Genomic DNA, 72089 nt, shown 5'->3' on the forward strand with positions numbered 1-72089 from the left:
CAGGACCAGCAGGTATAAACAGTTTCTCCTCCTATAGGTTCCTGCATTCACTTGAGAAACTGTCCTGGTCTTTCCACTTGCTCCTCTGTTAACAAAGATCATGACAAAGTGGCATCGCATGTGTGTGTGTGTATGTATGTATGATACATACATGGGGTCACAGTCTCTCTGAAAGTTACTTCAAGAGATTTATACCTATAGAACACTTAATAACACACGTATTTAACGCCTGAAGAGCACAAAGATTTACCTGTCATTCTAACTCTGTAAGAGATTTGACTGAAATCTGTTCATCAACATATCTGGACAGTAACAGTGAAGGGAGATAGTTTTCACAGTTTCTAGACAGAACGGATCATGAGATTATGCCATACGATCTCTGTTACCCCACAGGCTATCACATTTCACACAGATGCTCTACATTCAATCCAAAATTACAGTTAAATGACAATAGTAGCTCTCAGATGACCAGAGTTAAACACTCAACAGACAGGAACTAAAGCTCCATCAAATACTAAAGACCCTGCAAATAGGAGGAAATCATGTAAAATGCTGGCAGGATTAAAATAACCCAAGGAATATGACCACACATTCATATGTGTCCAACCTGACAGACTTCTTCCCATCTCCGTATGATGGTAAACCAGACTATGCCCATGTCAGCTAATGACAAATAACAAAACTCAAGAGCGAGCACAGGTACCCCTGTGTTTCAGAGCCCCACTTTCAAGTGTGGAATGCATCAGGTTTTAGAGATAAACAGTTACTATATAAAGAATAAATCCAGTTAATTGGGGGAGGGAAAAAAATTCTTCTCTTTGCAGGTGACTTGCTGGAGTCCTGACACACAAGACTTCCTTATAATCACTATCCTGAGCTGGGACTTGAAGGGAGACAGATGTGCTGAAAGCAGCAAAGGCAATCCAGTTCTGCCCAGAGCATGGGAAGAAAAAAGGGTAAGAGATGCCCTGAGTGCAGAGGTGAAGAACACATACCCGTCCCTCACTGTGACTGCAAAGCACCATACAAACTCTCCAACACATGAAAGTAACTTCTCCCAAAAGGACATTCAATTTGATCTCAAAAAGCATGAGCCATGGCAAGTCCCTCTATACACCTCACTGTAAACACAGTGTTTAAGTGCCCACACCTCACAATAAATGTGTGTTATTGAAAGCTGAATTTGACGAACTTCAAATTCCAGCCCCTGGATTTCTCTGTGCTTCTGCCTGCCAGACCAAAAAGCTGCTACCCCTAATTTGCAGCTAGCGTTACTTCCCAGTGCATGTTTCTTCATCCTTTTTCCAGCTGCACACAAGCTGTTCCTCATCCTTATTTGATATCAGTTACATGAACATACCTCAAATTTATAAACACATCACCCTGAAGACACCAGCAGCTTTGCACAGTTAAGGACTGCAAGTTCAGACATGACTTAGATGAAGCTGAAGGTGATGCGCAGGACAAAATCCAGGGGACAATCACCACTGGCTCCTAAAGGGCCAGGACTTATCCAGGCTAGTAGTTTTGATAGGGAATTCTCAAGAGTGGGAATTCAATCCGTGTCTTGTCAAATTTTCAGCTCAGGTAATTGTGTTCTGCCCTCTTAAAATTCCTTTGAAGTTTCACTTGAAGAAGTTAACCTCTACATCCCTTCCTGATGGACCTGCAAACACTTGAGGCTAGGAAGGACTATCCCAGAAGCAGCAGCACCTCAGTGATGCACAAAGGACCTCTCCCTAGGCAGGTTACAAGGCACTCTTGTCTCAGAGAGAGAAAATGTTAGCTCAGAGATACAGGAACCTGCAGTGAAGCTCTTGAGAAGGAAACTGCAATAAGGTTAACAAGAGATCTGTGAACATTACAGCAAAGCAGGGAAAAGCAAAATGTGAGTTCTTTCCTTGGAAAGACAAGTGTTAACAGATTTCCCTTTCCATTAACTAAGCAAAAGCCTACAGGTTGTTAGTATTTGCACAGTAACCTTCAGAGATCTTCCCAAATAGCAGAAGATTAGCACCACTCGCACATGCATTGCTCAGCTGTAACACAGCCGCACCTTATGTACTCATCTATGAAATTACAGCACTCTGTATGTACACAATCGATGCCTAAGTGCAGCTCTTTTTCAAGGGCAGTAAAACCTGAGAGTTGCACAACTAGCAAAGTGAGAAACGTAGCGATGTAAAAACATCCACAGGCTTCATGTTGCTCTTCAAGAATTAGTGGTTTATAGTATAAATTTATTGATGCTTAGAACTGTTTTGAACTGATAAAATATTTCTCTAAGTGCTGCATATTTTCATTTTAAACATCTTTTCTCAAGGTAGTGCAAAATACCCTGTAACGAAAGATGCTCTCCAGTGCAAAATCAATCACCTCATTTCATATAATCATCAAGGAATGTCTTTATTAATTATTATTAATCATACAAAGCAGATTATATTTTAATACTTATAAATGCTATACTTTTTTTCTGGATCACTACCAAAAAGTTCAAGCAGAAAATGGAACCATTTTAAAAATGGCAGAAATAAAAACTGAAAATATTGCATATTTTTATTTTATTCTTGGTGTAAAATTTCTCTTTAACAGAAGAAAGAAATCGCTTCTAACTATCCTATGTTCAGAGCATCCAGAAACTGCATCTTCAGAAAAAGCTATTATTGCAGTACAGCAAAATCTCCTGAATTCTTTTGCTTGTTTTCTCACATACATCATTTGTCACATCCTCAGTCTGGCACCAAAGACCAGTGGCAGATATGTCTAGAGATGCCCTGTTCTCTTCCTTCCCAATGACATAGTGCTTAAACAGTTGCCTTATAATAAATAACTGTTTCATAGATTGTTAAAAACATGTGAAGTTAATGATGTCCTAAGAAAGCTAACACTTTTGCCACACTAATATTCTGCAAGAATAAAGGCTTTTTACTTTTTGATGTTTGTTACCTGGAGAAGTCTACCATAGCTTGCTTAAATAAAAACGACATCAAACAAATCACACAATATGCCAAATGAAAATTCCCTCAATGTCAACAACTTTGGTTTCCCCAGTTCCCTAAATGTGGTTTTTGTCACAAAACGCTAAAATGTGCCCTTATGAGAGGAGAATGGTCCACCTCTATTTGCAGAGAGTTCAGGCAGGTTTGGGGCTGCAGCAAAATCAGATCAAAATGAAAAGCTAACTTGAACAGAGCTCCCGTTACACATTCCTGAGCTGCTGCTCTACCGTCATTTTCACCTTCAGCAGCTGCTTGAGTGTTCTGGTCCGAGATCAGAGCAGGAACCCCAAATTCAGAGTGAGAAACAGGAATAACTTTGGCGCTTTTCCCCTTTCCTCACCCCTTCTGTTGTAGGGGGTAAAAAAAAAAAATTAGCAAGTTGATATGAGAGCAAATTCTACATTTGTAGCCAGGATTTGGAATTCATACTTGTCTCCAGAGCTGGATTCAACAGGAAGTATCTGGAAGTGAGAAGCCTCTAGTGTACAAATGTTTTAAAAGATGTGCTCGGTGGTTTTATATTTATTTTTATTGCTGCTTTAGAAGAAACTCCTGCCAAGATATCACACTTCTTAAGAAAATGAAATAGCTTCCGTTAGTAACTCTCACTCCAGTGGCACCTTCTGCTCTCACACCCAACCTTACCCTCCCAAAACAGAAAAAAGAGCACATAAGACATTCCTTAAATAACAAAGCTCATAAGCAACTCACAGTGCAATTCCCATGGGGCAAAATGCAGGTGGCATTAACGTGGACAGGAGTCATACATTTAGAGCATCACATATATTGCAGGGCCAAGAAGAAAAGCAATTCACCTGAGGGGCAGCCAGGTGCACAGGAAAGCACCGCATTCACTGCATGAGCTTGCACCATCCTGCTCCCTGCTGCACCTTCAGACTCGGTCTGACTATAGAGTACATAAGCTTCGCTCTAAGGAGATGATCTAGAGAAATAGCATCACTCCTAATTCGCAACTGTGACCAGACCCATTACAATCCAATTCTTCCCATGTCTCCATTGCTGTTCACCTTCATCTGCTACAATACAGCCTGTGTTCTCTATACAGCAAGGAGCGGAATCCTATCTTCTTACTGTGCAGTTCAGCCCCCCATTCACCCTTACCACTGTGTAAGTAATGGTCAATGTTAATAATAAATCCAAAAGAGATGAGGATGCCATTGCCAATGAGCCATACCTCTAACCAGAACCCTGGAAGAAAATAAACTTACACTCCCTTCAGTCCTTTTTACATGAGTGAGCCACCTTTCTGGTTAGCAAATGAAGATCTAAAATCTTCAGTTCTGTGGAGGTATGTACTAGGAGAAATAAATATGTTGCCACTAGAAAAACTCTGCCCCTTATTGAATACTGGAGCACTATGAGGTACATTGCTAGCATCCATGATAAATATAGTGCTCCTAAATTTAAAAGACCCATTTAAAATATTCTTAGGCACAGTGAACATTTAACAAGTTTATACTGAATAGTGCAAAAGAAAACAGAACAATTTGGTTTTCAAACACCCAGCACTGATACTATTGACATTTAGCCTCCCCCCCCAGCCTTAACCTTATCTTCTTTGTCCTTGTCTCTCCCATTATTCTTCCTTCCTTTGTTTACTTGCTCTTACTTTTCTCATCCTGTCATTTACACAGTAACATTATTTTAACGAGTACATTTGAACAGGAACAACACCAATTACTACATCATCCATTTTTTGCTTAGCCTTTATAAAGAAAGGGTGAGGAAGGAAAGGAAAAGATTAAGCCATATGCAATAGTTTCAAGTTCTCTGCAAAGTGCCACTGCATTGCAAGTTAAAGCCTGCTCTGCAGTGAATGTATAAAATATATTCAGTGCTGTATAAGTAATGACATATCAATTAACTGTGTCACAAGGTCTAAAAATATGCAAATTACTGTACTTCAATTAGAAAAATCTACATCCTTGGAGAATATTGTAAATCAGGAAATTTGGGAGACATTAAGAGTAATCAGTGAAGGAAAGCATGCACTTTTCCCCGTATCCTATTTTTATACATACATAATGAAATAATTATAGCTACACTGTATTTATCTCTCTGCAAAAATATTAAAATCTTAAGATCTTTACAATGATAAATTTAATCCACGTTACGTTTGCAGTCAACATTAATTATATGAAAAAGAAATCTATTATCATTCAATATAACTAAGTTGAAACTAATTTGGACATGTAAATTAGACATACAACTTTTCCACAGTACCAGTATATTAGAAAACAGAATTTCAGGAGAGATATATAGATTAATTAAAGAGGTTGCATATGTGAAAAAGGCAAGTACGCTTCCTTTGATTCCCTAACTAAAAATATCTATTGACAAAAAATGCATATACGCATTTTGGGAAAGAGGAAAAGAAGATTTTTATGTTTTAACAGCAGCTCCTCAATGATTACTTTTCTGCCAGGAATTGTACATCGTACCCAAAGCCTATCAGTGCAGGGTGTACACCTGCAAATGTGTATGGCAGTGTCAGTTTTCAAAGACTAGGTCATTCACCACTGTAGCAGCCGTAGTGATATCTTTTGTTTGAAATTCAATTTGCATCTGTTTCAGAGATGCTGTAAGAATGCATATAAGGGCACGCACATGACTCGATCTGCAGTGGCTCCATTCCCCACAAACTGCTATAGCCTTCAAAGACTGTGCAGTCCAGCAGGAGACATTTCCCAGTGTGGCTCCAGAAGAGGAACAGGCTGCCCTTGCCTGCTCTAGGTTTCTACATGCTGGAGTGCCTATTCAGAAGCACATTTATTATCTCATAGCAGATATTATGATTTCATAGAGACCTCAGAGCAGCTTCCAGTATCTGAAGGGGGCCTAGAGGGATGCTGGGGATGGATTATTCATTAGGGACTGTAGTAACAGGACAAGGGGTAATGGGTTAAAACTTAAACAGGGGAAGATTGGATATAAGGGAGAAATTCTTTACTGTAAGGGTGGTAAGGCACTGGAATGGGCTGCCCAGGGAAGTTGTGAATGCTCCATCCCTGGCAGCGTTCAAGGCCAGGTTGGACGAAGCCTTGCGTGGCATGCTTTAGTGTGAGGTGTCCCTGCCCATGGCAGGGGGGTTGGAACTAGATGATCTTAAGGTCCTTTCCAACCCTAACTATTCTATGATCTCCTGTTCACCACAGAGTTTCTCCATCTGATAGTGCTGCTGATGACTATCAGGTGATCAGGACCTCCTGAGGCATTCATTCAGTGTGCTTTGGGGTGATGCTCAACTCTTACCTCCCAGAGGTGCCACCACAGTTAGCTCACCAGCCAGCAGGCACTAGGAGAGCAGGCTGGGAGCCCACAGCAGATGGGTGGGACACGCGTGGAAGGTGCAGTTATCCAGGCACACAGGTTTCTTTGCAGCCAAAAGCATACAGGGAACACACACAGAGGAAGCCAAATTCACCCATGTATGAACTGCAGAGATGAAGCAGACCAGTATTCCACCATTAAAAGTGCAGTTTTTTAAAATACCAAAATTATGGTCCTGAACTTGCATTTATCTGAGGCATCAGGGGCACCCAGTGGCCAGTGCAATTAACCACAGGTTACCAGGAAGGATAGTGGCATGGAAGACACAAAACCACTACTGAGTCCCCTAAGCACCTCTGACCTAGGAGCTAAGGCCACTAAACCTGAACAAGGTGCTCAGAGCACTGCAGAAGGGGCTTTTCCTCCTAGTTTGTAAATATCAGGGGACTACAAAGCTCTAGAAGGCTCAAGGACATGTGGGCTTATTGCCTGAGGTTCTCTACAAGTCACTCAGGATTCAGTCCTGCTTCTAATGAAGATGACACATTTTCCTGTTGAAATTAGGGAAAGAAGGGACCCATCATGGAGCCCATTTGAAAGAGTTGCCACTGACCTGTGCACACTGCCACTATTAAAACAGAATCATACACATGCAGCTTTCTAAGTGGATCACACTCCTCCATTTAACAAAATCAGAGCTATACATGGATTTTACAAATGCATATAGGCCAGTTTTACTTAAGCAAAGGAGATTTCTGATAAACATGCAAATAAGAATTTAAACAGCAATTTAAAAACCACAAATTCAATTCTCATTACTTATGCAAACTATCATGGTCTTGTCATGCTTTACTCCTCTGCCTTATCATTTTATCTATGGTATTTCCCCTCTGTCGCTGTATTTTCTATTTTTCCTGTCATCTACATTTTCTGGAAGCATTTTTAATGTCCTCACCTCCATATTTTAACCTTTCAGGTAATACAGGATTTACAGCAGCAGGCAGGGAACAGGCGTTCACATGTAACTAAAGCCACCTCCTGTAATTCCTGATATAATAATTGCAGGGAACAGAAAACTTAAAAGATATTATCAGACAAGTAGTTTATCATATGAACCTAAGGGCATTCAGAGGCTATAAGCAGAAAACAGATAGATAGATCTACAATTGTAGTTATACATCTTAAAACTTAGAAGCTAGCAGTGATTATTTATAAGGAATAGCTACATCTTTTTTTTTGAGACTTCTTTTATTTAGTTCAATCTGTATTAAATTTATTTGCCATATTTCTGTTTGTCACTATAGTTAAGGAAAACACCAGATTAGCCATCCTTCCTGAACTGTAGGACAGCTATCAGATAAGGATCAGAACAAATGCTAAAAAAAAACCTCATGAGTTATGATTAACTCTATGTAAAAAGAGGACAAGTAAGGGGAAAAAATACAAGGAAGAGAAAAACCCATAATCATCACCAACCATTCCTAGGAGGTGGGGAAGGTAAAAAAGTAACAAAGAAATAGAAGAAAAGCAGAACGAATGGGAGAGGCAGAAGTATATGCTGTAAATATAGCGTACATTTTATTATTGCCTGTGTGCTGCTACATCCCAAGACCTTACAATTTAGCTGCCTATTATTTGCCTTTAAACATTAGCAAAAGAGATCTACCATTTTTGAAAGGTAATTATACTGTAATGCAGATGGCAGTAAAACAATTACACAAGATAAGCCCTTGCAATGATCTTTACAAAGCAAACCAAAAGTAGTACTGAATCATAAAAGACCCAATGTGGAGAGGGCTGCATTGCAGCACTACCGCTCTGCTACGAGTTCCCCTGCAAAAGTGGCAGAGCAATATTGCAAACAGCAGAAGAAGCAGACACAGTGAAGGTTAAGCACTTCCTAAATTTAAAGGATTCTTAATCCCAGACTAATCCTTTACAGTCTCTATTTGGTGTATATCCCAAAATACTCCAAGTGCAATAGAAAAGCTTGTTTGAGGTTTTTTTCCCTCTCGTACAGAGTTTAACTTTTACACCCTTCTGCTATCCACAAGTTCTGTTAGCACACAATCATTTTAACAGGGCTTTTTCTGCCTCCTGAAAGTTATTGAGACACGGTGAATACAACTACTGAGGAATCATTAATTACTGTTAATAAACTGCTTTGGAGATGAACTATAACAAGTAGTTTGTTTGACTGTCACATCAATGCACTTGGTATTTTTATGACTTGTTAGTGACTCAGTGGAGATTTCAGATGGCAAAAGGTGCTTCGTCAACCCACACTGAATGAGATTGCCAGTTCCAAACAGATTGCTCTTATTCTAAACCTTGACCAGCCATCCAACAAATCAGGGCACTCACCAGTGAGACGTTATGGATAGGAGCTAGCATCAGATACGCAGGGGAAAGAGGACACCCAGGAGATAGGATCTGATCTTTGCAATTTTCCAGTGCATAAAATAACAGCCTGTCATCTACCTTTTGCAGGTCATTTTTATCAAGTTGCAGGCCAAAATGAAATTTGACCTCCATTTTCCAGCTAGCCCAGAGATGAAAAATTTAATGCAGGCAATGTAAACGAATGGTACGCTATTCAGGAAGAGTTGCATTGGTGAGAATTATTAGTGGTGAAATTTTGCCCCTATATTCTTCATTATATTTTACCTCTACATTTTTTTGTCATCCTTTTCGCTTATTTTTCTTCCTCTTTCACTGCAGTCTGACCTCTTTTACACCTGGAAGGATAACATTTACTACAGCCATGCCCTGGTCACCACAAGCACTTTTCTCCTTGTGGATAATTAAGAGTGCAGGGCAGCAGGGGCCCAATTCTGCAAACTCAGAGGAGTCAAAAGGACTACTTTTACACAGTAAGAGAGTTACAGTAAGCAGGGCAATGACAACAGATACTTCTGTAGGGGTTATAGCACCACACTCATATTAGTCCCACATTCCTTAAGGAAAAACATGAAAATAAAACGTGCAAAGTTATGCCCATTGACAGCAATCAGCCCATGCCTATCTTTACTCACATGCAGCATCAGGGCTTGGATTATAACCTCTTCAGAGCAATCTGCTTTTCATGACAGATTAGTAGAGGAAAGGTCCCTGGCCAGAACCTTTGGCTACAACTACAGCTTTAAAATAAAGACTTCATCAGTTTGCAATAGATTGTTTTAAACTTTGACTAGCCTTCCAACAAGGCAGTTCCGCTTTGGCAGCAAAGAGCGAAACTGTAGGCCGACATCCCTCTCCCATTAATTGCTTTGATGAAGGAAAGAAATGAAGCCTAATAGTGGACCACTCCACCTGGCTGCAGCTCCCATGCACAGTCAGCTGTCCTAGAGAGTCTTACAGTTATCCTGGATTTCTCTCTTGATGCTATTTGAAAATAGTGACTTACTGCCAATGTAAATCTGATACTCCCTTGTTTAAGAAAATGTGGTTTTATTATTAAAGCAAGATGCCTCACTGGAGGAAATTTAGTGCCGCAGAGAACAGCACTGGATATATTTCATTATTATTATTGTATACAGGGTGCACTGGTTGTAAGAGGAACATCTGTGCTCCTAATTTTATTATAACTTACAGTATTTACGATATCCAGTGAGGCAAGCAGCATGCACCATGTGTGCATCTGAAAGACGGGGACAAGAACAGATACATGAGCAACTCCTGAAATCCAGCTGAAACTCTGAACAGCTCCATCCATTTGTCTGCACCAGAGAAGGAGCAGCTACATACAACGGGGCCATAAAAGCCTGATGGAAACTATAGCTGAACTCACTGGGCCAAAGATCTTGCATTTTGAATGGTCTGCCCCTCTGGAATTCACTATCAGAGAGAAGACGAGGTTGAGCACAAATACTAAAACTATCAAACTGCAATTCAAAGCTGGCAGTGGATCTTCTACATTACTAAGTGCTGAACAGTGGAATGGCCCCAGGAGTGTAATCCTGAATTAAACTACACGAATTCAAGTACCCATAAGCAAAAGATGTATAACTGAAGCAGAGGGAATTAGAACTAGTTCCTTCTCTTGAAAGAACCAGATGCTTTACAGGCATATCGTAGTACCTCTCTACCACGGTGACAGATGCCTTAGTGATTCCTATAATTGGTGACGATGATGGTGATAAAGGTACGCTATTTTTATCCCACTGGACTGACAAACATTATCTTTGAAACTCAGAATCTGGAAAAAGAGGGGAAGCTTGATACCAGCCTGTGACAAGCAAACACATAAAGGGAAAAGTCCTGTGGACCTGCCACACATGGAAAAAGAACAACGTAAAAAAAATCTTTCCTGCTACTGCAGAGAAATGAGGAGTTATTCTGGGAGGGAGGGAAAAATCCTGTAAATACTGTTTTAACAAGTCCTTGCGGTTGGCCTATTCCTCCATGTGCTGTCGCAGCAATGTATCATACAGCTGTTTACACACCCACTGGTCTGAAGTAATTCCTCTCCTCTCATACCCCAAAGGAGGCAAGATGGGTCAGGAAATCTTACATTTTGCACAGCAAAAAACCTTCTTCCCACGAGTACATACACTGCCCTGTGTTTATTTGCCAATGAATCCCACTGCCTGTGTGCTTCCCAGGCAAGCTCCTGGCTCCCACCTAACACTCTTCATCCAAAGGATGCACAGTAGCTGGGGCAGACAGAAATGAGGAGAATGGCCGGCCAGGCCCCTATCCAAATCCTTGCATCATCTCCTTTTGCACTGTCAGAGGCAGACTGCCTAGGCAGCCCATAAATCTCACCTTGTAGAGCACTTCTTGTGCTCCTATGTAGAGTGCAAATCTCCCCAGAAAAAATCCCACTGGATCTTCTAACACTTCTAACTCTCAGTCACATACTCCAACCTGCAACCTGATCTTCAAAATGGAATTGTTTGCTACACAGATCTTACACTGCAATCATTCAGATAAAACACCAGCCAAAGAAAAAACAGAACCATATTAGAACAGAAGATGAATTATGCAAGTGGAGTAAACCCTGCCTAGGTAAAGGCATCAGAGGACTGCTGGCAAGAGGGAGGAGAGCACCCTCCAAGGACCAGGGCCAAGCCTGCTGCACCGACACCTCTGTGGTGAGGTCTGCTGGGTTACCCCAGCTGCAGTAAGAGGGCAATTCTTGTGGAACTGTGGAATTAAAGTTCTTGTTCCTGTGGAAATAAAACGGGAAAGAACATCATGCTCTGGAAAAGAAAGGGGGAAATCAAGAAATTTATAGGCAAAGTATAGGAAAGGAGATGAGTGAATCTTTATTACAGATGACTGTAATAAAGTTGGGAGGCCACACTCTAACTGTGCTTTTGCTGCCAGTGAAGGTCCCACAGTGCTGAGGATAAAGCAGAAACAAGGGGTCTCACCCTGTGTCAACAAGGTGACCAGTCCCTGGCCAGCACAAACAGGTAAGGGCAGCGGCACAAAGGCAGCCACACTGCCAGAGCAGGGCTTCTGCTGGGGTTGCTGCTCCTGCAGGGGCAGGGCAAGGCCTGCTGTAATCAGCTATCTTGTCAAAAAGCACAGTTCTGCCAGGCCAAGCTATTTCCAGCAGTCCACCCAGCACTGCTTTGCTGTTGCAGTGGGTGGGTATAGCTGCATCAGCAGCCTGCTCCTAATGGAGACAGCTCCAAGGCTGCTTTCCACATGGAAAAGGGCAGAACGGAGGGCAGCCAGTTTGTCGCTTCACCTCCTCCTACGGCTGGACCCAGCTTCCTAGGCATTTTCTGATGTTTCTGGCAGAGAGAGGTCATACTAGAAAGGCCATATGGCTGCACGGACACATGGATCAGGATTTCAGGCATTGACACAGAAAGAGAGAGCAAAAAGTGTCTGCACAACATTTAGAATCACAGGATCATAGAACGCTTTGGGTTGGAAGGGGCATTAAAGGTCATCTAGTTCCAACTGCCCTGCCAGTGGCAGGAACCCCTTCAACTGTATCAGGTTGCTCAGAGTCCTGTCTAACCTGACCTCGAATGTTTCCAGGAATGGGACATCTAACACCCCTCTGGTGGTAGGTCCAGTGTTTCACCACCCTCAGAATAAAACATTTCTTCCTTATATCAAGTCTTAATCTCCCCTCTTTCAGCTTAAAACCATTACCTATCGCTACACTATCACTAGAGGCCCTAGTCTGTCCCCACCTTTCTTGCATGCCCCCTTTAAGTACTGAAAGGCCACAATAAGATTTCTCCAGAGCCTTCTCTGGCTTCAAGCCCCAACTATCTCAGCCTTTCCTCATTTAATTTATCTGTGGAACTGGGTGGTGCAGGATATTGCTCAGGAAAAATGAAACAGTAAGATGGAGAACTGATGTGTTTCAGTACAGATCAATTTGAGGAAAATCACAGAGGGCACATCAAAACTGCAAAGAGCTGCTTTGTGACTGACAGGAAAAAGACTGCAGGGTTACAAAGCTGCTGGCATTCACCACCGTCGGTTACCATCTACTACCACAGGGAAGGCAAGTGGCTCTTCCACTGTAACTCTTCCCATTTACCTATATATTTTGAGATCTTGTTTAAAAAGTGCATTCTAGATACGTGCTTCACTGCAAGATTTACCATTAGCAACTCCAAACAGCTCAAAAGCTGAGTTTGACAGGTGGAAATACAGTATGTCCAACTCCCTTTCCCATGCCTTACACAGCCCTACAGTCCAATGGCAAGAAAACACATGGAGATAAAATTAGCTGTGATCTCCATATTGTACAATCCATCAGAAGTCTGCTATCATCACGGAACAGCTGGAACAATTTGTGGCTAAGCACTTCAGCAACAGACTACAGCCTTGCTTATATCAGGATTTTCCAAATACAGACTAGATCAAAACCTCCTGATCCGGATATTAAAAAAGTATTTCTGAACAGAGAGGTTACTAATTTAGCACCCTGCACCCATGAAAAGATGTAAATAGATACTTTATTCCATGTCCTTTAACTTCTGTGGTCTTTATGGAGAATTCTTCTCAGCAAGTTGAGACATGTCCATCTATAGAGAAATTAATACTTTGAGACAGAAATGGAAGAAGGGCTGGTTAACACCTCCTTTTCATAGAATCATAGAATAGTTAGGGTTGGAAAGGACCTTAAGGTCATCTAGTTCCAACCTGCCTGCCACAGGCAGGGTCACCTCCCAAGAAGCCATGTCAACCAAGGCTTCGTCCAACCTGGCCTTGAACACTGCCAGGGATGGAGCATTCACAACCTCTCTGGGCAACCCATTCCAGTACCTCACCACCCTAACAGCAAAGAATTTCTCCCTTATATCCAATCTAAACTTCCCCTGATTAAGTTTTAACCCATTACCCTTTGTCCTGTCACTACAGTCCCTAATGAGGAGTCCCTCACCAGCATCCCTCTAGGCCCCCTTCAGATACTGGAAGGCTGCTCTGAGGTCTAAATGCAGCCTTCTCTTCTTCAGGCTGAACAGACCCAACTTTCTCAGCCTGTCTTCATATGGGAGATGCTCCAGTCCCCTGATCATCCTCGTGGCCCTCCTCTGGACTTGTTCCAACAGTTCCATGTCCTTTTTATGTTGAGGACATCAGAACTGCACACAATGCTCCAAGTGAGGTCTCACGAGAGCAGAGTAGAGGGGCAGGATCACCTCCTTTGACCTGCTGGTCACGCTCCTTTTGATGCAGCCCAGGATACGGTTGGCTTTCTGGGCTGCAATCACACACTGAAGCTGGCTCATGTTCATTTTCTCATCAACCAACACCCCCAAGTCCTTCTCCGAAGGGCTACTCTGAATTTCTTCTTTTGAATTTGTAACTTTCTAATTATAAGTACTGAAATTTCAGGCACAGACTGCACCCACGCAGTTAGTAATACCACACTTACAAATTTCAAGTGTTTATTGTGTATCAAAACACAACAATTTTTTCACCTGACAGTATTTCACAGCTAACAAAAGGCTGTCCTGGCAGCCATGAGCTGTTCCTGTTCTTGGTCCAAACAGCATCGCCCAAGAGCAGCGGGGGCTTCTGATCACCTCCCAGACAGACCTCCATGGATGTTTGCTGTCAGGAACTAGTGAGCATTAAAAAAGACTTACAGGGGCAGGGAAAACCCCTGGGAAATTATGAGGCTGGCTCCTAGAATGGCACCTCAAAAACTTCACAAGTGTAAAATCAAGTAAGATTTGAGTAAGATTCAGACAGATACAGCAGGAAACAAGAGACTGATCCTGCTGGGGGCTAAGTGCCCTCTACACTTAACAACTCTAGAGGATCGGCACCTTGCAAGAAGGGCATCACTTCACAAGAACAACCTCCTCGGCAGGATTCGTGCACGTTACTCTTCTGGGCTCTCTCATGGCTCCATGTGTAATTTAGCCTTGGTGTGGCTGAATTCACCCTCTTGTGCTTTTCCCTCTCTCCCCTGCAAAGGGTTTTCTGATCTTAGGAAAAGTCAGTGTGGGTTGCAAGACACCTCTTTATAATTGCCTGAAAAATGGATGGCATGATTCTGCCTTCCTTCCTCATTCAAGCATCCCCTGTGCTTTCAGCTGTGTTAGTAAATGCTGCTGGCCCTGGATAAATGCTACAAGGTAGGACCTTTAGCAGAGGGGAAAAAAGATACTAAATGTCAGTGCTAGAAACTCCCCACATCTTAAAGAAGCGAGAAATATTTAAAAACTGAATTATGCATTGAGTAAAACAATTCTTAAAAATATCTAAAAGTCACAATCCCATTAAAATACTGCATCACACACACAAAAATTGCCTTCTGATAAAAAGAATGCTCTTCAGGCTATAAAATCAAGGCTCCAGCATTAGGCACTGAAAGAATTATGGTTGCTGATGCAAACGTAATTTGGTATCCTTTGCATATACATTATCATACAGCCTAATTTTTTTAATGTTTTTTTTTAAGTGCAGTTCTCCCTCACAGCACAGGATGGATGGTGTTGAATTAATAGTTACTATTCAAGATTTTGTCTTATCATTGTTCAGGGTACGGCCTTACAGCTTGTTTCCTGCTAACTATTCAAATAGTGTTCTGAAGACAAAATTACTAATTTCCTTACGGGCTTTTCTATAGCACTCATCACTAAAGTAGTGAGGGCTTCACAGACACTTCACTAATCTTCACCAAATCCCTGCGAGTTGAGGGACTGATTATTCTGTTTTATACATGGGGAGCTTAGGCATAGATAAATTAAAGCCAGAAGTACCCACTAATTTAGGAAAGCCTGCCATAAGATGTCCAGACCATGATTTTTCAGTCTTTAACATTATGCAGTGCTTTGTATCTTCAAAGCATGAGGCTCACTGCTTTCAGTCACAGCTATGCTCTTCTGCAAAACAGGCCCCAGGGCTGAGGCTGGGCTTCCAGAAAAATGTGAAACATGCAATTAGCAATCATCTTTTAAAAGTCTGATTTAAGGGGCTTAGAATCACAGAGGAATCTGTGACAGAACAAGAGACAGAACCCAATTTTAGTGGCCCAGTAACTAACCAGAAGCCTGGCCAGCTCCTGACCATAGCTGCCATTCACCACCAACCTCTTCCACCTCTTCCAAGGGGCAACACAGTCCCATTGACTACAACCCCAACTTACCCACCTACCATCATCTGCCCTGCACAACCAGTGAGGCTTAAAACCTGAGGGAACAATGTGGCATCACGGGTACAAAGCTATTACAATGTGTAAGGAGCAAATAAGTATTCCATGAATAACCTCAATTCCCCCATTTCTTCATAATTCAAAAGCTTATGCTTTTATTGGAGATTTTTACATGCATTTTCATAGAATCATAGAATGGTTTGGGTTGGAAAGGACCTTAAGATCATCTACTTCCAGCACCCCCTGCAATGGGTAGGGCAGGAAACACAAGAAATGTGCAGTATTGTGCAGTTACCCTCCCACTTACTCAACAAGAGTTTTGAGTTTTAAATTGTACCACGTAGTCTCCTGCAGCTTGTAGAGTGACAGCAATAATGTATTATCCTCACTGATGTGGACAAACACTTGAAAATGGATGACAAACACTCTTACCAGGAGAATTTAAGAGGTGTTTGGGAACAGCGGAAGACAGATGAGTATGACCTTCCCAGTTTACATTCCTTACAAATCTCAAAGCAATTCCAGTCTCCTAGCTAAGACCAACCACCCTCTTTGTCTTCACTCTTCAACACCCAATCTTTTCATGTTCAGTTATCCATCTTTTCCTTTCTCCCTTCCCAGATGCATATGTTTTACGTGACAACCCCATGTTATGCCCTCCCAAGTCACTGTGTGATCTCTCTTCTCTCCCCATTTTAACACCTCAGTCCCAGAATCAGCCCATTCCACCCTTTCACACATCCCTCTCCAGTGCCTTTCAACATGCTCATACCTCTCGCACCAGTCCCCTGTCCAAATGATCTCTTTCCCTTCCCCTGTTCCCTTTTTTAGCCAGTTCCAGTTCCACACATGCCTCTTAGGAAAAAAGTAAATCCCCTTGCATCCACTTAACCTTACTGGGCACCCAGTTCCAGTTTCACATGTAACTCTTTGGACACAGGATTCCCCATTCTTGTGCAACATCCTCAAGTATCAGTCCTATCCCTCCCATTTTTTTTAGGCTCTTCCTCAAGCCAGCCCCAGCATTATTCTCCACCTCCCCATTACATTTCTCTCTATTTCATTGCAGCCCCACTCTTCTGAAGTCCCTGGCCAACTACCCCATCTTCCCATCTCTTCTTCCACCCACTTACTGAGGTCTGGCTTCTCCCTCTTTTGCACTTCCACCGGATTTATTTCCTGCACTAGGTCACATCACAAACTTGTCTGTCTTCAGCTCTGAAACCTGGAGCCAGCCAGGCTTGGTGCAGCCCAAAAAGATCGTCCATCTGAGATTCACTTGCCTTCCACCAGTTACTCACCTGCAACTCAGGCAGACACTCTGGCTTCCACCAAGCCTGAGTACAGACAGAGTCAACTTTAACATGAAAGCCCCTAATAAAATCTTTAAAGGACACATATCAGTCTTTTTCCTTTTTAAGATTCATAAACCACTTAAAAATGGGCTTGTTTTCATGAGTGCAAAAGAAGCATCCTTGACAATGGAGACTATCTCCCTGCCAGTTATCAAAGTACTGCACTGAAGCACAAGCTGTTCAAGAAGTCTGAAGAGTTTCTTAAAAAGAGCAGAACAGCATGTTTTTCAGCACTTCATTTTCAGAAAGTTGCTAACTTTATACAGTATTTGCAAGGAAATTCTGCTGGAAAGTTTTTCTGGAATATGGTTGAAGTTTAAAGCAGTGGAAAAGGGGATCCTTTAGAAGGACATGCTACACAGCCTTAAAAACAAACCGTCCTGTCACACCCTTGCCCTTCTTATAATAAATCCAATAACTTTTCATTTCAACCAAGAGAAGCAAAGCCGGGAAGGAAGCCAGATACCTACTTTGATGCAGATTGGGAAGAGTATTTGAGGGTCAGGAGACCTTATTGGACAAAGTCCTCTTTCTCCCATTTGCCTGAAGATGTCCCGAAAGCCAGCAGTGCTAATTCCACTCGCTTCACCTACATATGCAGGAGGGCAGGCAGCAGCATTTGCTGTTTTGACTGAAGCAATTAACTAATATTCAGCATCCAGCTGCAGCTTCCATTCAAAAATATATTGCTTAAGGAATCGGGTGTGGCTGGAAGGCAACACTTTTTCATCAAAGGTAGTGTAGAAGATACTCCCTCATAACCACAAACAAGAATGAAACATTCTCCTACTTCTGTGGCCTGAGACCCTCCTCTGGGCCCTCATTCATGCTAAAAAGTGTTTGTTTCTGTGGGCTGGGGGTTTTTAAGCCTTCCCTCAGAACTACATTTCAAATGCTGCTCCAGCTGCCCTGCTTTTCCACCACTGTTTTGTTATGCGTGAGCTGCTTCTGCTCATGTTGATTCATGCACCCGTGAGCAGATACACGCGTGCACACTTCTGTCACACCAGACCAGCAAAACAACACAGAACCATTTCAATTTGCACTTGGCTGCAAAACACTGTATTTTTAAGGAGGTTCCAACTCAGACTATGCTAAGAGCCTTCTGACAAAATGTCTTTTCCTTGGCTGAAAAAGGGGAGCATCACATCTGCCAGCTCCATCCTGGTTTCATCACAAGCCTGGAATAAAACAATGTCAGACTGGGCCCTGTTCAGCTGTACTAAACCCAGGTATTTCCAGGCAGGCAATAAGCAATGTGACTCACCCAAAAGAGTCCAAGTTTCTTGTCTGATCCTCTATGCAAAAGGCGCCTGTGTTGTGTGTTCATACACTTATACCATAGACTTCCTGCAAAGTGCTTGTTTTAGAAACAGTTACACCAAAGAAATGTACTCAGGAGGAAAAAAAAAAATAAAGAAAATCTTTTTAGTAACTATTTCCAGTGGTTTTAAGCAGTCTTAAAGTGGTCAGTTCTATTTAAACATGTAGATCACAAATATATTAAATAAGGAAATGGAATTAAATAAGGCAACCATCCTCTGAACAGGCTCACAGCCATTTGGTTGCAGTGCACTGTCTTTGGATGCTAGCAGCACTCATCTGGCCTGAACTTCAACTTAGCTGCAACCTCCAGCCCTGGCGCATGTTGTCATTGCTTGTGTAACTCCAGCTTTCTTAAAACAGAAGCTATTGAGGGTAAGAGGTGCAAGAGGAACTGCAGTGACGCTGGGGCCTTCTTCTTGATCACTGGAAGCATTAAGAAGGGTCACATTTTATCAGGCAGCACGATGGGGTTAACAAAAGAAGCAGGGGAGAAGGAGAGTGTGGGCACAGGTGGGTATGTGAAATGGACCCATTTGCTTCCAAGCTTCCTTAACTTAGCATCTCCCAGGGCATGTCAGTGTGAACAAGTCAATCCCTCTTTGTATAGCCTTAACCTATGCTTCAGAGTATCTAGTAGACGGGTAGAAAAAACACTGACAGTTTAGAAACTTCACTTTGGTGGGTTTAATACCAAGAATACACAAAATACAGACGTGGAAAGTTATGTGACTGAACATAAAAAGGAGCAGCTCACTGAGCACTGTAGCTATCTAGAAAACACACATAAAAATTCAGAGAAGAACCGAATGTGAAGCAATAGCACAATTTACTTACAATCTGGAATATCAGCAGGATTTTAGTTTGCTGTTTGTGGGTTGCTGGGGTATATGGTACATTACAGTAGAGCATCAGCACTAATTCTACATGGCAGCTCCTCAGAATACCATCTGCTTCCCCGGTAACTGTTAATATAGTTGTAATTATCTACTTCTAAGCACTTTATTGGGAATATCATTTGCAAATTAATCAACTACAGACCGGTAAAACAAATGACATGCTTGTCTGAAAACAACAGCATTATTTCAAATTATTTTCCTAAGGGTTGAGAAATATCAGCCACAGCCAAAGCTGGGAACAGGGCAAGAAAAGGTCTACATTCAGCTTAAAAACATCAATTCTAGCTATATACTCCACGAATTTGCGGGTACACGAACAGATGACTGGTCTTCAGGAGCAGGAAATTTGCACTGGAAGATGCACCCCCATTTGTCAGTCCCCTTCTCATTGCGCTATACAACCCATGCATCCAAGATGTCTCTCTAGGACCTTGCTCTCTCTGCTTTAATCCAGGCTACTCCAGTCTCTCTGTCCTTGATCTCTTTCTTTTCTACAGCACTTTTGCCACTTTTGCACAGCTTGTACTCCTTACTACTGGCTTCCATCTAATTGCTTTACTTCTTCAGAGGGATTCTTAGCCCTGGGTATCCCAGCATAAAATTTACAGAATCTAGGAGCAGATACCATCTTATGATGTCCAATTTGGGACCTACAATACAAGGCCAGCACAGGATTTACTCCTTCAAATCCATTACATACTCCTGTTGCAAAACTGAGAGCTGCCTAATGACTGTAAAATACCAGTTTGAGCTGCACCTTCTGATAGAGTGAAGAAGCTTTAATTATTTGAAAGATGGTTGTATGAGGAATGATGAGACACCACACAAAAGCACTGTCCCCACCGAAGTTTCCAATAAGCTATTAAAAGAATGAATTTGGAGGACCACAACAAACAACCAGGCTGCTATCAGTTTACTCATGCAGATACCATAAATAGCCCTTCTATGATAATGCTGTTGAGTGAGAGATTTTTAAAATCACTTAACTTGTAATTCTTGAAAGATTAGAAGCCTTGCAAAGTTAATGCAATATTCTAGTTCAGTGAGCAAGCAATACGTAAGGCATGTTTTCCGTGGAATCTGTTTGCAATGTCCTTTGTTTGGCAGTAGGTCTAAGTGAAGCACTGTCTAATGGCAGACTGTGGGGTAAGCTGATCAATAATTGTGGAGTGCCATTTCTACATTCATGGTTGAAAGCTCACAAATAAAAGCAAACAGGTTATCTGCTCTGTGATATAAGTGTCCTCAGATCACTGTATTCCAGCATCTCAGCACTTTTCTTATGCTCTTCCCATCAGTGCCTTTATCATCTATTAATGCAACGATCAAGGTTAAAAGCAAAAAGAAAGTACAGTGTTTGGGGAGAAAAATTAAATTAATTTCTTCAGAGTGATAACTTCTGTGCATTGCTTCAGTATCTGTAGAACCAGCTCTCTAAGCAAAAATCCTGCTTTTTGACTTTAGAAATATGGATCTATTTTATGTTCCTTTGGCTGTACACTATTCAAGGACCCAGATGTAGTTTTATTAAATAACAGTTCATGGTAATAAGAGTTTATGTTCTTTAAAAAATTGAAGTCCTTGAACAGAAACCCACTCAAGAGTCCAAGCAGCAGACAAACAACTCGGCTGGTATAACTCAGCAACTAAAACAGTTTCTCTTCCTTCTCACTGCTGTTCAAGTGAGCAAGAGAGTTGTCACCTATCATCAAGGCTGAACAGCTACTACTAACTGCTACTTTTGTGCATGATGAACCTTTTCTTAAGGGTTACAGATACTTAACTCCAACATCAGATGCTTCACAGTAACTCTAATAAAATGCCAGCCGATTCATAATGAACTGGAACTTTGTGTATGATTCATCACCTCTGCTTTTAATATTTCATTAAACTTTATAAAATAGCCTGGAAAATTGGTGTAAATCTCCTTTCTAATTTTTACATTATTTCACAGACATACTTAGAAAACGTAAGCATTTGATTTTCTTCATGGAAGCATATGTCCTTCCAATAGGATAATGCCCAGGTGTCTCTTAACAAATCATGTAGCCTCTCTGTAGGTAGCAGGTTTCTGTGAATGCCAGCTAAAGCAACATTTTTGCCAGAGCCATGGATAAACAGCTCAGAAGTTACCATCTGCAAAGAAAAGGCAGTAAAGGGTTTTTGCCTTTAGCAAAATGGGGTATTTAGAGCATGTGTTTATTACAGCATAGAAAATTTGGCTGGTTTGGGGACCACACTGTACTCTATAGGATAAACTAGCAAGGCATTGTTTTCAAAGGCTTATGTCAGTAGGCGTCAATTAATATCTGGCCCATGAACTGCTTTTCACATCTTGCTGAGACTGAAGCTGTAAGTTCTGAGCACGGACTGCTGGATAATAACATTTGTAACATAACAACCTCTGTGCAGAAGTCTAAATCACAGCCTACCTCCCACCTACATATGAAATCTTCAGCTCATTACATGCGAATCAACAGCTTCAGTGATATCTCCATTTCTTGCATTAAGTACATTTTTCCAACTATTGTGTACCAAAATTTTTCATCCTAAATGAACTTTACTGTTTATTACAACCTCACTTATCCTCTACTTAGTGCTGCACTGAGGCATTAAACAGCACTGCATGCCAGGGACCAATACTTGACCTTCTTTCTCCTACCCAGAGCAGCACAACAGTTAGGAAAAGATCTCCCTAGGGAGTTTGAATTTCATAGAAACTTGGTGATTCTTTTTCAGATATATTTATTCATAGGAAGCACATCCTTTCATAATCTAAATATGGTTCTCAAGCAACCCAACTTTCCAAATTCCAGTTAAAATTTTCAACCTGTAACGTATAAAGAACCTGAATGTGCCCGAGTCCATGGGACCTGATGAAATCCATCTGCGAGTCCTGAAGGAGCTGGCAAATGAAGTTGCTAAGCCACTGTCCATCATATTTAAAAAATCATGGCAGACAGGTGAAGTTCCTGATGACTGGAAAAAGGGAAATACAACCCCCATTTTCAAGAAGGGGAAAATGGATGTCCCAGGGAATTACAGACCAGTCAGCCTCACCTCTGTGCCTGGCAAAATCTTGGAGCAGATTCTCATGGAAGACATGCTAGGGCACATGAAAAACAACAAGGTGCTTGGTGACAGCCAGCATGGCTTCACTAGGGGAAATCCTGCCTGACCAATTTGGTGGCCTTCTATGATGGGGCTATGGAACTGATGGACAGGGGTAGAGCAGTTGATGTCATCTACCTGGACTCATGCAAAACTTTTGACACTGTCCCACACAACATCCTTGCCTGATAGGTGGACCACTTGGTGGATAAAGAACTGGCTGGATGGCCGCACACAAAGAGCTGTGGTCAACGGCTGAATGTCCAGCTGGAGACCAGTAATGAGTGGTGTCCAACATCTTTGTGAGTGACATGGACAGTGAGATTGAGTGTGCCCTCAGCAAGTTTGCCAATGACACCAAGCTGTGTGGTTTGGTTGATATGCTGGAGGGAAGGAATGCCATCCAGAGGGACCTTGACATGCTTGTGAGGTGGGCTGATGCCAACCTCATGAAGTTTAACCATGCCAAGTGCAAGGTCCTACACCTGGGTGGGAGCAATCCCAGGCACAGGTACAGGTTGGGCAGAGAAGAGATGCAGAGCAGCCCTGCAGAGAAGGACTTGGGGTGGTGGTCGATGAGAAACTGAACATGAGCAGTGTTAAAAAATGTGAGAACAACATCAGAGATCCGACACCAGTTCAGCAGCAGAATTCAGAGCTAAGATAAATGTTCTAACCTTAACACACCTTCACGGTGCCTAGTCATCTGCAGATCTTTGAACAGTGAGCACTTCTGCATATCAAGTGAACAGAAATGCCTTGAGTGGCAAATTAAAGCTGCAAGGGCAGCTTGAGCTTGCAGTGCTCAGGGTTCTGTCCACTGAACACTGTCCTTGAGATTCTTCTCCTGTGGAGGGTTAATTTTGCATGGGAATGTAATGGTCTGCTGTGGGAACATCATGAGGTATAGGCCTTAAAACAAGCTGGCAGGATGGCAGATTGTCCGACCTGCCTTGGCTGATCCACCCTGTGCCCATTTCCACACCTTTTGCTTGCAAGAAAGACCTGTGTGCTTTGTAATTTGCCACACTGAGCTCACAGGAAGAGTTCAGGTGGCTGGAAGAAGGCATGTCCTTTCCAAGCCTAACTTCAATCAGTCCTGAAAAATCCTCCTACTAGTTTTCTCTAACATTTCTTTGCTAGTAGCAGGGCTTTTCTGCTGCATAGGACATCTCATCTGCTCTGAAGAGCATGTGCTCACTTTATAGCAATCTCTTGAAGGCCCCCTGAGGTTGCTCTTTGTGAACCAAGACATTCTGAGTGGGCACAGTCATCTTTGCTAGCTCTCACACTGCAGCTTACTCATTTCCTTGCTCCACTGTGGTTCTAACCTTCTTTCAGATTAAGAGCAATTTACATCTCTTTAACTAGACATATTGGTGTTATTACCATTGCAGTCCTATTGATTGCAATGCTGCACTTAGCATCACTGTTCCAATTTTATCATCCTTAGTCATTCTTGCATGACTGTGTATTTATGTACAAGTTCTATTATTTAAATTAGTATATAACATTAGAAAGGAAGCATGACAGAATTAAAACAAACTGAAAAGCACAAAAGGATGCCAAAATGCTGAAAATAAAGCCCTCCTTTTCTTGGATTTATCAGCACTCAGTTATTTGGATTTCTTTTAAAAGGAATGCTGTTATTGGTTATTTTGAGACATGATAGCCATAAAACAATGTAATCAACCTTGAAAACCGGGAAGTGATTATTTGAAAGTTTCATATTCTGCTCTACAGCACAACACAAAAAGGCAAAGAAAATGCTCCAAGTAGATGTATCTGTAAAGTACTATAAAAGTTTGTGACAGCCGGTGTTTACCAGTAAAAGACAGAGTAAGACAAACACTGTTGAAAATAAAAAACAGTTGTTTCTACCATATGACTGCAATAATCAAGAAACCATGAATGTGTAGTCCAGAAAAATAGTTCTGAACTTCCGTGGACTTGGAAAGGCAGCAATAACATACCATGACATCAATCAGACTCTACCACCCCATTTCATGTACTACATGGGACAGCAAGACAATTCTTACTCCAAGCCACAAGTCAGAGGTTTCAGCCAGTACCTGAAATACATCAAAACAGATTTTTCTACATTTGTGAAGTGTCAGCTAAGGCCTCCCACAATTAGCTCAGCTTTTGCCATCACTACCCTTCTGATTCTTCCTTTTAGAATAAAAGTCACATCAAAACTGTATGCTACAGGGGAACACTAACTGTACCTGGGCTGTAACCCAGCACACCCATAATTCCATGACCCATTAAAAATACATACCTAGCATTCCCCTTAGGCCCACAGTGACTTACCTTAAACAGTGTCAGTCAGTCTAATGAGAGACAGGAATACTTTGCCTTTAAAAATAAATAATTAAATAAATAAAAATAAAATAAAATAAAATATTGATTAAATGGTCTTTGAATATTTGATAACCCAAATAAGAACATGCAGATATAGCACATAAAAATTCAGTTGCTGCTGTAATCAATAAGGAGGACATTCACCAAATCCACTTTCATTAATTAAAAGAAGGAAGTGTTATTGCTTAAGACAGATGCAAAATGACAGTCACATGTTATTACTTCCTATTAACATCTTGATCCAATGTAGGTAAAAATAGTATGTCTCATCTCTTTTAAACAAACAAAAACCCCACTTACCACCAGTTGGTGGTCTAAGTCTGACAGCATTTTAGTTTTAATGAAAAATGTGCTTTCACAGCATAAACAACCAGACCAACCAAAGTCAGTCCATGCACAGTCTCTAGACCAGCTTTTCTTTAAAGCCCTGCTGTTCCTTTCAGTGTGGACAGTAATAAAGCTTAAGTACATATTGCTTAATGCACGTAGCAGGGATTAGGACCTAACAAATCCTTAGCCTTTTCATTTACAGCCAAAATGAAGACAACAGAGAAGCCTTTTTAAGTTGCAGCATGGGGTCCAGTGAGCCATCAAGATATGAGAAAGAGAAACTGAGATGTGGTGAAGGTTAACTATCGATTCACTGTGTACTTAAAAACAGTTACCCATTACAACCTGAGAGTTCCCATTTAAACCACCATTAAAATGAATAAATTAATAAGTATGACTATAGAAGCATAAGAGATCAGACTTTTCTCCTTATGCTGTCCATCACTCTACTAATTTTCTCTTTCCCAAAGAAGAGGCTTTTCACAGAATCATAAGGATCCACCACTTCAGAATAAATTCACCATGCTACAGTGAAAAGCTCTATCATCCAATGATTTACACATCCTACTCCTCCTGGCAATGCTTTTGTCCTGAAGGGGTCAGCGGTAGCTCACACCCTTCATAGTCAAGCTCTTCCCAAACTAATTGCACACCTCTACAGAGGCTGCTCATACCTGCCTCTGGGCACAAAGAGTTACAAACTGCCTGCACCCAAGAACTTCTCACCACTGCTGCCCAAGCTTGCCAGGACAGTGTGCAGGACTGCAGGGAGCAAAGTGTACCAGCCACAACTGGTGGAAATACAGTATAACACCTTATTTCATCACTGTCACCTTTGGAGAGAAATACCTGCTATGATAAAAAGACAAAATGTCAACATGGCAAAAAAGCTTCAGCCCCTGCTCACATCTTTAAAGCCCTTTCAATTCCCTCCAGGCAGAGCAAACCAAATCAAACAACCCCTAACTCTCCGCAAAAGAAAGGGAGTCACAATCCCAAGAGTTCTTCAGTTTTTTGCTTTCTAACAGCTCAACAGGGAGAGTATTTCAAAACTGAGGGGATACAATCAGGAGTGGAATTCAAACAGATCTAACCTACATGCTGATGACAGACCAAATTCTGGTGTGACATAGGAATGATGGACGTTCAGCATTTAATAGTCTGGTAATTCAGAGAGACAGGAAAGAGCTGATCCATATAACCCAATGAATGTCAGGATCAGGATTTAAAACTCAGTCCAGCACTTAACTAAACAGCAATGTAAACAGCAGAAGCAGCAGAGGAACATATTCTGCACAAAGCTAGTACAGGTTAGGTAACTCTCCACTAAGCTATGCATACTCTAAGAGATGCATCAAAAAAAAAAACCCACACAGAAACTACAGTGGGTGTTCACTAGTTTACAACATAAACAGGACAAGCATCTGCGAGCACAAGCTCTCCGAAGTCTGTCTTGATTTTAAAAAGACATTCATGTCTGAGCAACAGACAGCAAGGTTAGCTAATAAAAATACATCTCATCATACAGCAGGTCAAAATGACTGATGTATGACTAAACAGATCTGATGAATTGAGTTAGTAATCTTCACAAAGTTATTCGGCATTCAGAACGACTCAGAATTTATATTCACACTACCTGATGGGGGGCAGCTTGTATTATTATTAACAAAATACCAACAACCGATTCAGCCTCCAAGTCAATTCTATTTACAGTTCGTCGTTCCATTATATCAAAGCAGCACTGGCAGAGACACAAGAGAAAGACTTCATCTTCATAATTTTTTACATACAAGCATAGACAGGAAAATACAAACACATTTTTTCTAATAAGGAAGGAGGTGATACAAATTAAAGAAAGATTGGACACCTGAAATGGAGAACTGTGTAACTTTGCACTAATTCAAACTGGTCACCAAAGCATGCACTGTGGAAAGGCAGCCCAGACATGGAAGAAAATGGACTCTTCTACATACCATTGCATTCTCATGTAACTCAGTAGAGAGTCCCCAGAAAGTCAACCTTAGGGACATGTGCAGACATCTACATCAGAAAGAGATTAAGCATTTGGCTGTAAAGGTAAGTAACTGGACTTTCCAGCTACAACCTTTTAGCCTATTAGTAAAACAGCATGTACTACAATAGGAGAAAAATCCAGTTCCACAGCCTTTCACTAGTCATATTGTATGCCATCCAAAAACTTCTCCAAGGATTACACCCAAATTAGTTAAGGGAATAGGCTTAAACTGTGGGTTGCCACTGAAACACACCTACTTCACTGCACAGACAGTAGCTACAAGGGACTGTCATATGCATCTGTTGAGATTCGGTGAAGCACTTGAGTTTGGATATTTTTCTTTTATGAGAATCACAAAACAAAATCCACTAATAAAAGAGTAGAAATTAAATTTTAATATTACTATTATTCATAACTGTAACTTGGATACCATAACAACTCTTCTTCTGCAGGGAATCAATTCAGGCTTTACGCAAGTGATGGTCTTGGCAAGCCTTCCCACAGCACAGTCTACTGAAGGTACTCTTCACAGACTATCAGGAGATCATGATGCCCTTGGAAGTATCTCTAATTAACAATAAACTCCTTTTACAATTGAAAATGCACCCTCAAAGCCTGGTGACACTAAGGATACGTCAATTCCTGATCCACATGCTTCATTGTATGCAGTGTCTTTGGAAATCAAGGGCAACAACAACCCAGAAAATATTTTTCAACATTTGGACTGTTGCCACCAAATCAATAATGGTGGAACAAAATGAATTACAAGATTCCACAGCTTCAATCACAGAAGAAGTAGAGAGCAAGCCAAAAAGAGAAACCACAACTTACATTGAGAGACTAGCTGGACTGAATTGTATGTAGACTTGTACCTAATTAAATGAGACAAAGGGCAAAAGTGAGGCAAAATCATTTGATACTTTGAATGGAATTGGTCAACACAAAAAGGTATTCAGCTAGTGAAATATTTAAGTAATTTCACTTGATCAGGCTAGAGGATTGACACGATCTCCACACAAGAAGGACAGGCAATGTCACAAGGAAAGGAGAAGGTTTAACTCTTAACATTATTATGAGTTTTCTCAAAAGCTTTTCCAAGGATTCAGTTTTTTAACACTTTGGAACACAGGTTCAAATGACTTAGGAAAGATTCAAATTGGAGAAGGCTGTGAAATACAAATCTGTGGAGTACAGCATATTTCTCAAAAAGAAATTATGTGCTTTGATACATTTGCACTGAATATTTCTGCCTTGTCAAGCCTCAGCTCTGTCAGCAGCCAGCTCCTCTTACTTGCTCTCCATTAGCTTCCCTTCGGCAACAACAAACATGGAATAAGCAAAAGCACCCTTTAGGACAGTGGCATGTTTGGTGCAGGTCAGAGGGGAGGAGACCATGTGCTGGAGATCCTCTGGGGAGCAAGAAACTAGTACAGATCACAGAGAACCCAACAGCTTCCTCTTATCACAAACACAGCCTTAAAAAAGACCAACCCAGCAAAATACATTTCCAAAATGGCTGAGCTTGCTCTCCAAGTATCTTAACCCTGTCCTCAGAACTACATACTCGGACTTGCATTGTACAGACAGCTTTAGCATCAGATTTAGCTTTAAAATACTGCATTTTTCCAGTGTTCTCTAAAATGGTTACAGTGGTGTTGGTGAGGATGTAGTGCTCCTTATTTTACCACCGATACTACTTCTGCCTATGTCTGGAATAAGAAAGTCCAGCATCAGTGCTGAAAGGATCCTTGTGGGAATGACAGCTTGTGCTTACACCTGTACGACTGCTGAGTACACTAGAGAAGATTACATTAAACTTTCATGGCTGATGCTTAGGTCAAAGAAACCGCAGCAAGCTACAATATAATCTAGTGCTTTTTCGTAAATGCACAGTGAGCCAGGCAAGTACACATTAACATTTAAAACACAGACTCAAAATGCGTATTAGTGATATTGAGGTATTTGAAATACACTTCCAACAACAACAGATAGGGACAGGAATTTTAACCTTGCACTATTGTCTTAATTTCCAAACACAATTTCCCATCCTTTCCTTAGATTTTTCTCCCCACAAAAAGGATAAACTGCCCAAATAAGGTTGATAGCTTTAAAATCAAAAGTAACAAGGAAAAGGGTACCTAGTAGACTAAGGACTAAATGCATGAATCTCAAAACAGCCTTTACTCTTCTTCAGTTGCATTCATAAAAGGATACAACTAGCTCTAATACAGGAAATTATAGACCTTCTGTGAGAAATGTATGTCAGGTGCCAAAAACATTTAAATTCTATCTTTTTCCAATTCATGCAGCTCATTGTAGTACTGTATTGTTGCATTATTAGATTCATGCATTTAGCAAGCAAGCATATTATAAGTGTGGCTGTAAGTAATTACTCTTTTCTAACAGCAGGAACCACAGTATTGTCCATGCTGTGTCATTTTTATGAGAAAAAATCGTCTGTTTTTTAAGAGACTTCAATGTTTAAATAAACATCCAAATATCTCATTTATTAATAAACCATAGTCCTAACTTGTAGGAAAAGCAAGGCAGATAGAAACTGAGGGTGACATAATTCATCCATTACAGCCTATTGACTATGAGGTCCCATCCAGAAAACATTGTTTATATACTGACATCACATGAATTTAATCATTGTAGGACACATTTAGATGCAATTCTGAAAACTAGAATATTCACAGGTAATTTCTTATTCTTTGTAATTTTTTGATTGATCCTTTTGAAAGGGTCACTGTATGTATAGAATGTTCTGTCAGAAGTTACAGTGATGGAACACTTGATTAGTCTAATTGCTTAGGTTGGACCAGTTTGCAAAACTTTCCAAGTGAAGCCTTGCAGAGAACATTCTCATACTCAAAATCTTGCTTTCCACACACCTACAAATATTCCCTGTTGGAAGTGTCTTCCTGCACTGGGAATGCTGACATTAGGGACAAGAGCTCTGAACACCTATATACAATGTTCTTTCTACTCACAGTACAAAGAAAGCTAAATAAATTTTATGAGTTAAATGTATTTGTGCATGGTATAACTAGATCCCAGGGAAATTCTTCATAAATTTCCCAGTTGAATTACAAAGTTTAAAGCCAGTTACTAACACAATGGCAGCTGAGGTATTTCAAACATAGGAAGGGACTTCATTCAGTTATAGGTAAAATAATGTCTGTGTTGGTCTAAATACTCAAACCCTTGCTCACATTTCTCATGCAGAATCACTCTGGAAGTATGTGGGTTATGCAGGCTTTTAAGGACTGAGTTTACTTTGGATTGATTCTGTATGACTTTACATGTTATAAGCTCTACAGAACAGCAGCATAACACAAAACAATCCAGAACTGCAGCTGTGTGGCATTTATCACTCAGTGCTACAAATACCGAAGTCTACAGAAACTCTGCTGTGATTTCAATCAGCAGATGAACAAATCCAATAAGCAGATGAATGGATCCTAAAGTCTGTAAAGTCTACCATAGTCTGCTGGAATAGAAGTCACTACTGAAACATATGGCATGATTATGAGCGATTTATACAGAATTTCTCAGAGGAGACAACTGTTTATTTTTGCATTTAATTATCTGGCCCTCACTTTGTTTCACTCTTCTGTCACCAGCAAAGAACAGCAAGCAAATAAGATATGCCAGTAACTGCCCTGTTAGCAAGGGGCATGAAGAGCAAAAAGAGCAAAAAGTTGTGGTTTTTATGAGACACCCTGCTCTTACAGATGCTGCTGAAATGCTATTGCTAAGTACCTGTGCAGTTTTATTATAAACCCTTCCAAAAGTGTATTCTTACACTATCACAAAATAAATTATACTATCCAAAATTCATGCTGCTAATTAAAATAGCCCCTGTAGGAGGGCAAAGTAGCTACAAAGCTGAGGTAAACATGATGGGTTTTTTACTGAACAGCAGCTGATTAATTTTATACCCTATTTACATATATTTGCTGGTATCATCAAAACCTGGTAGCAACACAGTTCTGTGTTTATCAATTAAAGACTCCAAACTGATAGCGGTCCATCAGTTTTGGGACACTGGAAAGCTCTCTTTGCTTTTATAGAAAGCCAGTAGCATGACACTTTCATTCTAAAAATATCTGCTAGCATAGCAAACTAGAAGTAAGAAATACACAGTCCTTTATGTATCTAGATCAAAACATTTTATGCCAGAATTGTAATACTGGAACTATGAGTTGTGAGTCACCAAAAAGGGTCTATAAAGGGTTAAATGTACATTTTATTACATGGTCGCCTAATAGAAAACAGCTGTTCATGAGAGAAATAAACTGATGACTTACTACAGCAGCAGGAGCAAGCTTAAAAGTTGCTTTTATTCAGAAATGATCATTTTCATTTTAATGGATGATACAATTTCGTTTTGACCAGCTGCTCAAGATAAATTTTTCTCCTGACAATACAATTCAGAAAAAACTCAATACTTAACATCCGAGTCACCTAAAAAGTCAATCTAAATACACCTCAAGACAAGTGATAATCTTGTCATGGTTGATTACACAACTTGTACGACAACGTTATGAGTTTATAGAAGCCCATGGAACTGATTAAGCTTACTTGGACTAAAAAATGAGCTACTAATAGCTAGAGCTCTCCTTGCAGTGCCTTCATTACAAGAATCAAAGTGAAAAAATGAAAACCTGGACAATGCAGACCTCCCCACCTAACATTGGCAGTCAGCAAGCAAGGCGCTGGTGCATTTCAAGGTCTTGCAAGTACAAGGTCTCATTAGATACAACATCCTCAATAACCTAGCTGCAAGCCACTCTCAAGATTGTCTTTCACCCTATATTCCATATAGCAATTGAGAGCAGTCGGGATGCCCTTGTTTTCTCTTGGATGAGCAAAATGAATTGGACCCAGGGAAAGCTTCTTGAGCACAGACCTCTGATCATGAAATTTTCTTCTTGATGCAGTCTGTAACATATGGCTCAGCCTTTCCACAGTTACTTAATTACCTCATTTTCCTTTCTTCTCTGGACAGAAGCATTTCTCTATCAGACTGAAGTCTGGCAGGCAGGTTGCAGTCCTCTCGCTGGTCATTTTTTTAAGAGCTGAACAGTGCACCAACATGGTACCTGCTTACTAAGTTTTAGAACTGTAGCACAGGATAATCTCTTTGTGCCTTAGAGGACAACAGGCTGCAAGGACTACACCATTCCTCTTTCTTTTTGCTCACTTACTTACTTGCAGAAGTTGGTGATTTGCTCTCATTCCCTCTGGGCTGCCCCTTCTCTTGGCTCCACTGCCTGACAGGTCCTCTGAGGATGCACCCATCAGTGGTGAGCTGTGGCTGTAATATCACTGCCTCTGCACAGGGTCAGGAACCCAAATGGGATAATCAGGATGGGCAAACCCCAGCATTTGCTTTTTGAGAGACCCAGGTACAACTTCCAGACAACATGCCCTTGTTTGGAACAAGCCATACGATAACTCAGAGATCAGACACTGAGCTATGGAGCTGTGGGCTGCAGCCTCTGCTGTTCCTGTGAAGCAGAAGAGCAGAGCTCCACATCACAGGCTGCCTCCATACAGTTTTTTCCTCTTTGCACCAAGAACAGTATTGGATTTTTGATTTAGGTCTAATGTAAACCTGCTAAACTGTCTTCATTCCCCACCGAAATGAAATTCACTTTTCCTCCACAAGAACAAATAAATGGTAATTGAGAAATACTGTTCCTGACCTTGTAATAAAATGTACACTTAACCGACAATTTAAGTTAAAGCGAAAAGTATTTGCACACATGCCAATAAGACTGTATTCCAAGATGTCTCTTTCAACAGCTAAAGATTGACCTAAACCTGAAGCCTATGCAGAGATAACATAACACAGCATTCAGGGTCTGCACAGAGGCAACACAAAATTCAAACGATTCTGCCCACTGGGTTCAGACCCTGATCATTCCCACCCTGCCCTGGCCATCCACACTGCCCTTTCTCTCCTTCCCGACACTGGTGGCACACACTGTGGCTTTTCCAGCAGCGATCTGTAGCTGGCACGCAACAACTACGTTTGCAAGTAAAATAAAAGGAAGATCTAAGGCAGGAGATTGAAGCCACACAAAATCAGACTAGATTTTGCAGGTAATTAGCTGCTGGAGCAATTACCACAGGCTGCGGTACACTGCCTGTCATGAGCAGTTGCAGCATCAGACGCTTTCCCTAAGAGAGGCTTCAAGGGTAACTATGAACCAATTCCAGCGAGCTCAAGAAGCACAGTTATGTTATGAATCAAACCCAATGGCCACAGGGGTCCTTCCAGGTATTACCATCATTGATATACATGCAAAATTTCCTCTGCCCCAGTCACTTGTGTACTTCAAGGAGAGCAAGAACCAGACCCTCAACACAGAGAAGACAGTGCAAGAAAACTGTATAAATTTGATCAAACACAGATTTTGCCCTGATCCTTCTCTGGATTCCTGTAACAAGCAGAAATTCCCATGGGCACGCAGTAGAGGTGAGATGTCTGCTTGACGACAGGTCTGCCGATGGCCCTCCTGCACTAAGTTACAGCACCAAAAATGCCAAGCACTCCTGCAACTCCAAGCAGCACCTCTGCCAGCCATCCTCACGTCTCTAGCTTTACACAGCCAGGCCTGGACTGTGTCTCACTTCCTGATATTTGGTTACATCCTGTTGCCTCTGAAGCAAGGCCAAAGTTCTTCTAAAGAATGAAAAAGTTAAAGCTAGAAATAGAAACCGTGTAAAGTTCAGCAGCTGGATCACGTTACATGTAAGCAGCCCCCAAGCCAGCACAAGAGGCTGCTCCATGTCTTTCTATGGTCAGCTCAGGCAGGTAAAGGTTTTTACTCCACTGGGGAGCAGGTAGTGAATGCACACTGAGGCAACCAAATGATGTTCCACTCTATGCTGAGATGGCAGCGCAATCCTCATAAAGAAAGCAAACAGCTTTCTTACTTAAGGATAGCTCACATAAAGCCAGCTTGCCTCATGTGAACAGAGACTGTAGTATGGTATGACATGGAGACTATTAATTTCAGGACCTTCTGGAATGTGACATTTCACTACAGTACACTGAGTCCACCTCCTCCCGCTGCCACATGATCCAACATCTTTTACCTCTACTTCTCTGTGGTTCAGCTGCTGCAGTGGAAGCACGTAGTCGGGCTGGATTTCAAATTACGTAAAGGTGGCCTCCCTTCTGTGTAAGATCTTCAGCACATCTTCAGAAACTGTTTTATACCCAAGTTTTAACGGTGACACTCCTATTCCTGCACTGCTAGCAGTAGCTGGTCATGGTGCAGAGTGAGAGGAGGGTGCCCTCCTGCCCACTGCACTTGCACTATTCAGCTCATGCAGGCAAGTCACAAGGTATTGGGAGAAACCTGTTCAGCCAACTTCAGACTATCAAAGCGTACTTGACCAAACACAGAATGAGGCATTTTGAGGCCAGTGACTGTCAACTTGAACTGCACCATGCACTGCCTGGCCAGCTGGCCCAGGAGGTCAGCCCTTCACCACCGGGCCACTGCAGGCACACAGCTAGGTGGAAGTGTGGCTGGTCCTCAACCAGCCAACAGAATTGCCTCGAATTGAAATGCATGCTTAAAGCAAATCTAAAAGGGACACAAGCCACAAGCCCCCCCACCAATGTGGTCACAGGTTCTGTCTGCAATATTATAACACAAATCTTCCGTGCCTTTTCTCAACTACAGTCCTCTAAAATCTTGTACCTGGAGTACTCAGTGAAGGTATGCTGAGTTAGAGCTTTGGGACAGGAAAGAGCACACTCAAAAGGTATGTGCTGTCCGTCTTTCATTTTGGACTACGCTGCACTTACAGCAAACCATTTTAAGGGGGTGTCACTTTACTAGAAATCTGTGGGATGGTGATTGCCCCAGTTAATCTTCCTGACTCCAGATCAGTTCTCAGTATAGGCAATTACAGTTCACCAGTTAGGCAGTAACACACAGAAATGCATTTCTGAGCAGTTAAGAGCACAGACCAGTACTACAAAGCACAGTCCTTCAGGACACCGATTCCTACTGAACTATGAGCACAATTAGATTTTGGCTGATACTTATTATTGCTCCTATTAAAAAGAACTTTTAAATATATGTAAAGAACCAGCTAAACCCATATCTTGACCAGACTTTGTGCCTCAGCCTGAGCAAGTCATTCAGAGAAAGCCCTATCACACCCTTGTCCATAACTGAGAATCACTACAATTAATCTTTCAGAATGAGTTGTGCCTGAAAAAAGAACTACAATAAGAAGCATATTGCTGGTAGACATAAGGTATCACTGACAGCCAAAAGGAAAGCTCCAATTTTATAAAACCACTTCCTAAAGACATCAGAAATGGCCAACTCATGTTCCCATACATCTGAAATCCATACAGCCTTACATCTGTAGACTGGGTATAACAGCTGTATTTCTAAGCCCTGATGCAAAGAATGCTTCCCAAAATAAATCCCAGTAGTGACCACTGGGATTTAAGTGACCTGTGGGGAATACAGAGGACAGGATAATAGCTAGATTTTCACTCTTTAGAGCTGACAAGCTGCAGTCATACAAATCACTCACTCCCTGTCCCCACCAAAGCATACTAGCAGGACACAGCCAAGCCGCCACCCATTTTCTAATCTGTACTGGAGCTTGTCATTCTTGACTCTGGACTTTGGGAAGCTGCAGCTCAAAAACCATTTCTGAAATTGATGGAATCTCCACAATAACAATATGAAAATAAAGAAAAATATGCAGAGATGCCAACCGCATTGCCTTCTTGGCTTTTCTGTGCTATTTCCTTTTTACAGCTGGCACAGGAGGCTGTGTAAACAGGAGCCAGTATAACGTGGTTCTCCGGCAGACTGATTATCATTCCAAAAACTTGTCTCCTCTTTAGCACTGCATCCTCATATTAAAAATAATGTTCCTGTGCTTAGCTTTCTTACTTTTAGTGTACTAGAAACACATAATCTGTGAGCGGTATGTATATTCAATAGCACTGTCAAATAAATTATTATTATGGCATGTGTACTTTTTCCCTCTTTTTCTGATTTATAATGGATTTTAGCATTGTTAAAACTGCAGTTACCCTGTCTACAGTCTCATAATTCTTCTCTCAGTCAAATGAAACTACAGTCTTGCAATTTTTAAGCCAAATTACTACTAAAATGTGTAGAAACAGGAATTTTAATAAGATTTCTATGTTACAAACATTTTAGCTCAGAAATATTTCGAATCAGTCTCAGAATAGGATTAGCTTCTGCATATTTTCTTTTAATTTTACATATAAATGAAATACAGGCTCTCTCATCATAATTAAATTTGAACTATTCCAGATTATGACTGTGAAAGTACTCTACATGCACATCTACTCAAAAATCAGTTCTGTAGCCTGGAGACAGAACACACCAATCCCAAAGACTTTACAGTTCTTCAAACTCTTACTTTTAGAAACGTAAAACACAAGCAAGGCGGCTGCTCACCTAGGGAGAAACTCATCACACTAGCTTCTGTTTGAAGGCTCAGGATTATGTACTTCATGTGTTAGCTGGTAAACTAAAAGTATGTGGTGTTTTGATGGATTTTAAGATCATTAAATTAATGATGATGATCTGACTGATGAGGATAAGCAAGAAATTGTGGACCTGGGATTTTTTCCTGCATCACTAAGGTAAATAATAGCTTTGCCATTGATTTTAATGAGATGAGGACCAGGCCACTGATGAACTGCAATAAATGAAGGCAAGCTCATCAAAGCAGAAAAGGGGCAAGGGCAGAAACTTGCATAGAACAAAGGGATTGGAAGAGAAATTGAGAGCAGAATTAGAAGCAACCATTACTTGTCACCAGTGGCTGCCCTGCAGACAACCAAAACTGTGTTTTATCTTGTCTTAGCACTTCACATTTGCCTTTATGTGAATCTGGCTGAACACAAAAAGACCCATACTTGCACAATGATGCTACATACCTGATTACTTGGATACTGTGTTACAGCTCACATGGCTTCATTTCTTTCCTCCAAAATCTAATTCCTAGTCTCTTTCTTTTCCCTTATGCCTGTATCTTGTACAAGGAAAAAAAAAAAAGAAGCATCCTAAAGGACAAGTTAATTCATAAACACCAAAAATGCCTCACTCATCAAAGTTCTAGAAGTTTCAAGGATTGCACCTCTATTATTACCCTTCCTGCTAACATTGCTCAGCACTGGATCCAGAGTTTTTTATCCTGTTCCTGCTACCTACAAACCGATCTCATATACTGTGGAATTTCACACAAATGACTGTCTATATGGAAATAGGTCAGTAAAATGAAGATTAGTGTTCCTGCATCGCAACGGACAGTACTTATTTACAGAGACCCTTGTACCTAACTGTCTGTTTCTGTAAGTCTAATTATTCAAGTTTCCATCGGCGCTAGCAATGAGCAATGAGGTTCTAAGAAAATTTCCATCCCAGCAAGTCACTCATAATTTGAATTTGAGCCTCCAGCAAGTCCAGGGCTTAGCGGCAGACAGATTTCATCAGTCTGAACAAACAGCAATGGGAGACCACTAACAAAGCAAGAGATGGTTCATAAAATACTTCTCCATCCAAAAGGCACATTTTAGGTAGCCTCATACAAAGCTTCCACAGTCTACAGCAAACAATTTCCGCCCAGATTGAGAACGGCCCCTGTAGGAGAATCCCGCCGAGTACATGATACGTTAGGCATCTAATAATAGTTACTGTGTTCAACTATAAGCTTCAACCACAGCAACTCGCTTATTGTGACAATGAAATAAAGTTCCCTATTATGGAAATCCTATATTGTATTTAATTATGTAATTATATTTTATTGTGTTAGCGAGTGGTTGGGCACAGTAGCAACTGCTGGGATTTCTGCAAATTAGGAGCACAGAATTCATTCTTTCCAACAGCTGATTACTTTTTATGATTCTATGAGGGGGCTTCCAAGCTATGGAAGTTATTCTGGTTTTGGCCTATTTCTCATAGATACTCTCCAGCAACAGTGATCCCCTCTCTTGACATCACAATCCATAAGCACACACAGAATTCCATCTTACCAGTCACTGGGCCAAATTAGTCCCTAGCATAAACTCATAATTTATGCACACGTAGGGTGGTGCTGTTAACAGGTAAGATGGATTTGACCCCACACTGAACTACAACACCTGGGGTTTTGCTTCATTGTCAGACCTGAGACAAGGGCCCACTGCACTGCAGAGTGCTTGCACTCAGCAGAAAGTGTAACATTTCTAAGCATCAAAGACAAACTCCTACTGAAGGAGCTGGTATTACATCTCCATGCCTTAATGGCAATCAAGTAGCAGACCACACTCTCTTTCAGCCTGGGGCAGGCTTTTCCACTCCCTGGCTTGAGCTAACACCTACCAGCAGAGATGAGAAGGGAATGCAGGCAGGGATGGGCAGTAAGTCATTGTTACTTTACCTCTTGCACACACACAGACACCACTTTCTCCTTCAGCCAAGACAGCCATGACAGAAATGGGAAATTCATTTCAGCAGGAACCTTGCAGTAATAGGGTTTAAGGAAAGACAGATGTTAGCACTGTTTGAACCTAGGAGGGAAAACGGGAGCTAAAAGTACGACGCAAAACCTGCAGTAAACTTACACAGCCCTGCTCTATGCCACTTAAGGGATAAACACATGCTTCAGGGCTACAGGACAGCTACAGAAATATGATTTAATAATCAACATGAATACATTTTTTCATATACAAAGCAAAATACTAACTTAGTAAAACAAAAGAAACAGTAAATAATCTTTTATTCATTCTCTCTTCCGTGCCTTGGCGTACAGACTGTGTTTCCGTGGGCTCTAAACATGAAAAATGAAATGTAAAATTGTGTACAAAACAGAACGTGCAGTCCTTCCTTTTGCTGAAATGCTTTATAACAGAAGTGGAGGGAAACAGTGAAAAGGGGCTCAATAGGAAAAACGTATCTTCACAGTGAGAAATGCCAACCAGCTACAGAAGATCGTGACCAACATTTTCAGCATGGAAATGAATGGGACATTCTTAATGCTCAGAAGCTGTGAAATCCTGGCAGCTACTTACGTGCTTCAGTGTGGTTAAAGAAGCTTATTTCAATCACCCACCATCTTTACTTCAGGGACCTCCCAAACACAGTGTGTTTGGCACTGGGCTCATTTTCTGTATGCATTCCTTACTACATCTGGTAAAAACATGGAAAAGGTTCAAATGCAATTATTTTCGCAACTATTTTAATAATAAGCACTACTTGCCTAACAACAGAAATAAAAAAGTATTAATTATCCTGCTTCTCTCTCACCTTCTTTGTTCTGGTTTGGTTTCTCTGGAATGAGTTTCACAATGAAATTCTTGGCTTCTGTTCACATTTGCACCTTCAGCTGAATCACTTTTACACTGCTTAAAACCCCATGTTAATCTGGACACACTATGCCTATCAGATCAGTGTAATTCAAGTAAAGACTGGGTATGCTTTTCATTTTATCAGCCTAAAGACCACTTTAAAATAACAAAAAGAGTGACTTCACCTGCTCTAATACAGATTTCATACAGCCGTAACACACGTTCAGCTCACGTTTGACTTCAGCCTAGCATTCCACAAGCAATTCCCCTGCTGACATTTATTTTTGTTAAGCAGTCTAGCAGAGGGTGCCTGGAGTTGCTTTTCTTTATCTACATGACATGATGGTATAGACAGACATTACTGGATTAGGAAATATTTCATTCCTGAAATGAAGTTATAGGGTCAGTGTCTAAAATGAGTCATTACAGATCTCTACTAGAAGATTAAATATTATCTACCAACTGAAAACCAGTGATATAAAATATGTAATTATTCTGCAGTATGTGATTACAGTATATTCTTCACATCACTTATTTCAGCTCTGTTAGGTGCTACCAATGTTTTTACAAGCTAGAAACTACTAAAAGAGGTACCTGAACCAGAAAATATGTGACAAGAAGCAAACACACAATGAGATTATAGAGGGATTTTCCATCTAGCAATTTCTGGTATGGAAAAGGGGGAGCACACAGGAATTTTGTTTAAAACAGTGTGATTAAAACAAACTGGAAAAAAAGCAGACAAGTAATAAAGATCTCAGTTCTCCTCTAAAGCAAAAGAGCAATTTCTCTCTCAAAAAATCATGAATATACATTACCAGGAGGAGGGAAAAAATACTAAATGACATGTGATAAACCCTGCTATACCCATCTTTTGACATCACCATTTCAGTTAAATATTCACATTAACTCTAAAAAGCATCTTAAAAAGTAATAAGGGGCATCATTTAATGTCAAACAGATGAGAATCCCAATGGGAAGGACATGGAGCCTGACTACCTCTTGAAGTACACTGACTGTGGACAGGCACTACTGATACCATATAAACGTTCAAAGTCAGCGTGGCATACTCCACTGTCTCATTACTAACATGATAGACATGCAAAGAAAGATGTGAGATCAGCTGTTTATACCTCATGTCTCAGGCACTTCACTCAAATCTCTGAACAGATTTATTATTTACTTGCCTGTTAATAAAACTAGCAGCTTTATCAGCCAGCACTTTTTCCCCAAGCTTTTGAACTCCACTGAGATTTGGAGGCAATTAACATTCACCAGTAACAGAGCAATCAACACGGGGATATCTAATGGGACTGGACAGAATCCAAAACCAGGTATTAGGATAATAGTGAGTCACTGACATAAGGTTATGATGTTAATTTTCAAGGGGAGAGCAACAGTGAGTTTTCAATAGCAGTGTCTGTGATTGCTGTCACATTAACATAACATTCTTTTCTGTACGGCTGTCTCCTGAATCCGAAACATGCTCAAAAGTGAAAGCAGCTGACAACACCCAGAATTAACTCTCTATTGCATATTGCTAAAAAGCCTGCCCAACCAAATTACTTACACATCGTTTTCCAAATGCTTTACCTCAATGAACAAATAAAAATAATAATTTAGAAATGCCAGCAATTGCTAGCAGCTGTGGATGGCACATTAATGACAGTACAATCAGAGAGATCTAGTTAATTCAAACATCTTTAGATTAAAAAGGAAGGGATATTCCTGGAAGCAGCACCCCATGAGGTATGGCTGCTATCTAGTCAGATCCCTAACTAAGCAGGTTTCAGCTGCAGGCTGGATCCCATGAAGGGCTTGGGCACCAAGGAGCAGGTATTTTTTTATAAAGTTGGTCCCCAAAAGGGAATTTGAAATGAAGAGATAGACACATAGACCCCAAGAATCCAACCTCAGGAGTGCACCGGACTGTGAGAAACCCCAGAAGATTCATCCTGAGCAAGTGGCCACACAGCCAAAGAAGAAGGGTTACTACTGAGTATATTCAAAGTCATAGCCGCTTCCAAAATTCCTAAGACAAGGCATCAGGTGGTTGTCTCCATCCAAAGCTCAGAACCCTCTCCTGAGAGTAAATGCCTACTTCTGTTCTCTGAAAGCAGCAGCGGCAGCTCCACAGAGCATCATCTGGCAGAGATGCTGTCAGTAGCTGTTATGCCATACACTGTTGGTTATGGCAACGGAAAGGTGAGATGCCTGGACCCAAACCTCCCCCCAGGCTGAGACTCCAGTTCAAGCCCAGATTCAAGCATATGTCTCCTTTGAGAACATCACTGCCAGCAGGCCATAGGTGACACTGGTGATGGCTGAGTACTTTCCTTTGTAAGCTGTGCCACAGGGAAGCTAGGCTCTCTGGATCTGGAGCACCAGAAATGGTAACATAAAAGTCAGTGTAATTTTGCAGCACCATACTTAGGATAAGGAGCAGTCTGGATATTCTAGATGGACACTGTTGGGGTTACGTGGCCTTGAAGAAGAGTGCAGACCTACTGATTCAGGTCCATTCTATCTGGATGCATTCCACAGAAGTTAAAAGACAAAACCAAGACACCACAAACAGCAGCATTAAGCAGAACTGTTATTTTTCACAGATTAGTAGGTCTCAGAAAAAGGCACTGTACAAATGTAGCCTCTTCTGCAAACATATGGCATTTGCTATCAGCACCATATGTAGCTTCTGTACTTCCTGAAGAGCATCCATTCTCGTAACACGTATACTGTATTTATTAAGCTATGCTGTGCCTTCCATAAACATCCACCATTTTTACAATGTTATGTTCTCTATACAAAAGCCACTAGAATTTGCCAAGTAAAAGCTAATAAAAGCATAGAAAGGAACTCAATGTTTGGGTTATAGGGTTCATTTCACTTCATCCTGCATCCAAATGCAGACATCAGGGGTGGGACACATCAGACAATTCACTTTGCCAGCAAACCAAGAACAGCATATATAAGCTAACTAAAATGACAAAAATATTTAACTTCTCACCATGAAAGGCTGGCACAATAATGTATCAAACATAAGGATTACACAGCTTTACCCTCCTGGTCTGAAGAATTGTTTAAAAATTAAAGACATCTACACAGCATTAGACATGCTTGAAAATGAACTTGTCTGCATTTTTACAAAGGCTGAATGTGCAGCCAGTTCACAGAAGGACCAGACTCTTAAAGGTAGCTCAAAACAGGAATTAAGACTTCTTCTGATTTGGGGAGTTGTGTTTCTGGCAATTTAAGCTTCACTGAGGCTAACAGCCCCATGACTTCCCTGCCTGTTTGAGCACGGCCCTTCTCACCCTTGCAGAAAGACTTCCATTCCCACTCCTGATACAGGTGACTCCCCCTGCTTCTCTTCTAGCCCCATCACCCCAGCAGAAGCTGGACAAGAGAGATGAGGCTTTGGCTCTTGATGAAGCTCAAGAAACTGCCAGCCAGTTCTTTCTTTATGTGGAGCCATGTGCTGATTAATAAATATCCAACCTTACTGGCAGGTTTTGGAGACTCCGTCAGTCTCACAGCATCCCCCAGCTTCTGCCTTAGGGGACTGAGAGCAGTCTGCTGTAGAAACACCAAAATAACTTAGTCAGGTGCACAAAGCTGAAGTTGTGTCAGGGATCTATGAGAGAAACATAAGCAAGGACACTTTTCAGTTCCCTCAGCATCCTGTATCCCACTGGTCATATAGCGTGCTCTAGGTCAGGCACTAAATCAACATTTCACATCTCCCATGACAACTTCCACCACCTCACCTGTATCTTTTCTTTCACCCATATCAAGCTTTTTTTACTAAATGTGTCCTTTCTTTTCTGAGGATTCAGCAAGAGAAATTGCTCTGATCCCCATTTATTTTCCACTGTCATTCCTACCCTTTCACTGACCTGCACATCATCCAAATTTGGGTTTTAGAATTTCATGATTCTGTGTCTCTCCCTTCTCAAAAAGGGCATTCCTGTACTTGCAGTCATTCCTGAATAGTTCAGTTTGCAGCCACTCTTCTGCACAAAACATAGCATTCAAACATAAATTATTCAAGAATTGTCCAGCAAATACTGACTATTGTCAGGCTTGAGGAAAAAAAGAAGTCACTTTAAACATACTGTGCCTTAATACCCTTCCATTGGCATCTGCTGCTGGTCTGAGACATGGTACTAGGTTACAGAAACCTTTGATCTGCAGTATTGGCTATTATGTGCTTACATTAATCTCAACCAGTAGCTTACCCAGTGTTGTGTTTTGAGCAGGGGCTCAGGCTGCCCTGAGTCAGGCTATCGCACACAAGCTGTTTCCACCGCTCTGGAGGGGAGGAAGTGCGATTTGGATTTTCTTCACACGGTAAAAGGTGAAATAATTACTCACTGCTTATTTCTCCCTCTCTGCTGCAACAGTTAAATATTTTTCTACTACAGCCACGGGACTGGAAGATGAAAGAACCAAGTGCAGTCATCCGCTTCTTCGGCATGGTCCCGCCACACGTCTCAATCACTGGCTTCCCCCAAAGCCACAGTGGTGGAGATTAAAGTGCTTCTGGTCCATGGTAATCCAATCAGAGCTAGAAGGGCTTTAATCTCTGCCATTCTGCAGACAAACATTTTGGCAAAATGCCTTCCTTACAGCATTCTGAATTCTACCTGGGCTGCACTCATGCCTTGACAAGGACTGGGGCTGTGTAGGATTATCACCCCACCCAGAAGGGAGACAGTTCCTGCCTTTTCCCCTTGGATTAAAAAAGAAACACCTAACTGCATATCCTGCTACACGGACAAGAAACTGCTCCCAACTTGTGTATCAGGAAGCGATGCAAATTCTCCAGACAAAACAAGATGGAGAGATGCACTTTCTAACATAAACTGGGGACAAAGGGGGTTTTATTGCTCACAGTACCAAAGGATTCAATGTTTAGGTCAGTGATACCCTCCAAATACAATGAAGGAAACCTCCCTAACCCAGCCGTATAGAGTGAGCCCATTTTTGTAAACAATTGACAATCAATTGAAATTCTGGAGCAAAAGCAAGTCTCTCCAGCCCAGGGAATTTGCATTATGCCCACAGGCTAGCACAAGACTGTTCAAATTCTGCCCTGTCATACAGATAGGATATGGCATGATCTTCCTTGAAATGTTAGATTTATGTACATCTGTTTGTGTCAACCACATTACTTATAAGCAGTGAAAGAAATTTTAGCCAGAAAGGCTGACACAGTCATCCTGAAAAAATAAATTGTTTAGAGAAACCCAATTTTTTTCACTGGGATGGGGTTCCGTAGTATTTACAGCATCACACTTGTGAGTTTTTGGGTGGGAATCACTGACAAGCTAAAGGATTTTCACTATCACCTTAATAATCACATATTATCGCTACCTTCACATATTCCCTTGGATTTATGCCTGTTCAGTGAGTAGGAAGGGATCATCATGTCTGCTTCTCTTACAGAAAGAGAAGCACTGAGTTAGTCTGTGGTTTTCACTAAAGAGCAATGGGGAAAATCTGGGGAGGGAATCAATAAGGGGAAAGAAGAAAGGGAAAAAAAGGGGAGGAAGGAGAGATGAAGGAATATTATTCTAAAGTCAATGTGTAAATCTTTAGCTGTACAACTCCCACTTGCATTAAAGGGATTTGCACAGCTAAAACCTCATGCATCAAGTTGACAACATAGCCATAAAGATGTGAAATCTGAAGGGGGTTTTTGCTATGGTTTGGGATTTCTTAAATTTATTTATTTGGAAAATAGAGGTTTGAATTTTTGTAACAAAAGGTGAAAGCATGAACAGCAACATGCTTCCATTAGGCCCACACAGCCCAGGCCAGGACACCTAAAATGATTTTTCCATCTGGCAACTAAGTATGTGTCCCACCTGCTCTCTGACAATGAGCTTTTTGCAATGTTTGGGCTACATCTATAGGATTAATCAGGGGTAAAATGTTCTCAGAGTCCCAAACCAACCCCGTCTGCAAGGAACTTTGATGGCTGGTGGACGAAGAGAAATAATCTATAAAACACCTTTGCCTTTTCCACTGACATTCCCCAGTGAGGATGCAACAGGTGGAGCCTTCCCATGTATCCCACAGTCTTTACACAAGCTGTGTGTCCTCACACCAGCTGTCTAAATGTGAAATGATAAATTTCTGTCCCCCTGGCAGAAGGCAGTAGGCATAAAGACTGAAAGAAAATGCTATTGTGCTTAAGGGCAGTGGAGCCATAGAGGGACTATAGAAACCTGAGCTCAGATGCTCAGTGTGGCTCCAGAAGAGCATTGCAGCTGGGACGCTTGCTCCCATCTCTCCATCTGTCTGAAAGCTACACAAAACTGCTGGCTACAGGGGCAGTAATCACGTCAGAGCAGTAATTACAGAGTTAGACTGAGCAGAATTGGGTGTCATGATTAGCCATAGCATTGCTGCTTCACAGGGTGCAGGGGAAAGCACTGTGAACAGGAACATGGGCTTGGAGACCTTCTTTTCTCTGTATAAGTGGAAGAGGAGATTTAGCTCCCCCCACTTACTGGGAGCACCGCTACACCCACTGAAGCTGATTGGAGTTACACCAGTTTTGAACAACTGAGACTCTCTCCCTAAGTACTCAGACTACAGTGTAAGTACTCCTTCAAAGTATAGTAGTCTTCCTCTACAGTTTTCCTGCTGTCATTTGATGTATGATAGAAGACTTTCACTGTATCTCTCATGGCATAAAAAGTTGCCACACCAGTGAACTAATATTGCTTGCCAAACTTCCAGCAATAATTTGCTCTACTCAATAATTTTCATGTAACATAATTGACACCCTTTGCCACCTTTATCTCTACGACTTACAGCATGCAATTTGGCTTATCAATTTACTTTAAAAAGAATGATAACATTTATTATCATGATGAAAAGCTTATTGACAATGAGGATTTTCCTCCCAAGTCAATAAAATACAGATTACTGTTTAAAAATTAAATGTTCAAAGGAATTGCTTAAGAAGCAAAAAACTGTAATAGAAACTTATCAAAGCTAAATAAGCAATAAATAAGACAGTATGAAAACTGTCAGAGCAACTTAGCATCCCCATTCTATTTGTGCTTCATTTTATTAGCTAATCAAAGTGTCATATTATTTCTACTGGCATCTATTTACTGCCATGTAATTTTGATAAGGGCACCATCTGTATTTATAAAAGCATTATCTTAATAGCTGTCTAGCAATCTACAAACATAGGTGATATTTAACTTTTCTAAGGGGATCAATTTTAAACCAGGCAAAAGGACTGATATAAGTCAATATGCTCTGTTAACACTCCGAGGGCCCTATTTGGATCTCCCCCTGCTGTGTGCCATTACAGCAGCCTTACACTTAAACCAAGGAAGGAGGTGAATTTGCCTGACATGCTGTGCACTTTTCTTTGCTTTATTAAGATGTACAGCCATGAATTTTGTTTAGCAGGGCTTAGAGCTGCCCAGATTTTAAATCCTTGGCAAAAAAAAAAGGAATTGTCACAGAGAGCTGTTTTGCCACACAGAAAGTTTAAGTGACAATGCTAATTTAGATTCTCTGTGAATCAGGATTTTTCCCGTCTTTAAGAATTCCCTATGTGATTTAAGGCTGTAATTTTCTGTATATTAAGAAGAGCTATGTTTCACCTTTTGCACTGCAGTGTGCCTCTCTGTGGAGTGAGGAGCTCCCACACCTACTCCAGGTCAAGTCTCTCCCATCCCAGAAGCACTACAACCCTTCAGATGCCTACTCCCTCCTGGCTCTCAAATCTTGCACTGGACAGCACAGCAGCCCAGCTCCAGCAAAGGAAGTCAAGGTACCTCCTAAATAGAGCTTTCACAAGGCTTTGTTCCCTCCTTCCAGATGAGGACCTACACCTTAGCTTCCCCACTTCCTGGCCAAGTTTTCACACAACAGTAGCACTGCAGTTTCGAAGATGCATTGCATGGTACCGTGTGCTTCGGGTGCACGTAAGAGTTGTGTTGTGGGTCCCCATGAGCAGCTTTGGTACCCTCTTCTTCACCCTGACTCTTTCTGCCACCACAAAGGAGTAACTCACCTCCTGCTCAGCTCCACACAGCACCCAGGGGTGCCAGCTGCAGGCTCACACCTCATTCGGGATCTTCCTGCTGAGGCACTGCCGGTGTTACAGCTCAGAACTCTCTCTGAACATCTCCTTTAAAAGACACGGAGCTATAGGCAGCAGCAGGACTTAAACACTTCCTTTTTCAGCAGCCACCAAAGCAGGGACTTTCTGAAATGCATTTGTAGAACAAGACACCTAAACTCTGAAACCTCACATGAGATTTAGCTACAGAAGACTCCCTGGATTTTGTTCATTAGCTCTACCTCTAACTCTTCAGTCAATGTGACGGTGAAATAGGAATTTCTGCAGGATTTAATCCTTTGGGATCTCAAATAAATACATTGTCTAAAAGCATGGTTAGGGGAAAAGAACAGGAAAATGACGTCCATCTTCCACTACGTGACAAGTACATGTCAAATATTCTTAGCCTGATTTTAGTACAATCATTGCTAATACATTTCAGCATTAATTGCTATCTCTTATTTGACATAATAATTATACATAACTGGGTAACTATAAAATTGCTGCCTTATATTGCAAATTAGTAATTATAGTAGTAAACATTAACAACATGCCATATATAAAATAGTGATTTGTATACTGAAATAAATTAGAAATAATTGCAATGTGTGATAATTAAAATTATGCAAACATTAGCTATCTAATTGTTAGGTGGATTTTTTTCTTTTCCCATTTAAATTCTCTTTTTAGAGGTTGAGATCATTATCAGAACATCTTTAGAATGTGTAACTTGAAGCCTTTTCTTAAAATCCAAGAGGGAACAAAGATAAAAAATGTGTCCACACCGAGCCCAAATGGGGATCTGGGGCACTGCTCATATAGGCAGCTATCCAAGCACAGCTGTGAAGAGAAAACCCTACTGAACACAGGTTTTTGGTAAAATACTAACGAGTGAGAACTGGAAGGGAACATGCAGAAGCTGGGCTAAAGTACCTAGCACAGCCTTCAGATGATGACCTTAATGTCCAATACTGATGAGTATTGAAGATCTGTAATTGCTATCAGCTACACCAGGGGTTGCAAAGACCACTTAGTTTCAAACTTCCTTAGAAGCAAAACAGAAGAAACTTCTGTCCTGGCAAAATTTCCAGCTACTTGGAACTCCATCATACACATTTTTGTATTCTATGTCTTTGTCCTCTCCTCCTCCCATGCTTGTCTCCCTCCTTGCTTCCTTTTTTCAATGCTGTAGAAGCCCTAATGGAGAGGAGGGGTTTGAGACAGGAAAGCTGCTGTAATGTGCAAGCAAGGAACAGATTAGGTTGCTAAAATGGTGTGATAACCCTATATTTATCTGCTAAAGAACATCTTCAATATTAGTGAAAGATGGGAACACTAATCAGAAAACAGTCCAGACACATTATCAGCAACAGAGCAGTGAGAGGGGACAACCCCTTTATGAAATTGTTTTCTTTGATAAAGGGAGTTTCTTAGTGCTGTAAATCTAACTCAGATGAGTGATCATATAGCCACAGGTATAACACATGTTATTACCTAATACAGTGTGTGCACCAAATCAATTAAAAACAATCTTTAAAAGAGGGTACATAATTTAACTGTACCTAGCTAGAGCTCTGCTCAAATTTATCTTCTGGCTACTTTCAAGAGATTTTACTTAGATGTTTAATCTAACATTCATTGCAAGGGGTAATTCTCATGAAATTGCTATGGCATCTCCTGTATCACTTAATGCAAATGCTTCAGTGCCTCAGCAATGGAGAGGAGCTTTTTCAATAAAGACACACATCAAAGTGCACTATGAAGTGCTCTCTTTGTTCAAGTTGTTTTAAAAGCAGGAAAATGTTTCACAGTAACAAGACATTCAGACTCAACACCAGCTACATTTAGATGATAAATCACATTCCAAATAGTGGATGTATATCGCATGTCCATGATGCGACAAGGAATATGAGCTCCAGACATGTTTTGTATATAAAAGCAGGCCCAGACTCATGAGTAGGCATAGAAACACTAGATAGGAGCATGCCTCAGTTACCAACTGCTGTGCAGCATTAGAATCACGAAATCATAGAATAGTTAGGGTTGAAAAGGACCTTAAGATCATCTAGTTCCAACCTGCCTGCCATGGGCAGGGACACCTCACAGTAAATTATGACACCCAAGGCTCTGTCCAACCTGAACACTGCCAAGGATGGAGCATTCACAGCCTCCCTGGACAACCCCTTCCAGTGCCTCACCACCCTAACAGTAAAGAATTTCTTCCTTATATCCAATCTAAACTTCCCCTGTTTAAGTTTTAACCCATTACCCATTGTCCTATCACTACAGTCCCTAATGAAGAGTCTCCACAGCATCATTGTCTATGAGGTCTCCATGCAGCCTTCTCTTCTCCAGGCTGAACAGCCCCAACTTTCTCAGCCTGTCTTCACACAGGAGGTGCTCCAGTCCCCTGATCATCATTGTCGCCCTTCTCTGTACTTGTTCCAACAGTTCGATGTCCTTTTTATGTTGAGGACACCAGAACTGCACACAATACTCCAAGTGAGGCCTCACAAGAGCAGAGTAGAGGAGCAGGATCACCTCCTTTGACCTGCTGGTCACACTTCTTTTGATGCAGCCCAGGATACGGTTGGCTTTCTGGGCTTCAAGCGCTCACTGAAGCAGGCACATGTTCATCTTCTCATCAACCAACACCCCCAAGTCCTTCTCCGCAGGGCTGCTCTGCATCTCTTCTCTGCCCAACCTGTACCTGTGCCTGGGATTGCTCCCACCCAGGTGTAGGACCTTGCACTTGGCATGGTTAAACTTCATCAGGTTGGCATCAGCCCACCTCACAAGTGTGTCAAGGTCCCTCTGAATGGCATTCCTTCCCTCCAGCGTATCAACCGAACCACACAGCTTGGTGTCATCAGCAAATTTGCTGAGGGTGCACTCAATTCCACTGTCCATGTCAGCGACAAAGATGTTGAACAAGACCGGTCCCAGCGCCGATCCCTGAGGGACACCACTCATTACTGATCTCCAGCTGGACACTGAGTCATTGACCACAACTCTTTGTGTGCGACCATCCAGCCAGTTCTTTATCCACTGAGTGCTCCATCTATCAAATTGATGTCTCTCCCATTTAGAGACAAGGATGTCGTGTGGGACAGTGTCAGAAGTTTTGCACAAGTCCAGGTAGATGACATCAACTGTTCCACCCCTGTCCATCAGTTCCGTAGCCCCATCATAGAAGGCCACCAAATTGGTCAGGCAGGATTTCCCCTAGTGAAGCCATGCTGACTGTCACCAAGCACCTTGTTGTTTTTCATGTGCTCTAGCATGCCTTCCATGAGAATCTGCTCCAAGATTTTGCCAGGCATAGAGGTGAGACTGACTGCTCTGTAATTCCCTGGGTCATCCATTTTCCCCTTCTTGAAAATGGGGGTTATATTTCCCTTTTTCCAGTCATCAGGAACTTCACCCAACTGCCGTGATTTTTCAAACATGATGGACAGTGGCTTAGCAGCTTCATTTGCCAGCTCCTTCAGGACCCGCGGATGGGTTTCATCAGGTCCCATGGACTTGTGTACGTTCAGGTTCTTAAGATGGTCTCCAACCAGATCCTCTCCTACAGTGGGCCCAAGGTCTAGGTTTTCACAGTCCCTGTGTCCACCTTCCAAGACTTGGGTTGTGTGGTCAGAGCCTTTGCCAGTGAAGACTGAGGCAAAGAAGCCATTCAGAACCTCAGCCTTCTCCAAACACAGGGTAGCCTGTTCTCCTGATAGCTTCCGGAGAGGGCCCACATTGTCCCTAGTCTGTCTTTCATTTGCAGTGTATCTATAGAGTCCCTTCCTGTTATCTCTAACATCCCTAGCCAAGTTTAATTCTAACTGGGCCTTAGCTTTCCTATCCTGATCCCTAGCTTCATGCAGAACATCCCTGTATTCTTCCCAGGCCACATGTCCTTGATTCCACCTTTTATAAGCTTCTTTTTTTCCCTCAAATTTTTCTCAGCAGCTCCTTATCCATCCAAGGAGGTCTCCTGGCCCTCCTGCTGCACTTCCTTCTAGCTGGGATGCAACACTCCTGAGCTTGTAGCAGATGATCCTTGAATATCAAATAACAGCCTTGGGCCACCCTGCCCTCTAGTGCTATATCCCATGGAACCTTACTAAGTAGGTTCCTCAAGAGTCCAAAGTCTGCTCTATTGAAGTCCAGGGCAGTGAGCTTGCTGCATGCTCTTCTCACTGTCCTGAGGATCTCGAACTTGACCATCTCATAATCACTGCAACCAAGGCTGCCCTGGAGCATTAAGTTTCCAACCAGCCCCTCCCTGTTGGTGAGCATGAAGTCAAGCAGGGCACCTCTCCTTGTCGGCTCCTCTATTACTGGCAGAAGGAAGTTGTCTCACACACAATTGAGAAACCTCCTGGATTGCTTGGGTATGCCTCCAACACTAAAAACAAATAAACAAAACACCCCATACTTACTCTTGGTTCCTAAATTCAGATTTAAGACACTTAAATAAGCAGCCCAGTCATTAAAGGTCACATAGCTAGCAGCACCCGTTAGCCTTACTATTTGTGTATGTGTATAGAGTGAATTTTATCAGGCAGCAAAGCAAAAAAAGGACACATACGTCATATGTAAGCAAGAGCTTTTGCATCCATGGATGGTCAGGGAATGGGAGAGGAATTGCTTCCTGGTGAAGAAAGATCAACCCTGACATGCAAGTAAGAGCAGCAGGAAAAGGCCCTCACAGTCCAAGATACTTGTAAGAGCCTATGACACAGACATCCGTACTTCTGGACATTGAGTGAGTGACATACAAACCACCTGTACAGTAAAATGTCATGACTGAGTCTTCTCTCATTCTTAGTTCAAAACCCCTTGAGTCCTTTCACACCAGAATTACTCCCAGTTTAGACCAATTCTGTTGTTTGGCACCACATGTCCACTCTGGGAATGTAACAAGCTGGGGCTGATAGTTCCCAAAGCCATGGAAGATATTTGCACAATTAACTTAGGGACAAAAAAAAAATATGTGTAGCTCCATGACGACTTCCCATTCCTGGGGAAGACCACAATATTTTGCAGGAAACAAAGCCCTGGCTATTATTCTCTGCTGTTCAAACAGGTGAAGAGGAGAGGTTTCCTCACTAACATCCTACTCAGCATGGACTTCCACTTTGGGCTGTTGCACCAGCAGTTGGGAAGAGGCAAAAGAGAATGGGAGAAGGGACACAAATTCCACCTTCATGCGTGGGTACCGAACTGTCTCATGGCAGCCCTGATGGAAGACTCTAAGATAACACCTCAGTGACAGGCAGCAGAGTGGCTTTCAAGGCAATGTTGCTGATACCTGCACATACATTTGCTCCATCTGCCAATTTTCTCAGAAGGAGATAATCTGCTCCCTTACACCAGTGCTCCTCATTATTAAAAGCAACTAGGGTGGTTTTTGTTTGGCTTTATTTTAATTAAGACCCCTACCAATACCTCTGCCCATCATGTAGTAAAGTGGCTCAGGAGGACATCTACTTCCTTTCAGTTATTTTTCACCTTTACTCTTGCACTGAATATATAAAACATCACAGTGGGTATGGATTCCCATATTTACAGAATACCTATGTAAGCAGCTATAAATCTTTTTATTTAGAAGCTCCCTCAAGTTACCATTACCATCCATCTGACTAATAAACGTACTTATAAATGTGCATGTTTTCACATCTCTCTTACCAATATGGTGTCACTGTGCTTGCTAATGACGATACAATTATTCAAGACTGGCACTGTAAGTCTGGGCTTTCTTCCTTGACACAGACAGCTCTGTATCTGTTAGCCAGACTGGGGTTTTTCATCTAAAAATGCTCTTAAATTTTCTTCATTCTCCTGACATGAAATGAAATGCTTATGTTACAGGGAAGATTGCAATATGTTACTGTGTTTGTTAAAAAATAAAACCCGTACACAAACTCACGAAGTAAATATCGTCCTACTAGGGAAAAGACATTTATGGTCATGTTTGCATAGCCCAAATGCCAACTCATCAGTAATTTGAAATCATTACCAATCTTTAGTTTGTACAATGGAGTAAGTGAAAACGTTAATTTAAATATCTTTCCACACAGCAGAACTCTACTGACATCAGCATATTACCAAAACCAATTTTCTTACATCAGCTCACATCTTCCCCTAATTCTGTAGCATAGCTCTTGGGAGTTGCTACAAGGTCTGTGTAAACTGAAAATCTAAATAACATTATGACGCCTGTTACAGAACTAATTTATAATCTAATACCCTAGTTGAATTTAATATCCTACTTATTTATTCAAGCAAAATATGTGGAAAAGATATGTCACATCATAATGCAGTTGTTATGAAAATGGGAAAAATAAAAAGAAACGTTATATATGCATAATGATAATCGGTAGGGACAGGTACAAGCAAGAACTGTTGTCTGCTCATCACATGAACAAAAGCTACAGTTCCTTAGTAATTGGGCTGTTTGTTTCAGAATTCAATTATTGACAAATCTAGGATTTTACATCAGATCTGCAAGCTGAAAACGTTCCTTCTATTAATGCCATTAGCTCCACAGTACAGCACCATAAAACTGATGGACAAACTGCTTCCTCCTCGACAGCCACTTTAACAACTCCTTTTTTTACCTGGACTGAAGAATTGAGCTTTATAGCAGTATTTGTGAATACATAATTTCAATATAAACACAGTCATACATGCATCATAACTTTCAAGCTAATGAAAATACACTATGTCAGTTGAATATCAAATTTACCTCTTAATTTGCCTTTTCTAACCCATTCCAAGGAAATACATCTCTCAAACATAGTTTTGTAAAAAATATTTAGGATCACAGCAGGAGAGAAAAACAAATAGGCTAAAATCATTCACAAAACATTTGCTATTGAAGTGTCACTGCTGGATAAGCCCTGTTAGCTATTCTGGCAGAAACAGCAGTTTATAAAAACTTAGTAGACCTGAATAACATATTTATAGGGCAGAGCTGAATGCCCAGAAAAAGGACAGCATCCATTTTTAGCCAACTTAATACCCACTGTGAAGGCCTGCATAAATCATGTTACAGTAAATGCATAACCTTATTGCTTGACTTGAGCTGTGCTGCAGGCCAAGCTTTCAGCATCCACCTGGCATTCAGCAGACCAGAGACAGCCACCGACCATCACGCACTGGCAATGGCCACAGGTCACATAAATAGGCTCAGAAAAGCCGCAGTGGCACACACAACAAAAACTGTGTCCAGTTCTGGGCTCCTCAGTGCAAGAAAGACAAGGAGCTACTGGAGAGTGTCCAGTGGAGAGCCACAAGGATGATAAGGGGTCTGGACCTCTTATGAGGAGTGACTGCGGGAGCTGGGCCTATTTAGTGTAAAGAAGGGCAGACTAAGAGGGTATCTCATGAATGCTTATAAATATCTCAAAGGCGGGTGCCAGGAGGATGGTGCCAGACTCTTTATGGTGGTGCCCAGGGACAGGACGAGGAGCAACAGCTATAAATTAAAACACAAGGAGTTTCACCTCAGTGTGAGAAAGAACTTCTCGATATTGAGGGTGAAAGAGCACTGGAACAGGTTGTCCAGGGGGTTTGTGGAGTCTCCCTCTCTGAAGACATTCAAAACCTGCCCGGAGGTGATCCTGTGTAATCTGCTGTAGGTGGCCCTGCCTCGACAAGGGGGTTGGATTAGATGATCTCCAAAGGTCCCTTCCAACCCTAATGATTCTGTGATATATATATATATAAAATAAATCATATATTCAACCCTGTAGAGTAGTCAAATGCCTTCACTTAAACACACAATTCACTCTGGATGAAAAGCTGCACTGAGGCTGCTATGAAAATGGAATTACCTCATTGTTTTGGTGTGTGCTTAGCTGCACCCAGTCACAGGGTAGGTGAAACTCTCCTGTTTGGAAGTCCAGCCCTCAAAGGCAGAAGCTGGTTAATGCTGCTACCCTTAATGGTGTCACGGTGTTGGAGGGCACAGGATATGCCTGGTTGAGTTTAAAAAGCACACCTCACTTGCAACCTTATTTACTCACAGTAAAAACTCTCAAAAGAAGAGGAAAGGCTGCTGTCCAAGACGAGTCGGAGTGACAATTAGATAATTGCTCCTTCATTTTCTCCAAAACCCTGCCATTCCTTATACAGAAACACACACTCCACTCTCACTCGCTGATTAAAGAAATGCTGCCTCCTACTCCCTATGAATATGTCACTAACGTTTCTCTTAAAAACTAGCTTATCATTATGTTCCTTCAGGAGGCTAAAGGGTTCTCAAGTACTTGCCCTCCTATGATGTTCCCTCACATCATCCCCCAGCCCCTAAAGGCCACAAGCCCTGTGCTGCTGCCTCCCTAAAGCCACGAAGAAACCAGCCCCATAGCAGCAGGAGCTCCCCTCTGCCACTCCTGTGCTCACATACCCTGTGGCAGGTTTTGTGTCAGCCAGAAAAAGAAACAGGAGGTCAAAAAGCAGGATCTCCAGGATCTCAGCAGTCACACAACAGAGACATAGACAAGGGTGAAAAGAAGTGCAAGAGCCACCAGCAGTGCCCTTCGCCTCTAATTACCTCTGGAAGAGTTGGACTATGCCAGCCTCATCCTCTTCCCATCTCCTGTAATGCATCAGAGGCAGCAAGGCAGGAGAGTAATGTTTGTGCGAATACAGCCTGGAAAGCAGCAGAGCACTGACAAGGCAGGGCTTTGCTCTCCCACCATCCCTTAGGGAATTAACGTTGCAACAACAGCCATTCTAAGTGGAGTACCCAAAAATGACTGTAGACATCTCACTGTTTCATCTGCTTCACTCACTCTAAAAATACATATTTGAGGGAGGGGGAAATTTGCAATGTGAAATTAACTTCTCTTATTAAATCCCAACATTATGCATGGACTGCATCTGAGTCCAGTTAGCCATATCAAACTCGATGGAAAATCTTTTTCCATGAGCACTATAAAAATAACCCTCACGTTATCAAGTTACTAGACATACCAGAGAAGTGCCAAGCACATCTGAGGAACTGGGGGTAAAGGTGCAGGAGGCAGAAGCCTTTTTGTTTATTTTGGATTTCTTGACCATCTTTCTGCTCTTTGCATTTCTGAAGACTACCAGAGCAGCCGCAGTCTCCAGCACACATTAAATAAGCTATATGGGGAATCCCCATAAGCTGCCTTTAGGCAACTTTAACTCCTTTTTTTCACCACAGGTACAGCACAGGAGGGACTCATAAAAGGGAAGATCCCTAGCTCTTGGTTCTTCAGGCAAGCAATAAACTTCCCAGGGCTGTGCGCAGCGTGATGGCTCCTTTCTCTCAACAAAAGGCTAAAACCTGTGTGCATTTTTCTCCACTGATCCTTCACTAGGGAAAATTATTTTGGACAGCAGCACGGCCAGCTGCTCTTAATTATAAATCAGGTCTCCAGCATATGTGCACAGTACACAGGGCTACTCTAGCAGTCAGAGAGATAAAGCTGTACACGCAAGCCAGCCCTCCAAGGAGCAAACGGTGGTGTATGAGTTGAAAGCGTGCAGATCTGCACCTACAACACCAGCCCTCACCAAGCTCAGCTCCTGCATCCTCATCAGCCCTTCCCCATGGGAAGCACTCATGAATTTCGAGCTGCTGGAGGAGAGTAGTGCTCAAAATCTTCACTGCTTTACCAGCTCCTTGCCAGCTTTTTCTCTTTTGCTTTTAAGACAGTCATTAGCAGACACATTTGCTGGGGGTTTCCTTTTAAGTGAAAACAAAGAGGCAAATACGGCCCAAGGGCCAAATGCATCCCATCAAATGCTACACTGCACCCTGAGGCCACTCTCTCTCTTCTCTCTCAAATATTTAAAGATTGCAGAAAGGCAGGGACCTCAGGAGAGCATCTCGCCCAATCCCTTGCACCAACATACCAATCATATCATTACTTCAACAGAGAACTAGCCAGTAATAAACGAGACCAGGGTTTCCATCAATGGGGGCCTCAAGCACTTACATGCATAGTTCGGACTCCAATCAATCAGGCTGATTTAGAGTAAGTGGTGCTGAGGGCCAAGAAACTCCCACTGAAGCTAACGGGTTGCCTCAAAATCCTATCACATCTCTAGGTTTTTAGAAGTGGACTTATGAAAGAATTCAGTCAAAGAGTTTGAGTTCACAGCTCAAATCACTTACTGCTTTTTTACTGGCTTTATGAATGTTTTCACTCCTTTTACTTTTCCTCTCCCCCAGTGGCTGGTAAGTTAAAAAGTTCGTATCATTTTTAAGAGAAAGATTTATGATCCTGTCTACTGTACTCTGGTACAGCTGCATCTAAGTTCCAGATATTAGCGGGTATGCTTATTACACTTTTTATTTCTTGGGGAGGTTTTCTCCTTTTCCTTTAGAAGCAGACATGAATGCAAACTTGAGGCACACTCCTTTTTGTTGGCAGCTTGGCCACACGATCCCTACAGTCAAAAACTAAGCATCCATTTAGATGAGAAGCAAAATAACAAAGGAAACTGCAGCAAAGAGAGAGCAAGACAGAGGAGGAAAGATAACCGAAGGGAAAAGGGCAGTGAAGAAGAAGACAGAATGAAGACAGGACACAATATTCTAAATAAGCATTCACAGTTAAATGGCAAGCAGAAAGCACTGGCTAATGCAGCTGAGGTTCTAGCTTAGTGTTCACTCCATATGTTCAGCAAGAACCAACCTAAGCCATCTGTTTCTCGTGCCTGTGGTAAAGGGAGCCAAAACATACCTGATCTCTCACACCTGCTCTCAACCCCCTTCCCTTCCCAAATGGCAAACACAGGGAAAATAAAGCACTCCCCCTTGGTGGACACAAACCTCCAGGGTGTGTGTCTGTATTTGTGTCATGGGGGGGGTGGTTGTCATTCCCCAGCATTTCATAATGTGCCAGAAAAATATACATCTTCTAATAACTACAAGGCAAATTTTCCAAGTCAGGCATGTGCAATTGTGCCAGCCTAACTTATGCATGCAAATACCAGATGTGCATGCACAGATATCTGACCTGCACACGCACGCAGATACTCAGTATTTCACAGCTCTGATGATACTGGGGCACAGGTTTATCTCCAAAAATCAGCTCTCCCTTGTGGAATTTTACATCCTGACGACAAGGAAAAGATCTTAATTTATGTTACTCAGCTACATACCATATTCAGCTGGAGTTCAAAGCAGTTAAGCCAAAGCAAAAATGACCTAATCTTTCAAAAAAAGTAGGAGCAATGTATGGGAAGGAGATGATTTTAATCAACCTATATCTATCCACTATATTAACAGTACTGCCTTTTATACGATGTCCTACCTAAAAACAGTCTCAAGAATGATTATTTTTAGTATTTGAGAATTAGATCCTGAGAGAGGGCAATTTAAGCAGTGCATTGAGTGTTTTATGAACATGCAGTGACAAGTAAGATTGCTGTACATGGGCTAATGAAAAGTGAAATGAAAGACCAAGGAAATAACAGAACTGAGAGGCACAGTCATACATGGGGTGGACAGACCCTTACATCTTTCTTCCTGTGATGGTTTGGCTGCCATTGGTTGATCTCATCAGAAACTGAGGGAAGCAAATGATGAAAAAACTGAAAGAATCCTCAAAGCTGCTGAGAAAGGAATAACAGATTTGGGCTCTGACCTGACAGTCACGGAGCCAAGGTCCTTTTGAAAATCCTTATTTAGAAATCTAAAGATGTGACCTGATTTCAGAAAGTTCTGAGCACCCAGAAGATCCCATTGACTTCAGTACAAGAACACAGCATATCCTTTGAGGTCATAACAATGCCATGAAGCGTGTGAGTCACTTATGAGATCAATGGGATGGGTAGTTGCTAAGTATCTCACAAGAACAAGTCCATCTGACTAGAAAATAAACCAATCACTAGACCAATTCTCAACCTATGTTCAAAATAAAACCAAAATTACAAGGCCTGCTCAACGAATTGTACTGACTTGTTAAGTCTTAATGACACCTAATATATGAACAATCAATACATTTATACACATAAAATGTGTCCTTTAAACTCTTTACAGCAAGCTTAATTTATGTGCTCTCATTGTTTGAACATTTCCTAAGGTTTTCCTTCATGAATTCCATAGGCTGAACTGAATCTCACAACAACACAACTCAGGTTGAGCTTTGGAACAGGCATATGAATGAGCAAATCCAATATGCTTGAAGTAAGAAAGTTATTTTTTCCCCTAAAGGCAAACAAATGTGTGGTTTGTTCAGAATAAGAAATATTTTGTTTAAGGTTCTTAGTCCATTTTTTTTTCTTTTTTCAATTTGGATATCTATAGCATTTCAAACAAACATTGTGGTATATTCATTATTCACCAGTGGCTGATGTTCTCGGGGGAAGAAATCCATCATCAGAGCACTAACAATATACTGCTATTCCAAAATGCAAGTCAGCGTTGAATGCTTAAATGGCCTGATATCATCTGACCACTACGTGATCAGCTTTTTGCACGAAGTGGACACTTGAATGTTACTGAACTGCCCTGTTCTATAAAAAAAGTGTTATTTTTGCACCACAGATTTTCTACAGAAAAGACTCCTGCCTCTGCCTTCACAAAGGCCTGTGGTTATCATCAGCCAGTGATCCTTCTCCTAACCAGCAAACCAGTTACAGCAGTTTCCCAAAAGCCATTCTTACTGATTATGCACCTGTGGGACTACCTGCAGAGTGCACAAGTAACAAAGAGTGCAGGCAACGTCTAACAACCCCACTGGTGCCTTACCTCCACTGGGACTCTTCCAAGCCCAGGTCTGGCTTTTGGCTCCCTACACACTTAAAGAAAGAGAAGGGTTGCAGCAGGGAATGAAATGAGGGAGTCAATAAAAACTCTTTGTCAGGTGCTACCTACAGAGGACCAAAGCAGACTGGGAGCAGAGACTCCAAGTTGCTGGTAGAAATACAGTTCACCTGCCTATCAACAGGCTTTTTTTTTTTTTGCCTGCCTCCCTAGATAAAAAGAGCAGTTATCACAAATAATGTTCAGGTACTTAGTTAATATAAAGCTGGAAGGGCCACATCCTGTTTGTCAGCATGCAGAAGCCAGAGAAAACAAACACACAAATCTGAAACCACAACCCTACTGACACCTCACTCAACAGACTAATTTCTAATAGTCACACTAACTTAATTTTACCCAGTGAGAAAATACTACAGGTTTAGCATCGTTACAGATTATTTCACATCACCCAGGAACAGCATGGCTGAGAACCTGTTTCGCATCAATCTCAAACAACCACAACTAAACTGTTGTTTCAGCCAGTAACATTGGACAGGCGATAACTGCACCTGCAGCACACAGATGTCCAGGCGGATTCAGAGCTTCCTGGTAGCCATCACCACCCATCCTGTGTTACCAAACTTCACTCCAGGCACAGGGATGGACACAGGCACTTCAACATTAGTATCCACTCTACTACTTCCAAATGCACAACCCAATTCTAATAACCTTCGATTTATTCTTTTAAATGGCAACTATTATAAATTTTACTGCATCTGTTATTCCAGTCAATATGTAAATCCCTTCGTAGGTAAAAACATTTTAATCTGAAGGTAGCTTTTACTGGAAAGAGCATTTGCCATTCTTCTGCCATCTGTTCAACTACCTACACGCAGGATATATATTATTCACTGCTGTATTTGCTGACACAATAATCTCTGCAAATTGTAAGAATTTGAGAGACACAAGATCTGAAGACTGAATATTTAACTGCTCGATATGGAGTCTTGAAGTACGAACACAACTACTGAATCTGTCAGTACAAAGGTTTATTTCATTCAAACAACTGCAGACTTCTGTCAGGTTTCACTATTAATAATGTTTAGGAATAATGCACATGTTTTCAGAGAAAGTTACTGCATCAACTTAAAGTATTTCTGTTTGCCAGAATCAAAATGTGAGACAGGTATCTGAGAGCTCCTCCACGTATGCTAATGAATGAAATCCCTTTTCTCTATTTTGTTTTGCCATTATGTGTTTTCAAATAACAGTTGCTTTTGTAAACCTAAGAACTTGTCCTCAACTCTTTGATTTAAACCACACTTCACTTAAAGGTTGGCAAACTGACGAATCTTCTGCAATTCTGAAACTGTTGTCACATACAGAAATGGAATTGAAAATTGTTCTTGCACACTTCTAAAAGCAGCTGGTGAATGACACACAGTGTACTCTCTCCTGCTATATGGAATCACAGGATTATGAGCACCGTAATTAGATGGAAGCACATTTTCATTCTCATTTTCTATTACTCTGTAGGCAGACGAGTGTCTCCAAAATTTTCATTAGCATTATCAGCTGCAAATGATGGTACCCTGTCGAAGTTTAAATCACATTATTCTAGTATCCTTTTTATTTTCCCCAGTATTCTTTTTTCTTTGATTCCTGTATTGAAAAATAACTACATTCAATTATCTAGCAAAAAAAGCTATCAGAAATGTTTTGCCATTTCTGTGGTTTGAGGCACCAGTGGTCTCAAGCAAAAATACAAGCTTTCAACCAAACCTCTGCCTTCTCAATTGAAAGGAAAGTGACTGCTGGCAATACTTACAGCTTTTGTCCTACCAAGATGTGTCATTGTACCTAGAGGTGAGGTTTGGAAAATAGTGTTCCGTGATGTCACAATCAAAGCTTTTATATAACTAAACTAACCTCCCTGTACTTTAATTAACAGAGTCCCCCCTCCAACCACATCACATGCAGGCATGCAACTTAAAATATATCATCTTTTATATCTAAAAATTATCACTCAGCCACTGCCCCTGTTCTACCAACCTCTGTTGTATCTCAAACAGCTCCATCTGAGCTTAACATAAGTAAACCTTTAATATAAAAATTCTGAAATTAATTCCAGATGCAATTCTTAGCAGTCTTAGTTATTAAGAAAACACCCTCCAAAATATCAGTTTGGATTTTAGTAGAAAATTAAGGATGGTTTAGCACACATATTTGATATAGGAATTGGTAAAGAAAATACTTCAAAAGTGTTGCATACATGTAAAATAGGGCTGTGTGGGATCACATACAGACTGTGGTGTTTTAAAACCATCAGAAAGTTAACCAAAAGGAAGGACAATAAGGAAGGACTTTGAATGCAGCTACTTAGAATTCCCTGCAATTGTATTATTTCCCTTAATACGCCTCCACATTTATTTATATTCCTCCAAATGGATTCTCTAGTTTTCAAATCTGCTGAGCTGAAGTGCTCATTGTGATGTCCACAACAGGCTTTTTGTGCATTTGGGGTTTGTGTTGTGGTTGTTTTGTGAAGGAGCATTCTACTTCTCACTGCCTCATTTCCCCTCTGAATCTCTTGCTGATCTGGATCCGACATTTGGAGAGCACCAGTTTTGCCTTCCAGGCTGAGCACAGTCAAGTCTCACTCTACAAGCCTCTCTGCAGCTCAGCACCACACATCAAAGATGGAGCTGGAATCTACCACTGCTTTCATGCTGCTGAGCTTATAATACAAATTTCAGATAATAAATGTAATGTATGTAGAAACTTCAGGCCTTGTCAGAAGATGGGTTACCACTGTGTTTTAAAGTCCTGTATTCACTGTACAACTCTGCAATAAAATGTAATTGCATGTACAAGCACTTACTATTTACAATGTCTTTAGTAAACTCTTCCTGGAATTTTCCTTCATTTCATGCATATCCTCATGTAGTTTACAAATAAAAGAGCAAAGGTTTTAACAGGGAAGGTCTCAGACAGGAATCCCTATTGTCAATTTTTTCAGGCATGCAAGCTGAGGCACTTTTAGGACAACTTTTGGATGCCTGCATGTTTACACGGAATCAGAGAATGGCTTGGATTGGAAGGGACCTGTAAAGATGATCTAGCCCAACCCCCATGCAATGAGCACAGGCATCTTCAACTAGATCAGGTTGTTCAGAATCCCCTCCAGCCTGACCCTGAATGCTTCCAGAGATGGGGCATGTGCCACCTCTCTGGGTAACCTGCTTCATTGTTTCACCACCGTCATGGTAAAACATTTCTTCCTTATATCTAATCTAAATCTGTTTTCTTTTAGTTTAAAACAATTACCCCTTGTCCTTTGGCAGGGATGAGGGAAGCTGGGACAACAGCAGCCCTTTCTGTTGCGGACAGAAGGAGAATGCAGAGGGAACTAATCCATTCTAACCTCTTTAGTTTATTCCCCTCCAGCTTCAGTTTGCACTAAGTAATGTGTGAGGTGGGTCAGGAGAGCAAAAACAGCATCAGAGGCAGAGAAACAAGAAAGCATCTTTGGACAAGAAAAGCTGCACTTCCTGTCAGCCAAACTGGGATGCATCCCTGGGCTGTGGACTTGGCATCATCTCCAAATGAGGTCATCCCCAGCCCAGTTTATCTGACTCAATAAAGCTATCACTGACAAAGCTGTTTACGGTAAAGAGGACAGAAGTGAAAGGAACTGATATTGTAACTGGTGCGCCGCATTTTTGTCTCTCTACATGGGGTGTCTGTGTCAAAAATGCAACAGATTACATGCACCTGCTAGAAGGAATAATACACACAAGCCCCATCAATTGCTTAGTCAAAAGGAGTCCCTCCACCTCTGATTTTACAGCCTACTCACGTGCCCAAGTACATCTACATGCCCCATTTGTCACACTCTCTGGGGACAACATGTTCATAAACCAGTGAGCAGATTAAGTTCATCCATATGTAGGTTTTTTCCCATCTATGGTGGATAACGTATAGATAATAGTCTCAAATTAATAACTAATCCAGATATAATTTGATTCGTTATTAATGCAAGTCAACTCAAGTCTCTGAGCAACCTTCACCACGATTAACTCCCTGAAAACCCAGCACAGGAGGGAATACACAGCAGAGAAACACAGACATGTGCCAGAAAAGGCACTCAGCAGCCCCCGGGGAGATCTTCAGTTGTAGCTGGTCCTTGGTGCTACCCACTCTGCTGCAAGAACTCCTCAAAGATGCCTGTGTACACAACCTATCCTTCTCTCCAGGGAGGAAGCAACTATAATCAGGGAAAGGGAGGCCTATGCCTTTATTGCCTGTGGTACAATATACACATACTGCATGGGCTAACTTCAGCAATTTTATGTTTAATAAATTTTACTTGAAATGGTTATGTCTCAGAAAAAAAACAACAGCAGTGAACATCTGGATTCAATAACAGGCTTCTGTTTGCAATGTCCTGCACAACTCATTGCCCCAATCTGTACCTTCAAAAAGGGAATAATTACATTTCCCTCCCTGACAACTGTAATATAAAAGTAAAACCATTAATACACTGACAATTCAAACTGCACAGTGATGGATAAATACCTAGATAAATTTGTTAAATCAAGTAGGATGCTTCCCTCCTCTCACCATTCTCACATGATGAATAAAGGTCAGGCTATCAATTTGAGAGAGGGACCACTCAGTGGATAAAGAACTGGCTGGATGGCCACACACAAAGAGTTGTGGTCAATGACTCAGTGTCCAGCTGGAGACCAGTAACGAGTGGTGTCCCACAGGGAGCAGTGTTGGGACCGGTCTTATTTAACATCTTTGTCACTGACATGAACAGTGGGATTGAGTGTGCCCTCAGCAAGTTTGCTGATGACACCAAGCTGTGTGCTTCGGTTGATACACTAGAGGGAAGGAATGCCATCCAGAGGGACCTTGACACACTTGTGAGGTGGGCTGATGCCAACCTGATGAAGTTTAACCATGCCAAGTGCAAGGTCCTACACCTGGGTGGGAGCAATCCCAGGCACAGCTACAGGATGGGCAAAAAGGAAATTCAGTGCAGCCCTGAGGAGAAGGACTTGGGGGTGTTGGTGGATGAGAAAATGAACATGAGCCAGCAGTGTGCACTCACAGCCTAGAAAGCCAACCGTATCCTGGGCTGCATCAAAAGAAGCGTGACCAGCAGGTTGAAGGAGGTGATCCTGCCCCTCTACTCTGCTCTCATGAGACCTCACTTGGAGTATTGTGTGCAGTTCTGGTGTCCTCAACATAAAAAGGACATGGAACTGTTGGAACAAGTACAGAGAAGGCCATGAGGATGATCAGGGGACTGGAGCACCTCCTGTGTGAAGACAGGCTGAGAAAGTTGGGGTTGTTCAGCCTGGAGAAGGCTGCATGGAGACCTCAGAGCAGCCTTCCAGTACCTGAAGGGGAGCTTATAAGGATGCTGGGAATGGACTCCTCATTAGGGACTGTAGAGATAGGACAAGGGGTAATGGGTTAAAACTTAAACAGGGGAAGTTTAGATTGGATATAAGGAAGAAATTCTTTACTGTGAGTGTGGTGAGGCACTGGAATGGGTTGCCCAGGGAAGTTGTGAATGCTCCACCCCTGGCAGTGTTCAAGGCCAGGTTGGACAGAGCCTTGGGTGACATGGCTTAGTGTGAGGTGTCCCTACCCATGTCAGGGGGGTTGGAGCTATATGATCTTAAGGTCCTTTCCAACCCTAACTATTCCATGATTCTATGACTCTATACCACTAGGCTTTTCTTGTACCAGTTTCCTACAGTTTCTACCATTAATCTCTGCTCAGAATTAAGTCATTCCAGTTTTTTAATTTGTGCTGGAAATCTTAGCACAGATCTATTTATTTCTAAAACATTTTTTCATTTCTGCTATACAGCTGAGTATTTAGAAACACATATTTATGACTAAAACTGCTGTTTTACACAGTTATCAATAGAGATCAGCTCACTTCCAGGAGGAATGTACCAACTAAACATAAAGAAACTGCAGAAATGGCACAGCTATGCCCTGTATCACCTTCTCAAATGGAGCATTGCTGTTTATTTCATACCCAACATTTTCCACATAAAGCCTATTCAAATGCCGCCCTACAAGCGAAAGCAAAAAATAGCTTATTCCACAAAATGCTGTACTAATTATGTTGGTTTATGTTCCTGCTATTAATGAAATTACTAGAAATTATCTCCAAGACTGAATAATCAGAATAGGGCATGTAGGAGAGTACAATAAAGGTCAGCACACAGCCATTATTTCAGATTAAAAAAGAACAAATATGGAAACCCTGCCTGCCAGAGACTGCTGACTATCCATGGGTCTGGAGAGGAACAAAAAGTAGGAGTCCTTTAAACCCTGAAAGTTTGCAAGTTACATTTTTCGCCAACTTTAATGTTTTCAATAAAAAACAGTACTGAACATTAAGCTTTTGTGTTTGTGATAAAACTGTTTCACCTATATGGCAGCCACGACATACCACTGAAAATACATGTGCTCTTGAGTTGGTTATCATCTGTATTTGATAACTAATGTTGCAACAGATTGTACCCATACACACACAGACACATTTACCTGCATACATATATGTGTACCTCTGCATGCATGTGTTTTTGCATATGTAAAGAAGTATGCATGGGTATACCCATTTAAATCTCCTCCACTTTAGATCTGATTAAAATGTCTTGAAATATTTAGTCATTACAGGCCTGGATATCCATCACTTGAAACTGCACATTTACACATTCGGCAGCACAATTAAAAACGGTTCATGAAATAATTGTTCATTAGCAGGTCTTGAATTAGGGGAAGTCTGAAATTATGACTATTTTAGGCCAACCAAGGGAAAAGGACGAAATCTGTGGCTTGTGAATACTGCAGAGCAGCTCAGGGATGCTTTGAAATTATGACATTTCATGTTACATTGTAATACTTTTGTTCATATTCAATGCAGCTAGTCTCCTGCTCAGATTAGTTTGGGGTTTTGTCAATTTACAGTATCTTGCGCATTTTTATTATTTATTATTTCATCTATTTATTGAATAGATAAATTCAACTTCTGCAAAGCTCGTATTAGAAATCACTGAAGTTTTAATGAAGTGCAGTTTGAAAATATACGGATTTTTGTGTGACTTAAAACCTAAAAGCCTAAAGGCAGAAGCTATAAACCATACTGCTTTTCTATGGTTCAGGAGCTATTTCTGCATTTTAAAAAATCTGTACCCATTTCCTGTGGTTTTCAGGCACACACAATCCCTTAAAATAATCCCAGTGAAACAATCCTTCATGATAGCATGCTCTTGATGTATAAAAACTCCTCTCAGCTTCCATTTTAGAAACTACAGTGCCATGTTTCTATTTTCTATCCCTGAATCAACTTCAGAGTCAAGGCAGCTCATAAAAACCTGACTTCTTAATTTATTCATCAGCATGAAGAAAAAAATCTTGTGGTAGAATAATTAATAGTTGTTATATCTGATACACTATAAAAAGCTTGACTTCATGAGCACACGACACTTGAGTATACCAAAAATATGTTCTGAATAATACTTTTCCTAAATGCTGTAATAGGACAGTGCACAACTACTGGTTCAAAAACTACTGGTTTAAAATAGTATGGCAAAGAGGCAGTGGAAGCGGGTGGCTAGTGTCCTGCTTCTAGCCCATCTGGAAAGCAGGTTGAATGGAGGCAGTAGTGAGATAGCCACCGTCCTGTCCTGAAACACCATCTTGTACCACCTAAGATCAAACACTAATTGTGCTTGATTATTCTTCTTTGACAATTAAGAGAAAACAAGCTCCTTCACATTTGATCTTGCTGCATTAACACATTTGTGTGTCAATATGAGTGCTGCAGATTTTTTCGTAGGTGCAGTTAGTTACAAGGCAAGTAACTGGTGATGCGGCTTTAGATGGCACAGCAAAGGTTTCACCACAACAAAGGAAAGAACACACAACTACCTCTCCAGAAAGTGTTTCTCCTTCAGTGCCACCAGACTTAAGGGTATAAGTGGGAATGGGTTTGGCTTTGAAGAGATAACTTCTTCTGTGTGAAGAGGTTGCCTAATTATTTTAGAGTATTCTAAAAAGTAGCAGGGGAATTGCAGCATAAGGCATGCAATGATGCAAGAACTGAGTTGTTACCCGTTGGTTTTAACATTAATGATGAAGTAATGGCTTTCCATACAAAGTGAACATGACATGTTGTGAAAATACATTGTGAAAAAAAATTGTGAGAAATTTTGTGACTAAAAAGGGATGTTCCAGGTGCAAGGTAAAAAAGGTACTCTGAGATGGGCAAGGAAAGGGAGGCATTGCTCCCGCAAATTAGCTGCTGTGAAGAGTGTCTAAATGGAAGAATTATCAATCCAGATCGTGATCTGGCAGTTTCTAATGAGAAAGGCAGAATGTAAAAATAACATCTCAGTATAACTATTAAGCCAGAATAGATGCTGTTTACTGTATTAATGTTGCCTTTACTGGTGTAAAAAAAACAAAACCAGGATTGTATTAGGCCATTGCGCTCCCATCTTTTCAATTACAGAGATAGAATAATCTCAGATTCCAAAGCTAACTACAAATCAAAATTGTGTTATGTTATCTACTGGGACACAAATGGAAAATAAATACTGTTAACTGTCACTTTCCATTAGGTAACAGAAATTCAATTACATTTCAAACAAGCCTCCATGTCAACAGAATAAATCTGTTTCATAAATGAGCAGGTAACCATTTTTTATTCTAACTTCCCAAAGGGAAAAAAATCAATTTTAATCACAAATGTTCATTTTTTTCAGTATGAATGTTTTGGAGGAAAGTACAACATCTGACCTGATAAACACCATTGTATAGCACTGAGGTTTAGGGAAAAGGGGCAAGGAAAGGAGTGGAATTATGAAATTCATCTGCTGATACACTGTGCTGCTTCAGAAGTGAAGGCGCATGCTGCCCAGCTGACCTACAGACCATCAGCTTTCTCAGCTTTACTGCATCAGAAGATCAGAAACCCAAGTAAGCATCAGCAACTACTGCAGCAGTCAAGAGTTTATCACAGTGTAACAGCCACTGTAAAAAGCAATGCGTTTTATCAGGGTGATTGCACTTTGAGAGATTGAGACAAGCAGTAAAGAAGATTTTTGGAAGGAAAAGGGTCCACTCTCTGCTCAGATATGGACAAAAATAAACGTAGGCTGAGTGAAACATTCTCCAGAAATATCAGGTTTTGTGGGAAAATACTGGCCCTCCACTCCCCTTTGATTGGAAGGGGAAGCCAGACCTGGAATTCAAATGTGTTTGGCAGCTGTGCATGCACACAAACAGTATCAGTTACAAGAGAGACAATGGACATCCCCAGCCACCCGACTGCCAACTGGCGGAGTGTCACATCAGGTTAGAGAGAGAAGAAAAATACTCTCAATACCATAAGCTTATTACTTTCTATGGAAACTCACCATCAAGCACACGAAAGTCACAAAATACATGTTTCGCATCACACAGGGAAATTGGTCCAGGAAGTAAGTGAAACTTGGACATAAGTAGCAGCGGTCAAAGTGTAATTAAATTGGATCCCCTCTTGGGGTCATCATATCAAGAGGCAGTGCATTAAACCTGAAGTAAGAGAGGGGCTTTGTTTCTAAATGAGGAAATTAGTTCTAGAGCCTAAAGGAGAGTAAGTAAATTAAGATCCATAGACATCTACTAAAAAATACCCTATCAGAGTCACAGCAGGCTTATACGTATTAAAAAAAATAAAAGTCAAGAAGAAAATACTATGGCTAGATAATAAAGCACACACACAAAATTGTGTTATATAAGGGGTATAAAGCATAAAAAGAAGAGACTAAAAGGGTGAAGAAAGTCTCCAAAACAGCCATATACACCCCACAAGTAAGAGGGTCTGTAAGCATAGCTTCCAGCAGGGCGTATTAGGCCAGCTGGGTATCAACAGTTGAGTTAAACAAAGCAAATGGACAGGAAGCTAAAATCTTTCTTGGAATCGCTATCCATCACAATTAATGTATGGACAAGGGATGGACAACTCTTTATCATACTGGTGTTGTCAGAGACAGGATGATTAAAGAGAGTGAAAATTGACAAATTCAACTGTCTACTCTCTTCAGGACCAAAAGCCTTCTTCAGTTTCAAAACCATTTGCAAATTTGACCCCACTTACAGCACATCTGTCACCATACAACTCTCACAGCACCAACAGAGACAGCATTTGAAGGTCAAGAAGAAGGAGAAGATTCTATTTTGAGTGTTCTGATATCATATGTTCTGTCTCCTGCATACACTTTGATTTTGTATTTTTATCATTTCTAAGAATACAAGAACAGCTGGGCTGGTTCAGAATCAAGGTGAGGTCTCACCTGTCTTCAACCATGTCCTCAGTGCTCAGTCTCTTGGGAAGCCAGAACTGGGCACAAATATACAATACCTTCCCCCCTCCAAAGTCCTCTTCTGACCTTGGCTATTTCCAGTTGATGGATTTTCCTGTTCTTGGTGCCATTCATCTATTTTGTTACTTTTAACAGATCCCTATTCCAATTACTTGCTCAGTATCACTTTGAACCAATGTAAACCTTTTGTAGACAGAGGAGGTTTTGTAAAGCTTTCATTATGTTTTCCAAACAGTATCTTAAGCTTCCAGCGCCAAAAGTGGGCTGCAAACCACCAAACAAGTTCTGAAAGGAGCAAGAATCATGACAACAGAGCTACTAATGCAAATGTATTATTATATTTCCAGCTTCAAAGATAAAGGTAAGAAGCTGTGCACAATCCATGTAATTAGAGGTACAAAGAAATGCAGAAAGAGCACTGGTTATTACCTACAAGGGAAGTCAAAAGTTACAAAGCACACGTGGAATGTAGCAGAATTCCTCAGAAGGGTGGCTTCATCCCGCCAGGAGTGCCCTGAGAACCCATTCATAACATTCTGAGCAAAGAAGAGAGCAAAGGAACATTAGACAGGCTTTCTAGAAGCTTCTAGGTATAGAGTTACTTAGGAAACCTGGACACGTAGTCATGAAGGCCAAATACTCCAGAAGGGTGAGGGAGGCCTCCAAGGGAATTCAGGAACCTAAGATTACATTCTGGTCTCAAAGACCACTTCATTGAGTGTAGAGAATATGTTGAAGGCCAGCCTTGATAACTTCTGTGAGTCTATCTGAGCATTCACAGAGTGACCCACGCATTTACAGATGCATTCCTTCCATAGACTAGGAGAATAACTAAATGACTGGAAATAGGAGCGAGGAGGAGAAAATAAGTAGTGCAGGAAGACAGCATGTCCAAAGGATCAATACTATGAATGGTGCAGTTATTCATATTTACTAATAACTGAAACCTGACATGCTGTAAGTAATAAGAATGTGAAATTTGCTGACTACAGACAACTATTTATGGTAGTCAAGACTACAAAGGATTGTGAGGAACTCCAGAAGGACCTTTAAAAAACTAGGTAATTGGACAACCTGACAGCAGATGAAATTCACTGTGAAAAAAGTGCAGAGCAGGGTACACTAGAAGGAACAAATTTAAAGCCACTTGTACATACTGATGAGTTCTGAATTAGTTATAACCTCTCAGGAAAAAAGATGCAAGATTCATCATGGGCACTTCAATGAAGACATTTGC

The sequence above is a fragment of the Melopsittacus undulatus genome, chromosome 7 (assembly GCF_012275295.1).
Source record: "Melopsittacus undulatus isolate bMelUnd1 chromosome 7, bMelUnd1.mat.Z, whole genome shotgun sequence".
NCBI lineage: Eukaryota > Metazoa > Chordata > Aves > Psittaciformes > Psittaculidae > Melopsittacus > Melopsittacus undulatus.